Source organism: Malaclemys terrapin, chromosome 1 (assembly GCF_027887155.1).
Source record: "Malaclemys terrapin pileata isolate rMalTer1 chromosome 1, rMalTer1.hap1, whole genome shotgun sequence".
In the NCBI taxonomy this organism is placed as follows: domain Eukaryota; kingdom Metazoa; phylum Chordata; order Testudines; family Emydidae; genus Malaclemys; species Malaclemys terrapin.
This window is the reverse complement of record NC_071505.1, coordinates 349,741,554-349,813,642: the sequence shown is the minus strand read 5'-3', so window position 1 is coordinate 349,813,642 and position 72,089 is coordinate 349,741,554. Positions and strand designations below refer to the sequence as shown.

At 45.6% G+C, this 72,089-nt stretch overlaps 1 protein-coding gene and 3 pseudogenes across 1 annotated transcript; 2 read left to right on the top strand and 2 right to left on the bottom strand.

Annotated features, from left to right (window-relative positions):
- The first annotated feature begins 20,156 nt into the window (after window positions 1–20,156).
- LOC128845159 (olfactory receptor 52P1-like) lies at window positions 20,157–22,426 on the top strand (annotated as a pseudogene).
- A 3,144-nt stretch (window positions 22,427–25,570) lies between these two features.
- On the bottom strand, window positions 25,571–26,568 carry LOC128830301 (olfactory receptor 52N4-like). Its single transcript, XM_054016118.1, has one exon. It carries the CDS (start codon window positions 26,566–26,568, stop codon window positions 25,630–25,632), a length of 939 nt encoding a protein of 312 aa, XP_053872093.1. The 3' UTR covers window positions 25,571–25,629.
- Window positions 26,569–62,352: 35,784 nt separating this feature from the next.
- LOC128832823 (olfactory receptor 52N4-like) lies at window positions 62,353–63,291 on the top strand (annotated as a pseudogene).
- A 3,674-nt stretch (window positions 63,292–66,965) lies between these two features.
- LOC128845121 (olfactory receptor 52N4-like) lies at window positions 66,966–67,937 on the bottom strand (annotated as a pseudogene).
- Window positions 67,938–72,089: the final 4,152 nt, after the last annotated feature.

Sequence of the window (72,089 nt, the reverse complement as noted above, 5' to 3'; positions counted from 1 at the left end):
TCTGGAGTGACCCAGTGAAGGCAGAATGTGAGAGCAGAATCTGGCCAGTGTGTCACCCATTCTTGTTGTGAAATCTCTGGTAACACAGATACACACTGCAGAGGCTTTTGTTATCCTACCTAACAGAGAAGTGAAGTTTCTGAATTGGGAAACTTGTGCGAACCAGAGGAAAAACCACACCACCCCAAAAAAGGAAGCACTGAGACAGATAGAAGAACACACTAAGAGACAAGGAATTGATCTTAAAAACAAATATTTGTCTAAACTATTTTCAATACATTTGTAGTTCCAATTTTACCAGATAAATCCCTTGGTGTTTCTGTCAATACTAAAGTCGCTGTCCTGGTGTATTTCTGCACAGATGGTTCTTGACATGACCCCAGGAATTCTTCCTGAGCCCTTAGTACTGACTTTAATGCAGGAACAGGCAACTCACCCAAATCCCACTCAGCAGAGAGAAGGAGTCTCCTTACTGCGACAGGAATGCAGAGCCCTGAGAATCTGCTTATGAATCTCACATGTCTGGCATTCCCCTCACTGGGCAGCCTTTATGATTCCACTGTACAATCCCTATGGACTCTCAGGTTGGCAGGACTCCGGGACAATTCCCTAAGCTCTGTGAGCAGCAGAAAGACATAAAATACACACTAGAGAACTACATCTTGAGATCCTTCCCCTGGAGTGAAGAAATAATTAATCAATAGCAGGGGCTCAGATTGTCATGGCAAAATGAGTCTTGCAGACTGTTCAGCCTAGCAGTGAAGGATGACTGTCTTTTCTGTGTGTAAAGTACAGTCATCTGCACTATGTGTGGAAATGTTGCCACAAGATATGTCACCAAAAAAAATTTCAACTGATTGTGGCAGTGAACCGCCGCATACTGCCCATGCAGTTGTAATATCCAGCCCATTAGCCTCTGAAAAGTCACTGCCACCCTGTGGAGGCCAAATGATGTGATCTTGAATTGGTGCAAGCCGAAGGGCATGGAAAAGGCTTTCTTCTCCTAGGAGTCTGCTATCAAAGGATAACATGAACCCTGAGCACTAACTTTAATGCAGAAACAGGCAACTCACCAAAATCCTGCTCAGCAGAGAGAGGAAATCTCCTTACAGTGACAGGAAGGCAGAGCCCTGAGAATAAGTGTATGAATCTCACATGTCTGAATCTTGGCTTGCTGGACAGCGACCTTTATGAATCCCCTGTACAGTCTCTGCAGACTCTCAAGCTGGCGGGAATCCCAGACAATTCCCTTGCCACCATGAGCACTGGGAAGTGCAGAAAATAGACCCTGGAGAACTTCAGCCTCAGAGCGTCCCGTGGGAGTGAAGAAATGATTTGCTGATACCAGGGGCTCAGAATATCAGAGCAAACTGAGTCTTGCAGACTGTTCAGCCTAGCAACTCATTGTGGCTGTCTTTTCTGTGCATAGAGTAATGCCCTCTGCACTCTGTGTGGGAATGCTGCCATGAGACACGGGACCAAAAACCATTTTCAATTGATCGTAGCAGCGTTCCGCTGCATACTGCCCATGCATTTGTAATATGTAGTCCATTAGCCTCTGAAATTCACTGACACCCTGTGGAGGCCAAATGACCTGATGCTGAATTGTTGCAGGCTGAGGAGCCTGGAAAAGGCTTTCTTCTCTTAGGATTCTGGCATCAAAGGTGTTTGCTAGTATCCCTTTGTGAGGTCTAAAGTGTATATATATATATATATATCTGGCAGTTCCCACTAGTACTAACAACATCGCTTGCCTCATAACCTCAGTGGTGCAGAACACAATGCCATCCACAGTCTCAGAAACCACCCTGACATTATCATCAAAGAGGCTGATAAAGGAGGTGCTGTTGTCATCATGAACAGGTCTGACTACCAAAAGGAGGCTGCCAGACAACTCTCCAATACCAAAGTCTACAGGCGACTTCCCTCAGATCCCACTGAGGAATACAGTAAGAAACTGCACCATCTACTCAGAACACACCCTACACTAACACAGGAAGAAATCAACATACCCATAGATCACCGACTGGGGTTATTCTATCTACTACCCAAGATCCACAAAACTGGAAATACTGTAGGCTCCATCATCTCTGGCATTGGCACTCTCATTGAAGGACTGTCTGGACATGTAGACTCTACTCAGACCCTACGCCACCAGCACTCCCAGCTATCTCCGTGATACCACTGATTTCCTGAGAAAACTACAATGCATTGGTGACCTTCCAGAAAACACCATCCTAGCCACCATGGACATAGAGGCTCTCTACACAAACATCCCACACACAGATGGAATACAAGCTGTCAGGAACAGTATCCCTGATTATGACGCAGCACAACTGGTTGCTGAGCTCCGTGACTTTATCTTCACACACAACTATTTCAAATTTGATGACAATATATACCTCCAGACCAGTGGCACCATTAGGGGCACCCGCATGGCCCCACAACATGCCAACATTTTTATGGCTGACCTGGAACAACACTTCCTCAGCCCTTGCCCACTCACGCACCTTCTCTACCTATGCTACATTGAAAACATCTTCGTCATCTGGACCCATGGGAAGGAGACTCTGGAAAAATTCCACCACGATTTCAACAGCTTCCACCACACCATCAACCTCAGCCTGGACCAATCTACACGGGAGGTCCACTTCCTAGACACCACGGTGCAAACAAGTGATGGTCACATTAACACCAACCTATACCAAAAACCCACCGACAGCTATGCCTACTTTCATTCCTCCAGCTGCCATCCCGGACACACCACACGATCCATTGTCTACAGCCAAGCACTGAGGTACAACCGCATCTGCTCCAACACCTCAGACAGAGACCAACACCTACACAATCTTCACCAAGCATTCTCAAAAATACGATATTGGCACGAGGAAATAAGGAAACAGATCAACAGAGCCAGACGTGTACCCAGAAGCCTCCTACTGAAAGACTAGCCCAAGAAAGAAACCAACAGAACTCCACTGGCCATCACATACAGTCCCAAGCTAAAACATCTCCAATGCATCATCAGTGATCTACAACCCATCCTGGACAACAATCCCTCACTTTCACAGGCCGTGGGTGGCAGGCCAGTCCTCGCCCACAGACAACCCGCCAACCTGAAGCATATTCTCACCAGTAAATATAACATAGTAACCCTAACTCAGGAACCAAACCATGCAACAAACCTCGACGCCAACTCTGCCCACATATCTACACCAGCGACACCATCACCGGACCTAACCAGATCAGCCACACCATCATCGGTTCATTCACCTGCACGTCTACCAATGTAATATATGCCATCATGTGCCAGCAATGCCCCTCCGCTATGTAATCCGCAAATCTGGACAGTTCCTACGTAAAAGGATAAATGGACACAAATCAGATATTAGGAAGGGCAATATACAAAAACCTGTAGGAGAACACTTCAATCTCCCTGGACACACAATAGCAGATGTAAAGGTAGCCATCCTGCAGCAAAAAAACTTCAGGACCAGACTTCAAAGACAAACTGCTGAGCTTCAGTTCATCTGCAAATTTGACACCATCAGCTCAGGATTAAACAGAGACTGTGAATGGCTAGCCAACTACAAAAGCAGTTTCTCCTCCCTTGGTGTTCACACCTCAACTGCTAGAAGAGGGCCTCATCCCCCCTGATTGAACTAATCTCGTTATCTCTAGCCTTACTCACTCTTGCTTGCATATTTATACCTGCCTCTTGAAATTTCCACTACATGCATCCAATGAAGTGGGTATTCACCCACGAAAGCTCATGCTCCAATACATCTGTTAGTCTATAAGATGCCACAGGACTCTTTGCTGCTTTTACAGGACTAGTAGTTCATCTACTATCTGCATTTGTTCTAGAGGGGTAAGGAAAACTTCTGACAAGGGAACCCCTCAAATTTTTCTCTTTATAAGAACGGCCATCCTTGGTCAGAGGAATGGTCCATCTAGCCCAGTCTCCTGTCCTCCAATAGTGGCCAATGCCAGGTGCTTCATTGGGAATGAACAGAACATGTAATCATCATGTGCCCAGCTGGATAGAAAGTGCCCTACTGCAGGGTACATTCCAAGAACATGTGCTGCAGAAGCAGGGGAGGAGATGACACTGGATCAACAGGATGTGTGAGTGATGGAGTTTCCCGATGTATGGATTAATAATAAAGCAAAATGGGGTAAAATAAAAGCAAGAGTTAAAATTGTGGGGGACAAAGTGCCACCACAGAGACAATATCAATATCCTGTGCAAGCAAAGGCAGGAACTGAGACAATAATTGAATCATGAAAACAAGAGAGAATGATTGAAAAGGGAAATTCTGTATACAATAGCCCAATTTGGCCTGCATTAAAAGCCTCAGGAGATTGGAGACTGACAATGGATTTTAGACCAATTGCTAAATCGGCACCAATTAATTAATAATTACTTAATAAAATGGCACCAATAGCAGCAGATCTATCTCAAGCGAATGCAAGAATACAGCGGGCTCCTACATGGTCCTCTGTTGTAGATTTGGCAAATTGTTTTTTTTGTCATCCCATTGCATCCCGATTCTTGGGCCCACTTTGCATTTACTTTTAAGAGACATCAGTACTTGTTTAAACAAATTTCCCAGGGCCTACACTGCACTTTGGCTATTGCACATCAACATGCGGTGTAAATGCTGGATGAATTATCCAAAGAGGATCAGAAGAATGTCACCTCATATGTACATGACATATTAGTGTGGGGGGACACAGAAGAGGAGGTGACTGAGCGGACTAAAAAAGTGTTGAGACACATCTAGGAAATAGGTTTCAAGGCTAATAAAGAGAAAGCCCAACTAGTGCAGAGGAGAGTGAGTTATTTGGGGTTGACCCTATGGAAACAGGGAATTCAGGTGGATCAACAAAACGTGAAACCATTCATGAATTTACCAAGGCCAAAGGATACTCTTGTGTTGAGGGTAATGATAGGAGGGTTTAACTATTCAAAGAAACACATCTGGAATTTTGCCACTCTAACTGGAGCCTTGTGACATTTACTAAACAAGAAAGTAGAATTGGAGTGGGGGCCTAAACAAGAAAAAGCTTTCTGTAATTTAAAACAAGCCTTGATACAAGATGCAAGATCCAGCATTAAAATTCCCAGAAATTATAAGGGGCCTACCATTAATCAATCAAATGTAAGCCCCGCCCCCTGACACCATCAGGCCCCACACAACTGTCACACTAAGATCCACCCCCTGGGGGATATTACTTCCAGGATCAAAATGGACTCATGAATGGAACCAAAAGGTGTCATGTGACCATTCTAAGAACTCTTCCCACAGCCCTCTACCAATCAGGATGGGTGTTACACCCTGTAGGTCTGCACCAACAGGAGATTTGACCAATCAGGGGTGTTCCAGGGAGGAGTGACCAGGCCGGGAGAGGGTTGTCTGACCCCCTCTAAGAACACCTGCTACTACCCTCTACCATTCAGGATGGGTTTTGCCCGTTGTAGTGAGTCGGTGTGGCTCCCCTCCTGCCCAGAAGAGGGAGCACCCTTGCAGGCACCGGAGTGGGTGGAGCCACCGCCGCCTGTTCCCCCCCCCCCCCCGGAAGTCAAGAGGCAGGACAGGAAGTATAAAGGCCGGCCGCCAGAGCTCAGTCAGCCGCCAGCCACCACAGGGAGCAGACGTGCGGCCGGGAGCTCCCGGCCGGGAGACCTCTGAGGCCCGAGGCCAGTGCTCTGACTGGCCGGAGCTGCCCCGGGCCCACTACGAGGAGGAGCGGCCGGAGCCCGTCCGCTCCCATTGTTGGTATTGTGAGATGCTACCGGTGTGGTGCTTCTGCTTTCTCCTGTTGATATCACTCGGCTGTGTGCGTGTGTTCCCTCTGTGTGCTGCCCCAGCTCTGCGCAGATAGCTGACACAGCAGACCCAATGAGAACCCCCAATGACCACAGAGTCTAGTAAGGTACAAAGGCACCTCGGCCAGGTTTATTGCGATCTCAGACACAATTGCAGTTCCCTGTAGGTTTCTGATCCTAATTCAGGGCATACTACGAGAAAAGTGCCTCTTGGCAAGGACCCGGCTCAGTGGCGGGACTTTCCACTGCCCCCGTGGCCGGACAAAGATATCCACTCAGGGATGCATTCTTATACACAGATACAAACAAGTTACACATCACTCCTGACGTATTGAGGTTCAACCCCTCTACGTAACAAGGTACAACCCCTCTACGTAGTAAGGTGCCGCCTCTCACCTTGTACATGTTGGTTCGATCAAAACAACTCTATCCATCATTTTACCCTTTTGCCCCTGTCATTGGGATGGGTCGGCCTGTTCCATGTTATCTGTGGAATGTTCCGGTATGGTATGTCTTGGTACCATGTTTATACTTTAACTTTGCTAGGTGAATATATATTTATGCAATATCAGCCCTTTCCTTGCCAACTTCTGTGAGCAGGGCCTGCCTCTTGCTCACAGCTTAACTTTGCTTTATGTTAGCTAAGTCTTGACCATTACTTTAGTTCGGTTCAGGCCTCAGGCCTCATACTGGGCCTTCATTAGGGCCTTCACTTACTACAGTTGGGAGGAACGCTTGGAACGCCCCCACACTAACCCTGAAGGTGAGACCGCACCAGAGCCCCTCCACCCCTGCTGTTACCCGGAGGAGCCGCCCGAGTGCAATTGGCCGGATTTCCCCACGGAGCTGCCGGACCTGCCACCAAGCCCTGGCCGAGAGGAGCCCATGCTGGTGGACTGGCCCGAGCCCGGTGCCACGAACGAGGTAGGCCCTGAGGGGGAACCTGGAAGTAGCCCGGGGGTAGCCGACCCCGGTGAGGCTGGAGACGAATGTGAGCCAATGTCAGTGTGTTTCGGTCAGGATACCCCACTGACCAGCAGCGGTAGTAACCGCTGCTAGGGCCACGAGCTGGAACGCAGTGGAGTGGGTGGGCCTGCGTTCCCCCCTCTCACCCCCGCTCACGGGTGGGCAGGCTTCCCCCTCACCTAACGCTCAGCTGTAGGGCCTGGGCTCCTTAACTGTTTGCTCGCTCAGCCCCTGCACTCAAGGGCCTGAGCTATAACTGTGTGTGCCCCGCCCTGATCCAGGGCCTGGGCTCCTTAACGGTTTGCTCGCTCAGCCCCTGCACCCAAGGGCCTGAGCTATAACTGTGTGTGCCCCGCCCTGATCCAGGGCCTGGGCTCCCTAACTGTTTTTGGACCAGCCCCTGCACCAGAGGGCCTGAGCCCTGAACTAACTGTTGTCGGATCAGCCCCTGCACCAGAGGGCCTGAACCTTGAGCTAACTGTTGTCGGCCCGGCCCCTGCACCTGAGGGCCTGAGCCTTGAACTAGCTGCTGTCTGCTCTGTCCCTGCACCAGAGGGTCTGAGCCCTGAACTAACGGTTGCCTGCTCAGCCCCTGTCTGAAGGCCTGAGCCCGGAGCTAGCTGTCGGTTTTGCTCCGCCCCTGCACCGGAGGGCCGGATCTTCTGAACTAACTGGCTGTTTATTCCAGCAGCAGTGAGTCGGTGTGGCTCCCCTCCCGCCCAAGAGGGTCAAGCCCCGGCACGGACCTATTACACCCCTGTAGGACCACCCCAGGAGACGATTTGATCAATCGTGGGGTATTCTGGGGTGGGGTGATCAGTCAAGAAGTGGGTCATGTGACCCCACTGAGAGCTCCTACCACCACTCTCTACCAATCAGAATGGGTTTCTGCCATGGAAGACCTCCCGTAGAGCAGAAAATGACCAACTGGGGGGAGTTCCAGGGAGGGGTGACCCGCCTAGAAGAGGGTCTTGTGACCCCCTCCAAGACCTCCTGCTACTGTTCTCTACCAATAAGAGTACAGCACTGCCCTGGGAATCCCAGTGCCACACAGAAAAGGCATTTTGTTTGAAGAAAAATGTTTTAGAAACCATGAATACGCTGAGAGGAAACTGTGACGGGTTGGATCACAGAAACCCCCTGGAAGCTGCCACCCGATGTGCCAAGGCTACCTCTACCCCTGCTTTTCCTGCCAGCTCGGGACCCCAGCACCCTGTCTTGCTGAGCCAGACACTCCCGTCTGTTCCAACATGGACCCAGGGTCTGAATTACTTGCCCCATAGCTGCAGGTTTACCTGAAAGCAGCTAACAGAAGTGTTCCTTTCCTGAACACTCAGATGCCCAACTCCCAATGGGGTCTAAACCCAAATAAATCCATTTTGCCCTGTATAAAGCTTATGCAGGGTAAACTCATAAATTGTTTGCCCTATGTCACACTGATAGAGCGATATGCACCGCAGTTTGCTCCCCCATGTATTAATACATACTCTGGGTTAATTAATAAGTAAAAAGTGATTTTATTAAATACACAAAGCAATACTTAAGTGGTTCCAAGTAGTAACAGACAAAACAAATTAAGTCACCAAGCAAAATAAAATAAAATCTGTAAATCTATGTCTAATCAAACTGAATACAAATAAAATTCTCACCAGTTCCAGGTAGCATCCATTGTTTACATGCTACAATAAACAGCCTCAAGTAGACTTCTTTTGTGGATAGAAGCATTCCAAGATCCATTCTTGTTTAAGTGTTTCTTAATTAGGTACTTAATTTCAACATTCCTTTCTCCAGGAACTGACCAAATGCTCTACTAAGGTTATTTAGAAATTAAGCCAGTGCACAGCCAACATTTATAAAATTCGTACCTTCAAATACAAAAATAATACATGCATACAAATAGAATTAATACATTCAGTAAATCATAACCTTTACGGAGATATGTTACATGGCATATGTAGCATAAAACACATTTTAAGCATATTTTCATAAAGCCTTATAGGAGGTATAGTCAAAGAAATATGGAGTGCTTCACCATCCCCATGAGAACTTTGGACTGTTTTAGCTCTGAGGGCATTTGACCACCCGCGGAGAAACCACTACATCAGCGACAGTTACAAGGAGGAGGAGGGAGTGGCCAACGGGTGAGGAAGATGGACGCGCTTGAAGGCCTTTTGGCATTCACACCCCTAGAGGAGGAAAGTGACCATGTCTTGTGGGAGTCATCGGTGGAAAAGGTGAACAGAAAAGACACTCAGCTAAATGAATGATTCATAGATTCATAGATTCTAGGACTGGAAGGGACCTCGAGAGGTCATTGACTCCAGTCACCTGCCCACATGGCAGGACCAAATACTGTCTAGACCATCCCTGATAGACATTTATCTAACCTACTCTTAAATATCTTCAGAGATGGAGATTCCACAACCTCCCTAGGCAATTTATTCCAGTGTTTAACCACCCTGACAGTTAGGAACTTTTTCCAAATGTCCAACCTAGACCTCCCTTGCTGCAGTTAAAACCCATTGCTTCTTGTTCTATCCTTAGAGGCTAAGGTGAACAAGTTTTCTCCCTCCTCCTTATGACACCCTTTTAAATACCTGAAAACTGCTATCATGTCCCCTCTCAGTCTTCTCTTTTCCAAACTAAACAAACCCAATTCTTTCAGCCTTCCTTCATAGGTCATGTTCTCAAGACCTTTAATCATTCTTGTTGCTCTTCTCTGGACCCGCTCCAATTTCTCCACATCTTTTTTAAAATGCGGTGCCCAGAACTGGACACAGTACTCCAGCTGAGGCCTAACCAGAGTAGAGTAGAGCAGAAGAATGACTTCTCGTATCTTGCTCACAACACACCTGTTAATACATCCCAGAATCATGTTTGCTTTTTTTGCAACAGCATCACACTGTTGACTCATATTTAGCTTGTGGTCCACTATAACCCCTAGATCCCTTTCTGCCGTACTCCTTCCTAGACTGTGTCTTCCCATTCTGTATGTGTGAAACTGATTTTTTCTTCCTAAGTGGAGCACATTGCATTTGTCTTTGTTAAACTTCATCCTGTTTAACTCAGACCATTTCTCCAATTTGTCCAGATCATTTTGAATTATGACCCTGTCCTCCAAAGCAATTGCAATCCCTCCCAGTTTGGTGTCATCTGCAAACTTAATACGCGTACTTTCTATGCCAATATCTAAGTCGTTGATGAAGATATTGAACAGAGCCGGTCCCAAAACAGACCCCTGCAGTACCCCACTCGTTATGCCTTTCCAGCAGGATTGGGAACCATTAATAACAACTCTCTGAGTACGGTTATCCAGCCAATTATGCACCCACCTTATAGTAGCCCCATCTAAATTGTATTTGCCTAGTTTATCGATAAGAATATCATGCGAGACCATATCAAATGCCTTACTAAAGTCTAGGTATACCACATCCACAGCTTCACCCTTATCCACAAGGCTCGTTATCCTATCAAAGAAAGCTATCAGATTTGACATGATTTGTTCTTCACAAATTCATGCTGGCTGTTCCCTATCACCTTACCACCTTCCAAGTGTTTGCAGATGATTTCCTTAATTACTTACTCCATTATCTTCCCTGGCACAGAAGTTCAACTAACTGGTCTGTAGTTTCCTGGGTTGTTTTTTTTTTCCATTTTTATAGATGGTCACTATATTTGCCCTCTTCCAGTCTTCTGGAATCTCTCCAGTTTCCCATGATTTTCCAAAGATTTTATCTGCTAAACCTACCCCTTTCCCATTAGCATTCACTATGTTAGGCATTCCTTCAGACTTCTCGGTGAAGACCAAAACAAAGAAGTCATTAAGCATCTCTGCCATTTCCAAGTTTCCTGATACTGTTTCTCCCTCTTCACTAAGCAGTGGGCCTACCCTGTCTTTGGTCTTCCTCTTGCTTCTAATGTATTGATAAAAAGTCTTCTTGTTTCCCTTTATTCCTGTAGCTAGTTTGAGCTCATTTTGTGCCTTTGCCTTTCTAATCTTGCCCCTGCATTCCTGTATTGTTTGCCTATATTCATCCTTTGTAATCTGTCCTAGTTTCCATTTTTTATATGACTCCTTTTTATTTTTTAGATCATGCAAGATCTCGTGGTTAAGCCAAGGTGGTCTTTTGCCACATTTTCTATCTTTCCTAACCAGCGGAATAGCTTGCTTTTGGGCCCTTAATAGTGTCCCTTGGAAAAATTGCCAACTCTCCTCAGTTGTTTTTCCCCTCAGTCTTGATTCCCATGGGACCTTACCTATCAGCTCTCTGAGCTTACCAAAATCTGCCTTCCTGAAATCCATTGTCTCTATTCTGCTGTTCTCCCTTCTACCCTTCCTTAGAATTGCAACCTCTATGATTTCATGATCACTTTCACCCAGGCTGCCTTCTACTTTCGAATTCTCAACGAGTTCCTCCCTATTTGTTAAAATCAAGTCTAGAACAGCTTCTCCCCTAGTAGCTTTTTCAACCTTCTGAAATAAAAAGTTGACTGCAATGCAATCAAAGAATTTGTTGGATAGTCTGTGCCCCGCTGTGTTATTTTCCCAACATATATCCGGATAGTTGAAGTCCCCCATCACCACCAAATCGTGGGCTTTGGATGATTTTGTTAGTTGCTTAAAAAAAGCCTCATCCACCTCTTCCACCTGGTTAGGTGGCCTGTAGTAGACTCCTAGCATGACATCTCCCTTGTTTTTACCCCTTTTAGCCTAACCCAGAGACTCTCAACACTTCCGTCTCCTATGTCCATCTCTACCTCAGTCCAAGTGTGTACATTTTTAATATATATAAGGCAACACCTCCTCCCTTTTTTCCCTGGCTATCCTTCCTGAGCAAGCTGTACCCATCCACACCAACATTCCAGTCATGTGTATTATCCCACCAAGTTTCAGTGGTGCCAAAAATGTCATAGTTGTATTTATTTATTAGCACTTCCAGTTCTTCCTGCTTATTCCCCATACTTCTCGCATTTGTATATAGGCATCTAAGATACTGGTTTGATCTTTCCTCCCAGTTTTGTCCTGACCCTCCTTTCTCTCTGCCAATATAGCCCACATTCCCTCTTGTTTCCGACCCATCTCCCAGGTCTCCATGTTCCCCACTTACCTGTGGGCTTTGCTCACCTGTCCCCGTCGAACCTAGTTTAAAGACCTCCTCACTAGGTTCATAGAATCATAGAATCATAGAATATCAGAGTTGGAAGGGACCTCAAGAGGTCATCTAGTCCAACCCCCTGCTCAAAGCAGGACCAATTCCCAGCTAAATCATCCCAGCCAGGGCTTTGTCAAGCCGGGCCTTAAAAACCTCCAAGGAAGGAGACTCCACCACCTCCCTAGGTAACGCATTCCAGTGTTTCACCACCCTCCTAGTGAAATAGTTTTTCCTGATATCCAACCTGGACCTCCCCCACTGCAACTTGAGACCATTGCTCCTTGTTCTGTCATCTGCCACCACTGAGAACAGCCAAGCTCCATCCTCTTTGGAACCCCCCTTCAGGTAGTTGAAGGCTGCTATCAAATCCCCCCTCATTCTTCTCTTCTGGAGACTAAACAATCCCAGTTCTCTCAGCCTCTCCTCATAAGTCATGTGCTCCAGACCCCTAATCATTTTTGTTGCCCTCCGCTGGACTCTTTCCAATTTTTCCACATCCTTCTTGTAGTGTGGGGCCCAAAACTGGACACAGTATTCCAGATGAGGCCTCACCAATGTCGAATAAAGGGGAACGATCACGTTCCTCGATCTGCTGGCAATGCCCCTACTTATGCAGCCCAAAATGCCGTTAGCCTTCTTGGCAACAAGAGCACACTGTTGACTCATATCCAGCTTCTCGTCCACTGTGACCCCTAGGTCCTTTTCAGCAGAACTGCTACCTAGCCATTCGGTCCCTAGTCTGTAGCAGTGCATGGGATTCTTCCGTCCTAAGTGCAGGACTCTGCACTTGACCTTGTTGAAGTTCATCAGGTTTTTTTCTGCCCAATCCTCTAATTTGTCTAGGTCCCTCTGTATCCGATCCCTACCCTCTAGTGTATCTACCACGCCTCCTAGTTTAGTGTCATCTGCAAACTTGCTGAGAGTGCAGTCCACACCATCCTCCAGATCATTAATAAAGATATTAAACAAAACCGGCCCCAGGACCGACCCTTGGGGCACTCCACTTGAAACCGGCTGCCAACTAGACATGGAGCCATTGATCACTACCCGTTGAGCCCGACGATCTAGCCAGCTTTCTATCCACCTTACAGTCCATTCATCCAGCCCATACTTCTTTAACTTGGTGGCAAGAATACTGTGGGAGACAGTATCAAAAGCTTTGCTAAAGTCAAGAAATAACACATCCACTGCTTTCCCCTCATCCACAGAGCCAGTTATCTCATCATAGAAGGCAATTAGGTTAGTCAGGCACGACTTCCCCTTCGTGAATCCATGCTGACTGTTCCTGATCACTTTCCTCTCCTCTAAATGTTTCATAATTGATTCCTTGAGGACCTGCTCCATGATTTTTCCAGGGACTGAGGTGAGGCTGACTGGCCTGTAGTTCCCCGGATCCTCCTTCTTCCCTTTTTTAAAGATGGGCACTACATTAGCCTTTTTCCAGTCATCTGGGACCTCCCCCGATCGCCATGAGTTTTCAAAAATAATGGCTAATGGCTCTGCAATCTCACCCGCCAACTCTTTTAGCACCCTCGGATGCAGCGCATCCGGCCCCATGGACTTGTGCACGTCCAGTTTTTCTAAATAGTCCCGAACCACTTCTTTCTCCACAGAGGGTTGGTCACCTTCTCCCCTTGCTGTACTGCCCAGTGCAGCAATCTGGGAGCTGACCTTGTGCGTGAAGACAGAGGCAAAAAAATCATTGAGTACATTAGCTTTTTCCACATCCTCTGTCACTAGGTTGCCTCCCTCATTCAGTAAGGGGCCCACACTTTCCTTGATTTTCTTCTTGTTGCTAACATACCTGAAGAAACCCTTCTTGTTACTCTTAACATCTCTTACTAACTGCAACTCCAAGTGTGATTTGGCCTTCCTGATTTCACTCCTGCACGCCTGAGCAATATTTTTATACTCCTCCCTGGTCATTTGTCCAATCTTCCACTTCTTATAAGCCTCTTTTTTGCATTTAAGATCAGCAAGGATTTCACTGTTTAGCCAAGCTGGTTGCCTGCCATATTTACTATTCTTTCTACACATCGGGATGGTTTGTTCCTGCAACCTCAATAAGGATTCTTTAAAATACAGCCAGCTCTCCTGGACCCCTTTGCCCTTCATGTTATTCTCCCAGGGGATCCTGCCCATCTGTTCCCTGAGGGAGTCAAAGTCTGCTTTTCTGAAGTCCAGGGTCCGTATTCTGCTGCTCTCCTTTCTTCCTTGTGTCAGGATCCTGAACTCGACCATCTCATGGTCACTGCCTCCCAGGTTCCCATCCACTTTTGCTTCCCCTACTAGTTCTTCCCTGTTTGTGAGCAGCAGGTCAAGAAAAGCTTTGCCCCTAGTTGGTTCCTCCAGCACTTGCACCAGGAAATTGTCCCCTACACTTTCCAAAAATTTCCTGGATTGCCTGTGCACCGCTGTATTGCTCTCCCAGCAGATATCAGGGTGATTAAAGTCTCCCATGAGAACCAGGGCCTGTGATCTAGCAATTTCTGCTAGTTGCCAGAAGAAAGCCTCGTCCACCTCATCCCCCTGGTCTGGTGGTCTATAGCAGACTCCAACCACGACATCACCCTTGTTGCTCCCACTTCTCAACTTTATCCAGAGACTCTCAGGTTTTTCTGCATATCATACCGGAGCTCTGAGCAGTCATACTCCTCTCTTACATACAACGCAACTCCCCCACCTTTTCTGCCCTGCCTGTCCTTCCTGAACAGTTTATATCCATCCATGATAGTACTCCAGTCATGTGAGTTGTCCCACCAAGTCTCTGTTATTCCAATCACATCATAGTTCCCTGACTGTGCCAGGACTTCCAGTTCTCCCTGCTTGTTTCCCAGGCTTCTTGCATTTGTGTATAGGCACTTAAGATAACTCAATGATCGTCCCTCTTTCTCAGCATGAGACAGGAGTCCTCCCCTCTTGCGCTCTCCTGCTTGTGCTTCCTCCCAGGATCCCATTTCCCCACTTACCTCAGGGCTTTGGTCTCCTTCCCCCGGTGAACCTAGTTTAAAGCCCTCCTCACTAGGTTAGCCAGCCTGCTGGCGAAGATGCTCTTCCCTCTCTTCGTTAGGTGGAGCCCATCTCTGCCTAGCACTCCTTCTTCTTGGAACACCATCCCATGGTCGAAGAATCCAAAGCCTTCTCTCCGACACCACCTGCGTAGCCATTCGTTGACTTCCACGATTCGACGGTCTCTACCCCGGCCTTTTCCTTGCACAGGGAGGATGGACGAGAACACCACTTGCGCCTCAAACTCCTTTATCCTTCTTCCCAGAGCCACGTAGTCTGCAGTGATCCGCTCAAGGTCATTCTTGGCAGTATCATTGGTGCCCACGTGGAGAAGCAGGAAGGGGTAGCGATCCGAGGGCTTGATGAGTCTCGGCAGTCTCTCCGTCACATCGTGTATCCTAGCTCCTGGCAAGCAGCAGACCTCTCGGTTTTCCCGGTCAGGGCGGCAGATAGATGACTCAGTCCCCCTGAGGAGGGAGTCCCCGACCACCACCACCCTCCTCCTCCTCTTGGGAGTGGTGGTCGTGGAACCCCCATCCCTAGGACAGTGCATCTTTTGCCTTCCAATCGGTGGAGTCTCCTTCTGCTCCCTTCCCTCAGATGGGCCATCTAGTCCACTCTCCGCATTAGCACCTGTAGAGAGAACATGGAAACGATTCCTCACCTGTATCTCCATTGCTGGTGCATGGACGCTCCTCTTTCTTCTTCTGGAGGTCACATGCTGCCAAACCTCCTCACAATCCTTCTGTCCCTGCTCCGCCTGCTCTGAATCTTCAGAACATTGTGGCCGTAGAAGCATCTCCTGACGTCTGTCCAGGAAATCTTCATTTTCCCTTATGCAACGCAGAGTCGATACTCGTTTCTCCAGCCCTCGAACCTTCTCCTCCAGTATGGAGACCAGCTTGCACTTTGTACAGACAAAGTCGCTTCTGTCCTGCGGAAGAAAGACAAACATGGCACAACCTGTGCAGGTTACAACAGCTGATCGCTCACCTTCCATATCACCGTCCTCTTAGGAGCTTCCTCAACTGTTGCAGGAATTACTCGGAGAAACCTGCAGATGAAAGCCTCAGTGCGCTCTCCCTAGGTGAACTCCCAGGCAAACTCCCTCTGTTAGCCTCTGCTGTTCGCCGCTCAGCTGGTTCGCTGCTGACTGCCCTTATATACCAGTCAGGCCCACTCAAGGCCCAGCTGGAACAAAGCACTCCCAATTCACACTTTTCAAACAAACAAGCAAGCAATCAAGCACATGGTCAAACTGACCAACTGTCCCAGCAGCAGACACTCAGATACTCACCAACACAGCCCCCCTAATGCAGCACTTAGCGTACCTCCTCTCGGACAGCTCCCAGGCAAACTCCCGCTGTTAGCCTCTGCTGTTCGCTGCTCAGCTGGTTCGCTGCTGACTGCCCTTATATACCAGTCAGGCCCACTCAAGGCCCAGCTGGAACAAAGCACTCCCAATTCACACTTTTCAAACAAACAAGCTGATAGCCAGTCTGTGTCCAAATAAGGTCTTTCCCCTCCTCGAAAGGTGAATGCCATCTCTGCCTGGCAGTCCTTCCTCGAATAGCATCCCATCGTCTAGGAAGCCAAAGCCCCTACCTTTGACAGGAAGAATCAAAGAGAATACCACCTGCGCTCCAAACTCCTTCACCCGTACTCCCAGAGCCCTGTAGTCACTCTTGATCCACTCAGCGTCACACCACGCAGTATCATTTGTGCCCACATGGATGAGTAGCATGGGGTAGTAGCCAGAGGGCTGGATAATCCTCGACGATGCCTCCGTAACGTCTCGGATACGGGATCCCGGCAGGCAGCATACCTCCCGAGATGAAATGTCAGGGCGACAGATGGGCGCCTCCGTCCCCCTCAGCAGAGAGTCTCCGACCACCACTACCCTACGTTTCCTATTCGCAGTGGTGGCAGCAGACCTCCCAGCCTTAGGGGTACGAGGCTTCTCCTCCTTTACTCTAGGGGGTGATTCCTTCTTTCCTGTATCAAGAAGAGCATAACAGTTACCTATTACCATGGCAGGACGGTTCGGAGTTTTTTCTTAATCAGGCATGGGCACCTCTCCTGACAATGCTCTAGTCAGAGCTACAGGGACACCTCCACCAGAACTGCCAAAAAAACTGAAATCTGTTCAGAGACCTTTAACAACAACAACAGTCCCAATGCAAAACAGCACAAGAGGGCAGACAAAGCATCAGGGCAGTCAAAAGCTCATATACGTTAAACCCAAGGACAAAACAAAATTCTGTGGTAAAGAGCAACCATGCAACCATCACTCCAGTTCTTCAGCAAGTAGCAGTGTGCTCCCGAGACACGCACGGTGTTTCATCATCAATAAACTTGCAGGATGTAAGCTCGTAATTGGGGGAAACAGGTACTGAAAGAGTTTGTCAGGGTCTTTCAGGATGCTGATATTGGGCAGGCTTCTTCTTTGGCCTAATTTAGCTCACAGAGAATTTAAAAACAGCATAGCAATTTGGCTCTTAGTGGGGTTCAACGAGATCTCCTGTTGGCATAAATGGATGCCTTTTTTTCAGTAGAAATTGTTAACATACCTATTTTGGTTTTCCTCATCTGTGCACCAGCTGGGATACCTTGAAGCCATAATTGTGGATTTTCTCACCGGGGTTAGGTTTGTAATATAGGTGGATAGCGTTAGTCCTCCCCGCCAAAAAGCATCCCTCGGCACAAGGGGCTGAGGCAACTGGGCTTCATTTAAGAAGTCTGCAAGTTCCCTGTCTGTTTCTATCATCACCTCCCACTCATGCTCCCAGAGGCTCCCCACTACAATACCAATACACTTCAGATAGTCAGTCATGAGCTGCATCTCGTAATAAAGAAACTCAAAAGTTGTCCCCATCATAGGGGTCTGTGCTTTTTCACAATAACAGGTGCCAGAGCCGTGGAAAAGACACCTATACAACTCAAAGGCTGTTCACACCACATGAACGATGGCATAACTGTCTAAAAAGTAGGGGCCTACATGTAATTCCCCACCCCGTAAAGCGTGCCGTATCTGCATATTTTCTTTGTGAGCGATATACAACTTACACTGAATAGAGGAGGTTGAATATCTCTTTTTCTGCCTGTGATAGTTGTCTGGAGGGAGAAGAGCTACTGTGTTAGGCTGCAAAAGCATGAACCTGAACATAGCCTTGCAACAAATGCCAGCGTTATGTACAGGAAAGGATTTCACCACAATTTTATCTCTCTGAATCTACTAGGTCCTCTCTCTACGATATCCCCTGTCTCTGTCATTTTCATGATCTCTTCTCTGTACAGGATACAGACCTGTCTCAAAATTTTGACATCGTACTGACAGAAGTGGGCGAGTTCTTTCTGCAAGTTGAACTGTTCCGATACCAGTCAAGAAATTCGGCTTTGCCTCTGGGCATCATGCTCTCTATGCCACAATGCTCCACCCTGGGTATAGGCCCCAAGTAATTTTGGTTTTCTAAAGTGTTAAAGAAATGTGGGAGGTACGCTTTGTAACCTTCAAACCACATTGCCTTCAGGAGCTTGCTAAGCATCATAGACAAGCAGTTTAAAGAGTCTATAAAAAGAATGCCTAGGGTCATAACTTCCACACATAACTTAGTCCCCTGAGTTATCATTTCTATGCACACCTTTTCCTTCAGTAACTGTCTAATGATGAAGTATGCAACATAACCTTTAGAATTGTGCACTAGGTACGTGTAGTCCCAGAACGTTTTGCCCATGAAGGTCTTAACAAATTTAGAAAGACACTCACCACCCTTAAACTCCAAGGATTTTTTCGGTTTTAGGGACATAGCAAAAATGTCATTGGGCACATGCAATCCCGTCTCCTGCATGCATTCAAAATAATTAAAAAATATACTTTTCTGATTATTTGGCCTTTCTTAGGATATCTTTAAAACACAGGTCGCTGTCTACATTACTGGTGATCAAACCCCGCAGACACTGCTTACAAAGTCTCTCTTTACACCTGTGCCCCTTGTCCATGTAAGACTGACACTTATCCCATAAAGTTTTAGACAGGCATTCGACTTGGTTTTTTGGTGCACAGTCAACGTGTCTGCCTAAACTTGGAGCGACAATTCAGTCTACAGCGAGGACAGCTCAACTGCACACCCACACTGTCTGAGCATGTCTCACTCAAGCAGAGGTGGCAATGATAGCCGCAAGAGTGATCGTGACTGTACACCCTGTGGCAAAACTCACAATATTTTTTTGCAGCAAGCAACTTATTCACATCCAGAACGCCATAATAGTGCTCATCATGCCACAGGATGAAAACAAATCTTGGGGTACACTGGGCCTCCCATTTCAAAAAAGCCCCATCCACCTTCCACCACCTAAAGCTCCAATTGTATATTAAATACTAAATGCTATTCAAATGCTGCTACGTCGCTGAGCATAATCTTTTTTTGATCCAACCACCCCAGTTTCTCATGCAACTTTCTCGGCCCATCTCACAATTCCGCATCTGTGAGTTTATAGTTGGACGTGATGACCAAGAGTCCTCCCGCAAAACACAGATTGGTAAGATTTAACAACAGGCTTTCTTAAATTAAACTCTAAGGGCCCGTCTTCACTATCTGCCGGATCGGCAGGTAGCGCTCGATCTATTGGGGATCGATATATCGTGTCTAGTGTAGACACGATAAAATTGATCCCCGATCGCTCTGCTGTCGACTCCAGACTTGCACCATAGCAAGATTTTTGAGTGGAGTCGGCGCGGGAGCGGCAGCGGTCGACTCGCCACCGTCCTCACAGCCAGGTAAGTCGACCTAAAATACGCAACTTCAGCTACACTAATCGCGTAGCTGAAGTTGGGTATCTTAGCTCGACCACCCCCCCGTAGTGTAGACCTACCCTAAATGTAACCTAAATTAATCGTGAGGGGCTATCTTGCTGTTAACATCTTCGAGAACTAACTGCATCCCTGTGTATGTCTTCAACGACCTGCTGAGCTTCATTGATTTGCTCAAGATTGACAAAACAAAATTCCTCACCATACACCGAACCTCCAATCTAGGTAATTTCCATTACCAACTTCTCACTCACCCATATACACGTCTGTTTGGGCATCTGCATTTTCAGGGTTACTTTGGGGTTCCTCGATGGGACCATCAGCTGTGTCTTCTACGTTAGACGCTATTACATCAGCCTACATGAGACGACTCTGTGTGTTGACGATGGCTTATCCTCCAGGCCACTTCTCCAATCTGACACAGCGGTTTGGTCAGGCCATTGCTCCCCATGTTCACATCACCTTGTCAAATCTCTATTTCCTCACCGCCCCCATCCTCAACCCTATCATTTATGGGGTCAAAACCAAAGAGCTTCATGACAAAGTGGGAAAATACATCTTCAAAAGGTGATTGCCGGGGGACAAAAACTATAAACCTGAGTGATGACAGGGGGAAAGACTATCTCCTCGTTAATCAAGGGTGTTCTGTACCAGTGCGGTTGAGCTCACCATTGCAGAAGTTCACAGTCTGAAAAGTTACTCACACCTAACCTGTTATCACTGGATCACCAAGCAGTGCGCTCTCTATTGCTGTGTCACCTGATCTCTTTCAGTATCTCCCATCAGACCCTACCTCCACACACCCCCTCAGCCTTTCCTTGACTTCCAGACCACCAAAAGATACTGCAGCTTTCTGAAGAAAGTTGGCTTTCCATTAAACCATGTGTGAACAGGGTTAATCATCAGTTTGATGAACTGAAGCAATGGTTTCTGACAGACAAAGACAAAGAAAGCAACAACAATGCTGAACTTCTTTATTGTTATTGTTAAGTATAGTTATCTAATGAGAAAAATTAACCTGATTTTTCTACGTTCAATCCTTCAGGAAGCCTCGATGATGAATGAAGTGTCTCAATTGGATAGTGCTAATACAGGAAAGCTGCTGCAGGAATTGAGGACATTCTACTAGAGCTCATTGGTGAGGGTTGTGAACCAGTGTGTTTTTGATAACTGGACCCTGTTACTCTGAATTTGAGGAGTGTGTACTACAGAACGTGTTCAACCCAATTGCAACCATATGATGTGCACTTAACCACTATGAATTAATAAAATAGAACACCAAATAGTTCAGGGTTAATTGGAAAGCAGGCTTTAACATGCAAGGCCAAAATCAAGTTGGCTGTTCCCACTAAAAAGAGGAGGATAGGCAAGTAAATAAATGAGAAAGAAAAAAGATAAATGGATGAAAACTTTGAATCTAGATGCCTCTGATATTAGAAGTTTATTGAAAGATAAGAAAAGTGATGATCCAGTAGATGTCACTATGACCTATTTGTTTGTAGAAGTTATAAAAGATTAGCTAATACAGTGTACTTTGGGGGAGTTCTCTGAAGTAATCTTGAGAAATGTTTTTTCTGACACCCTTTCTCCTCAGCAGGTGAGCAACTGGCCACTGCGAACCTGCTGTTAATTATTCAATACCATTCCAAATGTTAGGGACATATCTGGGATGTTCTAAACCTATTGCTTATGTCTGTGTGTGCTTAAATCTCATAAACTGCGGTGTTAGACATGAGCATGCTTACTTGCATTTAATCCATGATCAGACAGAATTGCTGTGTTCCCATTGATTTATTCCTGCCACCGCCTGGAGTGAAATAGTTCTACATTATGGGCTTGTTGGGAAATTTCATTGTTCTGTTTGTTGTAGGCAAAGAGCAGACCCTGCACAAGCAGATGTACCTGTTGCTCTGCATGCTGGCACTCACAGACATCGGAAGGTCTACATCCATTGTGCCAGAGCACTGTGTATATTTTGGTTCAATCTGAAAAGCATTACTGAGGGTGGCTGCCTCACCCAGATGTTTTTACTTCATCTGGCTTCTGCTATGCACTCAGCCATCCCCGTGACAATGGCATTCAATCACTACATTGCCATACATAACTCTCTGAGATACCCCACCAGCCTCACCAATGCACGGATATTTAAACTAGGGCTCGTGGGTTTGATAAGAGCTCTTCTGTTGATTCTTCCCCTGCCCTTGCTCCTGAGCAGGCAGCCATTCTGTGCCAATCGCATTATCCCCCACACGTACTGTGAGCACATGGCTGTGGTGAAGATGTCATGTGGGGACACCAGAGTCAAGAGGACATATGGCTTGCTGGTAGCCTTTGTAGTCATCGGGTTAGATCTGATGCTTGTTGCCCTCTCCTATGGTCTGATCATCAGGGCCGTCCTCAGAATCTCCTCCAAGGAAGCCCACCAGAAAGCTCTGAACACCTGCACAGCCCACATCTGTGTGATGCTGATTTCTTGTACTCTCTCCCTCTTCTCCACTCTGACGCACCGATTCGGTAAAGGCATCACTCCCCATGTTCACATCATCTTGGCCAACCTCTACTTCCTCGTTCCCCCCCATGCTCAGCCCTATCATTTATGGGGTCAAAACCAAAGAGCTTCTTGACAAAGTGGGCAAATACACAGGGAGAATGTAATCGCTGTGGGACACTGACTTTAAACCTGTATGACAAGAGGGAGAAATGACATCTACTTGTTAATCATGACAGGTTTCAGAGTAACAGCCGTGTTAGTCTGTATCCGCAAAAAGAGGAATAGGAGTACTTGTGGCACCTTAGAGACTAACAAATTTATTAGAGCATAAGCTTTCGTGGACTCGAAAGCTTATGCTCTAATAAATTTGTTAGTCTCTAAGGTGCCACAAGTACTCCTGTTCTTCTTTTTGTTAATCATGGGTGCTCTGTCCGAATTTGGCTGAACTCCGCATTGTGGAAGTTCACAGTCTGAGAAGGTCCTCACATCTAACATCTTATCAGTGCATGACCAAGCACTGCAGGTAGACCTCTGTGTAAATGGGGTAGGAGTGGTGACTTAGACACATTTGTTAGCCAGTTCCCGTGGGGTAGTGCCTTAACTCATGAAAGTTCACTACAGTAGTTCCCCACTTACACTTGGTAACTGGGAGAAATTGATGGGTTGGATGTTAGTGACATGTAAATATATGTATAACTTGTGAAATCTCCACATAAATGATAAAAGCTGAAATGCGTATCTTTGGGGAGCACACTTTCTGCATAAGGTGAATGTAACATTAATACACAATATGGCTTCCCAGAGACTGGTATCATATTAAACCTTTTTTCCAGTACTATTTTATTATGGGGTAGGAGCAGTAAACCTGACATTTTTTATTTGGCCTCTTGAACATATTTCATAACAAATTAAAACTTGGTCAAGCAGGCTTCCTCCCATATTGAGTATTTAGACACAATGAAGGCACCCACAGAAATGATTCTCCTGTGCAAAAATGCCTCAGGGGCTCACTCTGACAAGATAGAGACAAGGGTCACAGCCTATTAAGCCATTTTCATCATAAGCCAACAAGGGAGGGGAGGAGAGACAACCCTCCCTCGCACAGTCTCTGTTGTCTCCCAATCTCAGTGATTAATCGGGGAGGGAAGGGGGGAGCCCGGGCCCGCCGTCTACTCCAGGCTCCAGCCCAGGGACCTAATAGTAATAGCTATGGTAGCTGTGTTTTTGGAAATAGGATTTGTACAAATCTCTTGGTCACTTCCCCACAGCAGCGCACATGATGTGGATTTGTACTGCTTAGTTCCTCCAACAGTGTGGCTTCCTCTTACAGCTCCTGACACACGCGCCTCACTGGAGGCTTTTAACTAGTTCCAGCCAGCCCTTGATTGGCTTTAGGTGTCCCAATCAACCTAGCTATCTCCACTGCTTTCTAGAATTATCTTAATTGGCCACAGGTTTCTCCATTATTCTGTAGCAACTGCCATTTGGTTACCATGGTACCAGGGATTTCTTTAGCTTGGGGCTAACATATCTGTTCCTCACTACTTTACTATAAGCATCTGGCCTTGCCCCATCACACCCGACCAGTGTGAAGCCTGACTTCAGAATATGCTTTATTGGAAACTAACCCCAATAAAGATTGCATTGTTTGCACTTTGGACTTCTAGTCTTCTGCTTTTTGTGTATGTGACAGGAACAAGGGGAGAGGGTGAAGGGAAAGCCCTTCAACAAAGGAGTTTTTTATTAACACATCAGTCTATACGTCAAGTAACAAATTAAAGATTTTGTTAGATACCTAATACAGATGGGATTTAAAAAAAGCTACAAGCCCCAGCAGGAGTTCATCCACATTAGCATCAAAACGATGAGATGAAAATCAAATTCACATTCAAAATCCCAATTTTGGTACTTGTATCCCGATTGAGGGTTGGGTGATGTTTCACACAAAAAAGGGCAAAAGGCTGTGTTAAAAATAGCCCAAAAGGAGCCCAAAATGTATGTAGTGCAAAAACAAAGATAAGATTATTATATTTTTTATTTCTAAATGCATTCAGTGATAGTTGTCAATGTCCATTTTTTGTATTGAATTAGTTTTTTACCGTTAGTCTCTAGAAGGCAATATTTCATCCTCACTGTCTTCATGGGAAGTACAATGCATCTGCTTTTGGTCATATATCAGCAGTGATCAGTTCAATCATTTCTTTTATTAGTGTAAACTGTTTACAACACATTTTGGGTCATTGCATATATGTCCTATGAAGAGGAATATTTTCTAAAATATCTTGTTGCACAGTTTTGTTTTTATCATGTTCATCTGAGAAAACAATCTCTCAGCTGCAGCATTGCTAAAAGGTAGCGACAGCAAGCGAGCCAAGTTCACAAAAGTCTTTGTCCTCAGCGGCATCCATGGGTTCAAGAAATTCAACCCCAAACTGTTCAACTTGGTTGTCCTGAGTATGAGGCCAGTGAACCATAGGTAAAATTCTCCACTGCTGCTTTAACTGTTTGAGGACTCCACAAAACAGTGGCAAAAATGAGGTCTCAGCCAATCTATGTCAGGAAGGGCTGAGTACTGCAAGCGATTCAATCACCTGGATGTTTGGTGGCAATTCTTCTTTTAACAATTTCACAAACTCCAACATGAAATCTCAACACCTACTTTTGACATCTTCAACAACGGGAACAGTTAGTGTGTACTTTGAAAGTTTCAGCTGAAAAGCAGTTCCAAAATCAACCGTGAAAATTGGTAAGTTATTTGACTCAAAGTTGATGTCATAGTTTAACACAGTAGTCCAGTTCTCAAAAACAAACTGTTCCATAACTTTCACCAACAAGCTCCGGTAGAATGTCCTCAATTCCTGCAGCAGTTTTTCCATATTAGCACTTTCCAACAGAAACATTTGGTTTATCCTGAGACTTCCTGAAGAATTGGAAGTAGAAAAATCAGGTAAATTTGGTTCACCAGATCACTGCACATATAATAAAGAACTCCAGCATTGTGATTTCCTTCTTTGTCTCTGGCTATCTGAAAGTGTTGCTTCAGTTCATTGAACAGATCAAGAACCTTGTTCAAACAGGGTCGAATGGAAAGTCACCTAATGTCAGAAATCTGCAGTATCTTCTGGTCATCTGGAAGTCACAGAAAAGCCAAGTAACAGGGTGTGTGGTGTGGGGGCTTACAGGTGATGCTGAAAGAAGTCAGGTGATGGTCAGAGAGAGAGAACTCGGCAATGGAGAGAGCAGTGCTTGGTGATGGAGTGATAAGAATGCTGAGCTCAGCCAAACTGGGCCAGAACAGCCCTGATTAACAAGGAGATACCTGTTCTGCTTCTTGTCACACAGGTTTAAAGTCACTGGCACCAGGCAATCACATTCTGCAGATGTATTTGCCCAGTTTTTCACGAAGCTCTTTGGTTTTGACTCCATAAATGATAGGGTTGATCATGGGGGGTGTGGCGGTATAGAAGTTGACAAAGATGATGAGAATATGGGGAGGGATGCTCTGACCGAACCGCTGTGTCAGAACAGCGAAGAGATAGGAAGTATAAGATGTCAGCATCACACAGATGTGGGCTGTGCAAGTGCTGAGGGCTTTCTGGTGGGATTTCTCAGAGGAGATTCTGAGGACAGCCCTCATGATCAGAGCATAGGACAGGGCAATGAGCATCAGGTCTAACCCAATGAGTATCAACCCCATTACCAATCCATACCTAATGTTGACTGTGATGTCCCCACACGATAGCTTTGCCACAGCCATGTGGTCACAGTACGTGTGGGGGATATTGAGGTTGTTACAGAATGGATGCCTGCTCAGGAGCAGGGGCAGAGGCAGGATGAAGAGAACAGCTCTCATCAAACACAGTAGCCCTAGGTTAGCTATTCGTGCATTGGTGAGGATGGAGGCGTATCTCAAAGGTTTACATATGGCAACATAGCGATCAAGGGCCATTGTGACGAGGACAGCTGAATGTACCAGAGAACCCGCATGAAGGAAGAACATCTGGGTGAGACATTCACCCATAGTAATGCCTTTCATATTGAACCAAAATATACACAGTGCCTTTGGCATGACAGAGTTAGTCATGCCAATGTCTGTGAGCGCCAGTATGCAAAGCAGCAGGAACATCGGCTTGTGCAGGGTCTGCTCTTTGCCTACAACAAACAGAACCATGAAATTTCCCATCAGGGTCATAATGTAGAACATAAAGAAAGGGATGGAAATCCAGACATGGGCAGCTTCCATGCCAGGGATGCCCATTAGGATGAATGTTGAAGAGTCAGAGTGGGTGAGGTTGAAAGCAGCCATGAGGTGGTCGATGCAGTGATCTGGCTTAGAAATGCTCAAGGTGCCTGTAAAAGAAGAGAAGCATAGCGAGGGGGGTTACGCGGTTTTTAACAAATAGTACGATACAGATTTTATACTTATCACGAATCTAGAAAGGGGGGTGAGCAGTGAGGTGTCAACATTTACAGATGTCACCCGATAATTCAGGGCAAAGCCAAGTCCAGAGAAGTCCTCAGAGGGAGATAACCAAGACAGGTGAATGGGCACCATAATTGCAGATGAATTTCTATATCAATAACTGCAACATGTTTGACCATTGCAGTACAGGGGGGAGGGATAGCTCAGTGGTTTGAGCATTGGCCTTCTAAACCCAGGGTTGTGAGTTCAATCGTTGAGGGGGCCACTTGGGGATCTGGGGCAAAATCAGTACTTGGTCCTGCTAGTGAAGGCAGGGAGCTGGACTCGATGACCTTTCAAGGTCCCTTCCAGTTCTAGGAGATGGGATATCTCCATTGGAGGGAAAATCTATAACTACTCAAATACCTTAGGTTTCAGAGTAGCAGCCGTGTTAGTCTGTATCTGCAAAAAGAACAGGAGTACTTGTGGTACCTTAGAGACTAACAATTTTATTAGAGCATAAGCTTTCGTGGACTACAGCCCATTTCTTCGGATGCATATAGAGTAAAACATATATTGAGGAGATATATATACACACATACAGAGAGCATGAACAGGTGGGAGTTGTCTTACCAACTCTGAGAGGCCAATTAAGTAAGAGAAAAAAACTTTTGAAGTGATAATCAAGATAGCCCAGTACAGACAGGTTGATAAGAAGTGTGAGAATACTTACAAGGGGAGATAGATTCAATGTTTGTAATGGCTCAGCCATTCCCAGTCCTTATTCAATCCTGAGTTGATTGTATCTAGTTTGCATATCAATTCCAGCTCAGCAGTCTCTTGTTGGAGTCTGTTTTTGAAGTTTTTCTGTTGTAAGATAGCCACCCGCAGGTCTGTCATAGAATGACCAGACAGGTTAAAGTGTTCTCCCACTGGTTTTTGAGTATTATGATTCCTGATGTCAGATTTGTGTCCATTACTTCTTTTAGGGAGAGACTGTCCGGTTTGGCCAATGTACATGGCAGAGGGGCATTGCTGGCCCATGATGGCATATAAACATTGGTAGATGTGCAGGTGAACGAGTCCCTGATGGTATGGCTGATGTGATTAGATCCTATGATGATGTCACGTGAACAGATATGTGGACAGAGTTGGCATCAGGCTTTGTTACTAGGATAGGCTCCTGGGTCAGTGTTTTTGTTCAGTGATGTGTGTGGTTGCTGGTGAGTATTTGCTTTAGGTTGGGGGGTTGTCTGTAAGCGAGGACAGGTCTGTCTCCCAATCACATCAGCCATACCATCAGGGGCTCGTTCACCTGCACATCTACCAATGTGATATATGCCATCATGTGCCAGCACTGCCCCTCTGCCATGTACATTGGCCAAACCGGACAGTCTCTCCCTAAAAGAAGTAATGGACACAAATCTGACATCAGGAATCATAATACTCAAAAACCAGTGGGAGAACACTTTAACCTGTCTGGTCATTCTATGACAGACCTGCGGGTGGCTATCTTACAACAGAAAAACTTCAAAAACAGACTCCAACAAGAGACTGCTGAGCTGGAATTGATATGCAAACTAGATACAATCAACTCAGGATTGAATAAGGACTGGGAATGGCTGAGCCATTACAAACATTGAATCTATCTCCCTTTGTAAGTATTCTCACACTTCTTATCAATCTGTCTGTACTGGGCTATCTTGATTATCACTTCAAAAGTTTTTTTCTCTTACTTAATTGGCCCCTCAGAGTTGGTAAGACAACTCCCACTTGTTCATGCTCTCTGTATGTGTGTATAAATATCTCCTCAATATATGTTTCATGCTATATGTATCAGAAGAAGTGGGCTGTAGTCCATGAAAGCTTATGCTCTAATAAAATTGTTAGTCTCTAAGGTGCCACAAGTAGTCCTGTCCTTTTGTCAAATACCTTACAAGGTTCTAATTTAACTCTATGAACTCAGCATAGGTACCTGGGAATCATGACACACAGCTCTGAGAAATCCTGCCCACAATGCAAGCATGGCCACACCTTGGGATCCAGGATGCATGGGATGGGGAATCACACAGAAAATATACCGGCACGAGATAGGTCAGTCAATGTTTCACCCTCGTTTAGATTTCTCCGCAATACCGAGCACCCTTCTCAAACCTGCCATTGCAGAACTAGAGTGGTTCAGGGAAGGGCAATGAGAATGTGGATATCTACATCTAGGAACAAAGAATGTAGGTGATGCTAACATGATGAGGGACTCTCGTGGGAAGCACAATGACTCTGAACAAGATTAGGGGACATGAAGGGGTAATTACTTCACATAAGCTCCAAGTGTGACCCTGCAGCCAAAAGAACCAATGTGATCCTTGGATGATAACCAGGGGAAACTCAACGAGCGGTAGAGAAGTTATATTACCTTTCTATTTGGCACTCGTGCTGGAATCCTGCGTCCAGTTCTGGTGTCCCTGGTTAAAGATGGATGTTGATACACTGAAGAGGGTTCAGAAAAGAGTCACAAGAATTAGTAAAAGTTTAGAAAACCTGCCTTCCTATAATAGACTCTAGGAGTCAATCTATTTAGATGAACAAAGATGGTTAATGGGTGACTTGATAACAGTCTGTAAGTACCTACATGGGGAACAAATAATTAATCATAGGCTTTTCATACAGAGGTGTAACAGGATCCAATGGCTGCAAGATGAAGTTAAAGACATTCTGAATGGAAATATGGCGTATATTTTCAACGGTGAGAGTAAGTATTGGAACAATTTACCAAGGGTCATGGCAGATTCTCCGTCACTGAGAATTTCTGCGATCTGTCGCTGTGGGTGAAGGGAACCCCAGCAGCGGCAGCAGCTCAGCCTGTGCAGGGAAGGAGAGAGGGACAGACCGGGCAGGAGGGAGAGAGAACGTGGAGATTAAAAGGAGCCAGTGTGAGTAACTCTTCCTCAAAATAATGCACAGCTCTAATATATTGCAGCCCGTTAGAAACCCAGACACCCCTTCCTGAGGCTGCTTTTCCATGTTGGCAATTGCTGATGTTACCACAAGGCTGTAGTGAGGTTGCTCAAAGGAGGATGAATGGTCTGGATGGGGGATGGTGTCAGAGACAATATGCTGCAGTGTGGTCCACATTACCAAACTGTCTGAGACAGCCCCCTGTCCCAGGAGGCCTCATTACACCACTTTGGTCTGTGTATTTGGCAGGGTGACAATCCCTTTTTCACCCAGTTTCAGGACTCTATGCCATTGTGATTTGGATACTGAATATCCCTGCCTTTCCCCCACCCCTCCACCCCCGCCTGCCCCATCACCACCACACACACACACACACACACACACTGTGCATTCCTGGAACTCCCCCGAAGAGATTTCCAACACCGCCTGGTTTCCTATAAGCCACAAACATATTTTTATGCTTACTGCCTTTTGGTGCTTCTCATCCTCTCCAGACCCAGAGCTGCAGGGCTGCAGAGAGAGCAGACCCATCTCCCTCCCTGAAAAAAAAGTTATCCGAACTGTTCTAAAACTTTAAACCTGTTAGTTTGAGACTTCAGCAATTCTCCTCTCCTGTCAGTTTCTCCTTGGACCAAACGAGCTCACCCGTCCTTAGAGGCCAATTGAAGTCACTGCAGGCTCATGGGCTGTGTAAATGAGGCCATTTATTTAAGTCCTTACATGTAGATTTAGGGTGATCTCAATGGGGCCACTGTTGCACCCTTAGTGTCTAACTTTCGTCTCCCAGCTCTGAATATCACAGCTTCGGGTCCTGCTACAGACAGTGCTATTCTGTCATGGTGCTGAAAGAGTCGGAAAGAAGCACCCAGTTTATGTGGCATTTGAGACCGGGCATGAAAGATGAGGATTTCAAAAGACGTGAGCCCTGATTTCGCTCTCAGGGAAGCCAGTGTCATTCTGGAGTGACCCAGTGAAGGCAGAATGTGAGAGCAGAATCTGGCCAGTGTGTCACCCATTCTTGTTGTGAAATCTCTGGTAACACAGATACACACTGCAGAGGCTTTTGTTATTCTACCTAACAGAGAAGTGAAGTTTCTGAATTGGGAAACTTGTGCGAACCAGAGGAAAAACCACAGCACCCCAAAAAAGGAAGCTACTGAGACAGATAGAAGAACACAGTAAGACACAAGGAATTGATCTTAAAAACAAATATTTGTCTAAACTATTTTCAATACATTTGTAGTTCCAATTTTACCAGATAAATCCCTTGGTGTTTCTGTCAATACTAAAGTCGCTGTCCTGGTGAATTCCTGCCCAGATGGTTCTTGACATGACCCCAGGAATTCTTCCTGAGCCCTTAGTACTGACTTTAATGCAGGAACAGGCAACTCACCGAAATCCCACTCAGCAGAGAGAAGGAGTCTCCTTACTGCGACAGGAATGCAGAGCCCTGAGAATCTGCTTATGAATCTCACATGTCTGGCATTCCCCTCACTGGGCAGCCTTTATGATTCCACTGTACAATCCCTACGGACTCTCAGGTTGGCAGGACTCCTGGACAATTCCCTAAGCTCTGTGAGCAGCAGAAAGACATAAAATACACACTAGAGAACTACATCTTGAGACCCTCCCCCTGGAGTGAAGAAATAATTAATCAATAGCAGGGGCTCAGATTGTCATGGCAAAATGAGTCTTGCAGACTGTTCAGCCTAGCAGTGGAGGATGACTGTCTTTTCTGTCTGTAATGTACAGTAATCTGCACTATGTGTGGAAATGCTGCCACAAGATATGTGACCAAAAAACATTTCAACTGATTGTGGCAGTGAACCGCCGCATACTGCCAAGGCAGTTGTAATATCCAGTCCACTAGCCTCTGAAAAGTCACTGCCACCCTGTGGAGGCCAAATGATGTGATCTTGAATTGGTGCAAGCCGAAGGGCATGGAAAAGGCTTTCTTCTCCTAGGAGTCTGCTATCAAAGGATAACATGAACCCTGAGCACTAACTTTAATGCAGAAACAGGCAACTCACCAAAATCCTGCTCAGCAGACAGAGGAAATCTCCTTACAGTGACAGGAAGGCAGAGCACAGAGAATAAGTGTATGAATCTCACATGTCTGAAACTTGGCGTGCTGGACAGCGACCTTTATGAATCCCCTGTACAGTCTCTGCAGACTCTCAAGCTGGCAGGAATCCCAGACAATTCCCTTGCCACCATGCGCACTGGGAAGAGCAGAAAATAGACCCTGGAGAACTTCAGCCTCAGAGCGTCCCGTGGGAGTGAAGAAATGATTTGCTGATACCAGGGGCTCAGAGTATCAGAGCAAACTGAGTCTTGCAGACTGTTCAGACTAGCAACTGATTCTGGCTGTCTTTTCTGTGCATAGAGAAATGCCCTCTGCACTGTGTGTGGGAATGCAGCCATGAGATATGGGACCAAAAAACATTTTCAATTGATCGTAGCAGCGTTCCGCTGCATACTGTCCATGCATTTGTAATATGTAGTCCATTAGCCTCTGAAATTCACTGACACCCTGTGGAGGCCAAATGACCTGATGCTGAATTGTTGCAGCCTGAAGAGCCTGGAAAAGGCTTTCTTCTCTTAGGATTCTGGCATCAAAGGTGTTTGCTAGTATCCCTTTGTGAGGTCTAAAGTGTATATATATATATATATATCTGGCAGTTCCCACTAGTACTAACAACATCGCTTGCCTCATAACCTCAGTCGTGCAGAACGCAATACCATCCACAGTCTCAGAAACCACCCTGACATTATAATCAAAGAGGATGATAAAGGTGGTGCGGTTGTCATCATGAACAGGTCTGACTACCAAAAGGAGGCTGCCAGACAAGTCTCCAATACCAAATTCTACAGGCCACTTCCCTCAGATCCCACTGAGGAATACACTAAGAAACTGCACCATCTACTCAGAACACACCCTACACTAACACAGGAAGAAATCAACATACCCATAGATCACCGACTGGGGTTATTCTATCTACTACCCAAATCCACAAAACTGGAAATCCTGGAGGCCCCATCATCTCTGGCATTGGCACTCTCATTAAAGGACTCTCTGGACATGTGGACTCTCTACTCAGACCCTACGCCACCAGCACTCCGAGCTATCTCCGTGATACCACTGATTTCCTGAGGAAACTATAATGCATTGGTGACCTTTCAGAAAACACCATCCTAGCCACCATGGATGTAGAGGCTCTCTACACAAACATCCCACACACAGATGGAATACAAGCTGTCAGGAACAGTATCCCGCATGGCCCCACAATATGCCAACATTTTTATGGCTGACCTGGAACAACGCTTCCTCAGCTCTTGCCCACTCACGCCCCTTCTCTACCTATGCTACATTGATGACATCTTCGTCATCTGGACCCATGGGAAGGAGACTCTGGAAAAATTCCACCACGATTTCAACAGCTTCCACCCCACCATCAACCTCAGCCTGGACCAATCTACACGGGAGGTCCACTTCCTAGACACCATGGTGCAAATAAGTGATGGTCACATTAACACCACCCTAAACCAAAAACCCACCGACAGCTATACCTACTTTCATGCTTCCAGCTGCCATCCCGGACACAATACACGATCCATTGTCTACAGCTAAGCACTGAGGTACAACCGCATCTGCTCCCACCCCTCAGACAGACACCAACACCTACCCCATCTTCACCAAGCATTCTGAAAGCTACGATATTGGCACGAGGAAATAAGGAAACAGATCAACAGAGCCAGACATGTACCCAGAAGCCTCCTACTGCAAGACAAGCCCAAGAAAAAAACCAACAGAACTCCACTGGCCATCACATACAGTCCCCAGCTAAAACCTCTCCAATGCATCATCAGTGATCTACAACCCATCCTGGACAACAATCCCTCACTTTCACAGGCCGTGGGTGGCAGGCCAGTCCTCGCCCACAGACAACCCACCAACCTGAAGCATATTCTCACCAGTAAATATATCATAGTAACCCTAACTCAGGAACCAAACCATGCAACAAACCTCGACGCCAACTCTGCCCACATATCTACACCAGCGACACCATCACCGGACCTAACCAGATCAGGCACACCATCACCGGTTCATTCACCTGCACGTCTACCAATGTAATATATGCCATCATGTGCCAGCAATGCCCCTCCGCTATGTAATCCGCAAATCTGGACCGTTCCTATGTAAAAGGATAAATGGACACAAATCAGATATTAGGAAGGGCAATATACAAAAACCTGTAGGAGAACACTTCAATCTCCCTGGACACACAATAGCAGATTTAAAGGTAGCCATCCTGCAGCAAAAAAACTTCAGGACCAGACTTCAAAGACAAACTGCTGAGCTTCAGTTCATCTGCAAATTTGACACCATCAGCTCAGGATTAAACAGAGACTGTGAATGGCTAGCCAACTACAAAAGCAGTTTCTCCTCCCTTGGTGTTCACATCTCAACTGCTAGAAGAGGGCCTCATCCCCCCTGATTGAACTAATCTCGTTATATCTAGCCTTACTCACTCTTGCTTGCATATTAATACCTGCCTCTTGAAATTTCCACTACATGCATCCAACGAAGTGGGTATTCACCCACGAAAGCTCATGCTCCAATACATCTGTTAGTCTATAAGGTGCCACAGGACTCTTTGCTGCTTTTACGGTACTAGTAGTTCATCTACTATCTGCATTTGTTCTAGAGGGGTAAGGAAAACTTCTGACAAGGGAACCCCTCAAATTTTTCTCTTTATAAGAACGGCCATCCTTGGTCAGAGGAATGGTCCATCTAGCCCAGTCTCCTGTCCTCCAATAGTGGCCAATGCCAGGTGCTTCATTGGGAATGAACAGAACATGTAATCATCATGTGCCCAGCTGGATAGAAAGTGCCCTACTGCAGGGTACATTTCAAGAATATGTGCTGCAGAAGCAGTGGAGGAGATGACACTGGATCAAGAGGATGTGTGGGTGATGGAGTTTCCCGATGTATGAATTAATAATAAAGCAAAATGGGGTAAAATAAAAGCAAGAGTTAAAATTGTGGGGGACAAAGTGCCACCACAGAGACAATATCAATATCCTGTGCAAGCAAAGGCAGGAACTGAGACAATAATTGAATCATGAAAACAAGAGAGAATGATTGAAAAGGGGAATTCTGTATACAACAGCCCAATTTGGCCTGCATTAAAAGCCTCAGGAGATTGGAGACTGACAATGGATTTTAGACCAATTAATAAATTGGCACCAATTAATTAATAATTAATTAATAAAATGGCACCAATAGCAGCAAATCTACCTCAAGCGATGGTAAGAATACAGGGGGCTCCTACATGGTTCTCTGTCATAGATTTGGCAAATTGTTTTTTTGTCATCCCATTGCATCCCGATTCTTGGGCCGGCTTTGCATTTACTTTTAAGAGACATCAGTACTTTTTTAAACAAATTCCCCAGGACCTACACTGCACTTTGGCTATTGCACATCAACATGCGGTGTAAATGCTGGATGAATTATCCAAAGAGGATCAGAAGAATGTCACCTCATATGTACATGACATATTAGTGTGGGGGGACACAGAAGAGGAGGTGACTGAGCGGACTAAAAAAGTGTTGAGACACATCCAGGAAATAGGTTTCAAGGCTAATAAAGAGAAAGCCCAACTAGTGCAGAGGAGAGTGAGTTATTTGGGGTTGACCCTATGGAAACAGGGAATACAGGTGGATAAACAAAACGTGAAACCATTAATGAATTTACCAAGGCCAAAGGATACTCTTGTGTTGAGGGTAATGATAGGAGGGTTTAACTATTCAAAGAAACACATCTGGAATTTTGCCACTCTAACTGGAGCCTTGTGACATTTACTAAACAAGAAAGTAGAATTGGAGTGGGGGCCTAAACAAGAAAAAGCTTTCTGTAATTTAAAACAAGACTTGATACAAGATGCAAGATCCAGCATTAAAATTCCCAGAAATTATAAGGGGCCTACCATGAATCAATCAAATGTAAGCCCTGCCCCCTGACACCATCAAGCCCCACATACCTGTCACACTAAGATCCACCCCCTGGGGGATATTACTTCCAGGATCAAAATGGACTCATGAATGGAACCAAAAGGTGTCATGTGACCATTCTAAGAACTCTTCCCACAGCCCTCTACCAATCAGGATGGGTGTTACCCCCTGTAGGTCTGCACCAACAGGAGATTTGACCAATTTGGGGTGTTCCAGGGAGGAGTGACCAGGCCGGGAGAGGGTTGTCTGACCCCCTCTAAGAGCACCTGCTACTACTCTCTACCAATCAGGATGGGTTTTGCCCCTGTAGGACCACCCCAGGAGAAGATTTGATCAATCATGGGGTATTCTGGGGTGGGGTGATCAGTTAAGAATTGGGTCATGTGACCCCACTGAGAGCTCCTACCACCACTCTCTATCAATCAGGATGGGTTTCTGCCACGGAAGACCTCCTGTAGAGCAGATTTGACCAACTGCGGGGAGTTCCTGGGAGGGGTGACCAGCCCAGAAGAGGGTCTTGTGACCCCCTCCAATCCCTCCTGCTACTGTTCTCTACCAATAAGAGTACAGCACTGCCCTGGGAATCCCAGTGCCACACAGAAAAGGCATTTTGTTCGAAGAAAAATGTTTTAGAAACCATGAATACGCTGATAGGAAACTGTGATGGGTTGGATCACAGAAACCCCCTGGAAGCTGCCACCCGATGCACCAAGGCTACCTCTACCCCTGCTTTCCCTGCCAGCTCGGGACCCCAGCACCCTGTCTTGCTAAGCCAGACACTTCTGTCTGTTCCAACACGGACCCAGGGTCTGAATTACTTGCTCCATAGCTGCAGGTTTACCTGAAAGCAGCTAACAGAAGTGTTCCTGTCTTTAACACTCAGATGCCCGACTCCCAATGGGGTCTAAACCCACATAAATCCATTTTGCCCTGTATAAAGCTTATGCAGGGTAAACTCATAAATTGTTTGCCCTCTGTAACACTGATAGATCAATATGCACAGCTGTTTGCTCCCCCATGTATTAATACATACTCTGGGTTAATTAATAAGTAAAAAGTGATTTTATTAAATACAGAAAGCAGTACTTAAGTGGTTCCAAGTAGTAACAGACAAAACAAAGTAAGTCACCAAGCAAAATAAAATCAAATCTGCAAGTCTATGTCTAATCAAACTAAATACAAATAAAATCCTCACCAGTTCCAGAATGCTCCCTTTTACAGACTAATCTCCTTTTAGACTGGGTCCAGCAATCACTCACACCCCTTGCACACTGTCCTTTGTTCCAGTTTCTTTCAAGTATCCTGGGGGGGTGGAGAGGCTCTCTCTTTAACCAGCTGAAAACAAAATGAAGGGGTCTTCCAGGGGTTTAAAGAGACTTGTGGGTGGAGACCCCCTCCTTGCTCCTATGAAAAGTCCAGCTCCAAGATGCAGTTTTGGAGTCACCTGGGCAAGTCATATGTCCATGCATGACTCACATTTTTTACAAGTAGCATCCATTGTTTACATGCTACAATGAACATCCTCAAGTAGACTTCTTTTGTGGATTGAAGCATTCCAAGATCCATTGTCATTTAAATGTTTCTTAATTAGGTACTTAATTTCAACATTCCTTTCTCCAGGAACTGACCAAATGCTCTACTAAGGTTATTTAGAAATTAAGCCAGTGCACAGCCAACATTTATAAAATTCATACCTTCGAATACAAAAATAATATGGCGTGGTAGATACACTAGAGGGTAGGGATTGGATACAGAGGGACCTAGACAAATTACAGGATTGGGCCAAAAAAAACCTGATGAGGTTCAACAAGGACAAGTGCAGAGTCCTGCACTTAGGACGGAAGAATCCCATGCACTGCTACAGACTAGGGACCGAATGGCTATGTTGCAGTTCTGCAGAAAAGGACCTAGGGGTCACAGTGGACAAGAAGCTGGATATGAGTCAACAGTGTGCTCTTGTTGCCAAGAAGGCTAACAGCATTTTGGGCTGTATAAGTAGGGGCATTGCCAGCAGATCGAGGAACATGATCGTTCTCCTTTATTCGACATTGGTGAGGCCTCATCTGGAATACTGTGTCCAGTTTTGGGCCCCACACTACAAGAAGGATGTGGAAAAATTGCAAAGAGTCCAGTGGAGGGCAACAAAAATGATTAGGGGACTGGAGCACATGACTTATGAGGAGAGGCTGAGGGAACTAGGATTGTTTAGTCTCCAGAAGAGAAGAATGAGGGGGGATTTGATAGCAGCCTTCAACTACCTGAAGGGGGTTTCAAAGAGGATGGAGCTCGGCTGTTCTCAGTGGTGGCAGATGACAGAACAAGGAGCAAAGGTCTCAAGTTGCAGTGGGGGAGGTCCAGGTTGGATATTAGGAAACACTATTTCACTAGGAGAGTGGTGAAGCACTGTAATGCGTTACCTAGGGAGGTGGTGGAGTCTCCTTCCTTGGAGGTTTTTAAGGCCCGGCTTGACAAAGCCCTGGCTGGGATGATTTAGTTGGGAATTGGTCCTGCTATGAGCTGGGGGTTGGACTAAGTGACCTCTTGAGGTCCCTTCCAACCCTGATAGTCTATGATTCTATGATTCTATGAATACATGCATACAAATAGAATTAATACATTCAGTAAATCATAACCTTTACGGAGATATGTTACATGGCATATGTAGCATAAAACACATTTTAAGCATATTTTCATAAAGCCTTATAGGAGGTATAGTCACAGAAATATGGAGTGCTTCACCATCCCCATGAGAACTTTGGACTGTTTTAGCTCTGAGGGCATTTGACCACCCGCGGAGAAAGCACTACATCAGCGACAGTTACAATGAGGAGGAGGGAGTGGCCAACAGGAGTCCTTTGGCACAGCCGTTGTTGGATATGCCAGACCTGACCCCAAAACACAAGTGCTCGTGAGGAAGATGGACGTGCTTGAAGGCCTCTTGGCATCCACATCCCTAGAGGAGGAAAGTGACCATGTCTTGTGGGAGTCATCGGTGGAAAAGGTGAACAGAAAAGGCATCACTCAGCTAAATGAATGATGGTCGAGGATGGGGTGTAATGGGGTTAGGAACCAACCCGGGGTTGCATAAATCTAAAAACAAGCAGTGGAGGCTTACAATTGTTGTTTTTCTGAAAATCTCTTAACATCTCAACGATGCCTTTCTAGAGGACCCGAAGGCCCTGGACAGCATTGCATCAGACAATGAAGAGGAAATGGGTCCATCTTGGTTTTGCTCAACACCGGTACAAATTCTTGATGAGGATGCCTAAGATGATGGCTATATTGATTTAAGGAGGAGGCTTGCATGGAACTAACTGAGCCAATACCACGTTGTGAGCATAAAAAAGTAATGCATTCTATTGTACGTGTTGCTGTTTATGCGGTCCTTAATCAATGCCTTAGGGAAAAGCTTTTCAAATATTGTGAGGGCAGTGTCCTATATGCGCCAGCCCAATGACACCATGACTTGTGAATTGGGCTTCGGAAAATATAAACTGCAAGATCCGGGACTTGTGCGCTGACCTGTGTTTGGAAAGCTTTAAAGAAAATGACTAAACCAGAAGATGCCTGCTTACAGCGTTATATTGACTGTCTGGTCCACACAAAAAGTTACAGAACCCTACTTAAGAAAATGATTATTTGTAAGAAATCTAAAAGGCTTAAGTTAGAGAATGGTGAGGGGACAAACGTGATATAAAACTTGGTAGCTGTAAATAAAAATATCTATTGAAAAGGGTTTTGTGACTATCTGTATTTCAGTTAGAAGGTCTGGTGGCCCTTAAGATAGATAAACGTTTTGATGGAGCATCTTGGTTTGTTTTCAAGGGGCTGTATGTCTTTTAAATACAAAAAATAGTGTGTGAAAATCTATCTCTTGTGTCTTTGTGTGAAAGAGACCCATTTAGGGCAAAAAGCTGCAATGTGTGTAGTAGAATCTTGTGGGGACCCCCCAAATATAAGCCAACAAACAAAGGCTTCTATATAAAACAGAGATATTTGAGACATGTGTTTGAATACAAGAGAGCTGACTCACCCCGTTGAGCTGATGGTTTAACCACACCCCCACTGAATAGCAAGGGTGACTCTATTGTGTCTGTAGGTCTAGATGTCATTACCCACCATTGTTGCCATCAGGGTTAAACATATTAGTGATCAATAATTAAGTTTGATGGGTGTACACCCACGGTAAAGGAGGTAGGATGGTGAGCTCTGTTTAATATTAAATTAATTAAAACCTCAGGAGTTCATAGACACGATTGGACAGTTTAAATATAACCCAGGACTTGGTAGAACTCTATTGGACAGCTTAAATAAAACCTCAAGAGTTGGTTGAACACTATGGGTCACTCTTTCTAGCAACTCAAAGTCATTAAACTAACATAGATGCAAAATTGAAAAGGGTCTAACCCAAACCTGAAATGTTTCAAGGATTCACAAACCTCCACCATACTTTTATAGAACAAGCATTTGCTGTAAAAACATTTAAAAGCTGTGGGTATTTGTAGGGTGTTTACTATGATTGTGATACACCCATTTTATTTCAAAACAACTCAAAACATTAAGCATGAAACAAACATGTTTAAAAACAAAACCAAGACATTGATTGATATCCGTAACATTAAGAAATGTTGTGTATGGTGATGTACTGTTTAACACTGTAAGAAGGTTCTACAGTGCTCTGCTCTTTCATTGAAATAGAAAAAATGTATTTTAACTTTAAAAAAATAGCCAAAAGCAGCCCCGTTTTGCAGACAACTTAATTCCCCCACCCCTAAGATCACAAAGGGAACTTTGGGGAGGGGTGCCTACTTTTCTTAAGAATTGTCAACGTTAGACTCAGGACTCATAGTTTGTCAGACCACTCTGTTTTATTAGCACAGCGCTCTGCTAATACATTCAGATAATGTGAGCCTCCATGCAAGATTCAAACAGTCTTATTTATACAGATAAAAGGGTGCAAACTAAACAAAGGGACAGAGAGAGCAAAATTGTAAAATATGCATGGAGCACAATATGCATAACCTGCTTCCTTGTTAACTCTTATCGATCTAAGACTAATGCTTCACCAATTGCCCTTAAGTGGCAAGTTAAGCAGTTAATGTCTGCTTTCCTGCCCCCATGACTTGCAGCATTTCTCATTTCTACTTAAAGGTACATACAGCATTCTTTAATTCATTCTATTTCTTTAATATAATTCATTTCACTTTCACAATCCCTCCTTTTGGTCAAGCTTACGCAAAGACCAACAATTACTGGGTTCCATATATTAATAGTTCTTTATCTCTTCGTTCATCAGTGATATTTAACATCATCATATTAGCACTCTGTTTTGGGGCAGTCACCTGGGTGGCATACCTTACACAATTCTGGATACAACAGGAGATTAACTGAAAACATACAAAAATCATTAGGATTCCACACAGGATAGTCAGGGATCCCTGAAACAACCAGTTTCCTATGCCAGAGAAATTGAATAGGTTACTTAGCCACTTCCATAAAGAACTTGGCTCTTCATGGGGAAGATATGCAATTTGTTCTAAGTGACTAGCGCGATCTATTACCTCATTGGTGTCATCAGGTATGAACACACAACATTCTTTCCAATGAGAGCACAGGTCCTTCCTTTGGCCACCAGCACTATGTCCAATGCCTGGCGGTTTTGGGGAGCCATCTGTCGGATCGCCCCTGTTTCTTTGGCCAGGGTCTTTAAACTCTCTCCGGTTTCATTTGCCATTATTTCAACTACTGCTTGTAACCTTAGGAGCCTTTTTGCATGGTGTATTACTCCCCCAAATGGGATAAGGGAACCGCCAATGGCCTCTTCCCAGGTCAAGGGGCTTATGTTATTTACATACCATTGGGCATCTGATAAGTCCCTTCTTCTTTGCCTGAAATTACAGAGGTGTTCTCGTGGGAAGGACCCTAGCACTCGGAATTGTGGGAAGAGTCGGGCGGGATAACGGATACCTGACCAGTTAGCTGGTAACACAGTATAAGCTTTGGTCCCACAAACCCAATGATGGCCTATTAAGGCTGGGAAGGGTCGGTTGCACCCATTTGTCACATAGGTGCCTACAAAGGAGGAGTAATATCCTCCGAAAGGCACAGGGTAATTCTCCTTATGAGGAGTAGTGTTATTTGCATAGCATTGAAAGATTGTATTGTTTTCACTAAGATTACTGTAGGGGGAACATGAGATTGATTTTTCTGTTTGATCCCAGGTCGAGAAAAAATTCATATCCCCATACCCGGCCCGCCACTCTTTAGTTTTGTTTGAATAATCCCATACACCATTGGCCACAATGTGCTGAAGGCAACGGCTTTTTCCCAGATCCAGCCCTGTCCATTACACACTCAACACCAATGACCTTTTCCCTCCATCACACTTATCCATTTAGATACATTTATTCCCACTGCTTCCCAAGTGTCATTATTGTTCCATGTTTTGTTAAACGGACGAGGTCCTCCAGTGAGGTCTGGGGAATTGAGTAGGATTGCCAGGACAGGAACACCAGCTTGAGAGTGAGCTGGGATGTGGCTGCAGACCCAGCAATTAGAAATATTAAGAGTCTGAGCTATCCACACTTGCTGCTGGATAAAAGAATTGTCATTGTGGACTCCCCAGACCTTAAGACACCAGCAGCCAAGGAACAGGCGCCACCAGAGGCTCATGTTGGAGGCATTCCTTATTCACACAGATTGAGAATACAAACAGTAGTATTTTATATGGAGCAAAAAGGCATTGCAAATTAAACCTTGCTAAGTTTTACAATCAATAACCAAGACAATTTACATTGAGACCCAGGTCTTCAATGTTCCTCTAATCTACTTAACATAGACACACTAGAGAATCCTGTTTCTTACTTACTAAACCTTAAAACAAAGAAATGTATATTTAACTAGAGGCCTACTTTGTAATACATATAGGAAACCATAGTAGACATTATAACTTATTCTAAAACAAAAGGGTGACCATAATCAGTCATAAGGATTGTTCTGGTCTGTCATTCCTTTCTGCTATTCAAAAAGGGTGACTGACAGGGATGAAATCAAATCATACATTAATTCTTATGGGACATTATAAAATCCTGCTCCTACATATCCCCCTTTTGACACTAAGATTATTAATCGCCAGTGTCACTTCTTATTTAGTCCACGTAATAGAAAATACTGGGAGGTGATTTGGGCCTGTGGCTCTAGCTTTCATACATTTGTTTTATCCAACAGCACATTTTAAATGTTACAATTAAACACATACAATTTAAAATAAAAAACAATTAGGGTTAGTAACATTAGTATGCCAGTAGTTGTGGGAGACCATTCAGAAAATATATTATACCAATGGTAAGCTGTTATATCTTTCTGCAGTGGCAATTCTTAACATGTTGCCATTTGCATGTATAATATGAATGGTTTGGTTTCCCACATTGCCCTTTTGTTTGTTTTAGGAACTATGTTACCTTTTTACCCTTTGTAAACACATTACATTACATTACATTTACATTTGTCTATTGGAATGTTGCTAACACTTCCATTCTTTTAAAAAACTTTTCCCCCCAAGAATTAACACATGCACATAGCCCATTATACAGTACTTTGGTCTCATTATTCATTTTATCCCACATACAGGATCCTAGTGAGATGTCTTTACTACAGGGCTTTGGAGCAACAGGCATGGATAAGCATACCCACTTTTATTTGTTTCTTATTAGGTTGTCCTGTAGCTGATATTAGCTTTTTCTGAAAGACAAAAATAACATTTTTCTACTCTTTTTGGGGTGGCATTCATTATTGCTTAAAATATTCCTTTCTTTTACAAATACCCTTGCTGATTGCAGGCAAAACAAGAGGAATTATCTCCATATTTTCCTGTGTTTTTGTTCTATAGGCAGGCCAGGTTTTAATGGCTTCTATCTTTTAAGAGTTATGGGGAAATTATCCCACTGTTCAGTCATTAAATCCATGAGGTGGTGTACCTCAGTTTTCCCTTTACAGCAGACCAAGGTTACAATGTCTTTCCTGCTGTATTAAGCTTTAAGTTTGTTCACAGGTAACAGCTGAAAAGCATCATTACCATAAAGGATTTTTTTTTCCCCAAAAATCATACACACTATACATTCTTACAGGGGTACTTATTAACATTAAATTTATTTTAATTAAAGGTATCTTGTTGTACCGTGCCTTTTATTTAGACAATTTGTTTGCTGACCAGGTATGTTCTTTATCTGCAACTTCTTTGTGCTAGCAGTTCTCTCACTTCCTTTATCAGTTAGATAATTTGCATCCACACAGGCTTGGCTTTTGGATTCAAAACTGTCAGCAGAGCTCAGAGACTCTGTCTTAAAAAGGAACACAATTAACTTTTACCAGAGTTTTGATTACTTTTAACTCTTGCTTCCAAAACACACACAGATCTGAAAAAGAAAACACAGTCTATTGTGGCGCCTTTGGAGCCCTAATAGGATTTTAATTAAGTAGCATGTTCCGTTTGCATTTCTTTTACCCCCTCTATAATATACACTGCACACGTCTGCACATTCCTTCTATACTTTAACTTTTAAAACATTCCCCATATTAATTTTTACATAAGGTGTAACTGTTTCTTTTGTTCTTACAGAGTTTTATGTACCCTTATCAAAGTGACAGTCTGATTACACAGAGCCATTGTACGGCTCAGTGTTTCTAACATTGCTTCTTTTTGTTTTGTGCACCTCACCCCTGCTGTTGCTTCAGAGGGCCACTGTCTTTACTCTTTTCCTACAGCTTTCATTTGCTATTTTGTTACAAAAACAAACAAACAAACAGAATCCAGAATCTCTCCCTATTTTTCTGATTTTGACTGCCCTGCTGCAGTCATGACCTGGTCTTTATTTGAAAACATTTAAATTTTGTAAAGAATCAAGTTACCCCTTAAGGGTTAAATACCAAATCTCAAAGTCAACCAGCACTGATTACCTGTGTCTGGCAAAAAGGTCTGTCAGTTTTGCAACTTTGAATTAAAGAGTCAAATGGATTTTTAGTGGCATTATAAACAAAACAAAACCAATTTATCTTAAACTTACAACACAGGAGTTTTACAAACCTCACATATTCCCACAGACAGACAGATACATACACATTTTCTCTCCCTTAACATCCCTCTTACACTGCTTTTTTACATAGCTGTACATAGATTACATTACCTTTATACATTTGGGGCAGTTAAGTTCCAATAGACCCCCCCCCCCCATGTTCTTTTAGCAAATTTGACTCAATTGTCCATAGTCAAATGATTTTAATTACATAGTCTCTTTACCTGGATTATTTACAGACATTCCTCTGGAAAAGGGCCCATTTTTCCTTTAGAATGGCTGCAAAGAAAACAAGAATTCTTTTAACAAGATCCTTTTTAACATTTTCACAAAGTTTAACTGTTTAATTCTCTCCAGCCTCTGTAGAGTTAACTTTTCACTCTCTTTCCTTAAATCACTTGTTTATTTCCCAAAATGACACCTTTATTAACTCAGATTTCACCATTTTAAGTATTGTTCCAGGGGTTCATACTTGCACTTACTCCTGAAACTATGCCCTTAGGGCTTCCAACCTGTTTGTTTTTTTTTTTTAGTTTCTTTATCTGTTGCTTGCCTGCTTGCCTGGGCCCAATCCTGCTTTTTCCAATGAACCATTTTTGTGAGTGATATTGTGGTCATTTCACAATTTTGAAAGAAATTCTTAAGGAAAGGGACCAAGAAGGGTGGGGGCTAGTTGAGGAGCCCACCCTCCTTGCTGAATTGGTAATGGAACACTAAAGAATCAGTTTCTGAGGCAGACAACAAAGGGGAACAGAACAAGGGGCATTTTATCCTTTTTACAATAAGAGGGGAGTATGAAGGGAGTTGGGATCGATCCGGGGTTGTTGTTTTTTGTCAGAGAACAGGGTGAAGGGGAGCGCTCAGACTGGTGGTGGGAGAGGAGGCTTTTAATAAAGCTTTTAATTTATTATTTGAATATTTGAGAGAGGTGAGTTTTGATTTTGTCCACCTACGATTTGCCTCTTCCCACTGTTGAGTCTGAACTTTTGATGAGCTTAAACTTAACCCAGACTTGATGTCTCTGTCTGAACTTTTAATCAAAGCTCTGACCTGCGAACTACTCATGACACCCCCCTCCCCTTAAGTAGTCATCTCCCCTTTTCTCTTTCTGAATTTACATTTTAACCTGTTTTATCCTGTAGAATCTTGATTGATTATACATGACCATTATGATCTGTTAATCACTTTGTTTACTTCTGTGTATAAATATTGATACTCACCCCTAATAAACTTGCCACACTTACTCTGAAGCCTTTCAAGCTAAGGATAGTGTGAGCCCGTTGATCAACGAATTGGTGTCTGGTCTCTGACAGATTGTGAGCCCCATACCAACTCCGCACGAACTCGGGTGCTGGAGAGGTGAGTAAGGACTTGCTTTTTACCTAACAATTTGGGGGCTCGTCCGGGATTTCCTTCTGGTGCGGTGCCTCTGTCCAGTGGTCAGACCACTCATATACGAATTGGCAGGCGCCACGGGAGATTTCTCCCAGCCAATTCAATATTGAGGGGTCGTGTACTGGACAGCAGGATAAACGCCAGTTGGAGGGCTCCTGTCAGACACCATGGGTCAAGGGACTAGCATGCCTCTTGAGAGTCCGTTGGGGATTGTAAATAAGTTATGGAACGAAGGGAAACTCCCAGTACAGACAGGAATGTCTAGGAGGAAGTTGTACACACTGTGTGTAAGGAATTGGACTGGGTATACCGCGGTATTGGCCGACCCGGAGATGAGGTGGCCTTCGTATGGCTCTTTCGAACAGGCTGCCTTAAGAGGAGTAAGGAGCCAGATCGAAAAAGACCATCCGGGACAGTTATGTTACTGGTTTTGTTGCTATTCAGTGGGGGTGTGGTTAAACCATCAGCTCAACGGGGTGAGTCAGCTCTCTTGTATTCAAACACATGTCTCAAATATCTCTGTTTTATATAGAAGCCTTTGTTTGTTGGCTTATATTTGGGGGGTCCCCACAAGATTCTACTACACACATTGCAGCTTTTTGCCCTAAATGGGTCTCTTTCACACAAAGACACAAGAGATAGATTTTCACACACTATTTTTTGTATTTAAAAGACATATCGCCCCTTGAAAACAAACCAAGATGCTCCATCAAAACGTTTATCTATCTTAAGGGCCACCAGACCTTCTAACTGAAATACAGATAGTCACAAAACCCTTTTCAATAGATATTTTTATTTACAGCTACCAAGTTTTATATCACGTTTGTCCCCTCACCATTCTCTAACTTAAGCCTTTTAGATTTCTTACAAATAATCATTTTCTTAAGTAGGGTTCTGTAACTTTTTGTGTGGACCAGACAGTCAATATAACGCTGTAAGCAGGCATCTTCTGGTTTAGTCATTTTCTTTAATACACAGTCAGGGTCTCAAATTGCACAGTATTTACCAATGTTACCCTTTGCGCTAAATTTTCTTGGGTTAGGCACAGACATTGCAAAGCATAACCTATGGCAGTAACAGTGTTAATAAGCTTTCCAAACACAGGTCAGCGCACAAGTCCCGGATCTTGCAGTTTATATTTTCCGAAGCCCAATTCACAAGTCATGGTGTTGAGTCTGAACTTTTGATGAGCTTAAACTTAACCCAGACTTGATGTCTCTGTCTGAACTTTTAACCGAAGCTCTGACCTGCGAACTACTCATGACACCCCCCCTCCCCTTAAGTAGCCATCTCCCCTTATCTCTTTTTGAATATACATTTTAACCTGTTTTATCCTGTAAAATCTTGTTTGATTATGCATGACCATTATGATCTGTTAATCACTTTGTTTACTTCTGTGTATAAATATTGATGCTCACCCCTAATAAATTTGCCACACTTACTCTGAAGCTTTTCAAGCTAAGGATAGTGTGAGCCCGTTGATCAACGAATTGGTGTCTGGTCTCTGACAGATTGTGAGTCCCATACCAACTCCGCACGAACTCGGGTGCTGGAGAGGTGAGTGAGGACTTGCTTTTTTACCTAACAATTTGGGGGCTCGTCCGGGATTTCCTTCTGGTGCGGTGCCTCTGTCCAGTGGTCAGACCACTCATATACGAATTGGCAGGCGCCACGGGAGATTTCTCCCAGCCAATTCAATATTGAGGGGTCGTGTACTGGACAGCAGGGTAAACGCCAGTTGGAGGGCTCCTGTCAGACACCATGGGTCAAGGGACTAGCGTGCCTCTTAAGAGTCTGTTGGGGATTGTAAATAAGTTATGGAACGAAGGGAAACTCCCAGTACAGACAGAAATGTCTAGGAGGAAGTTGTACACACTGTGTGTAAGGAATTGGACTGGGTATACCGCGGTATTGGCCAACCCAGAGATGAGGTGGCCTTCGTATGGCTCTTTCGAACAGGCTGCCTTAAGAGGAGTAAGGAGCCAGATCGAAAAAGACCATCCGGGACAGTTATGTTACTGGTTTTGTTGGAACACAGCAGCAGAGCTGTGGAAATCTTTAAAAATTATGGCAGTCAGGTATTCTCCCGAGAGTGAACCCCCTCCATGTTATTTCGATGAAGGGTGTAAACCACGGCGTGTTTTGACTCGTCAGTTGGTCCCCACTGCACCTGCCCCTATTCCTCCGCAGGGGGACTCTCTCCAGGGCGCAGAGGGGAATCTGCAGGACTCCAGGTCGGAATCTCTGCAGAGGGATAAGGGGGAAATGGAAGGGCACACCTCGGGAGGAGTGATTACTAGGCAAAAGATCAAGCAGATGCAGCAGGTTGCATACCCCTCAACTGGGGACGCCCAGAGGGTCCGGTCGCATCCGCAGATACTTACACCAGGGACGAATACACCCCTGCACCACCAGCTCAGCCCATTCCCCAGGCCTGGATCAACTACGGGCAACAGCAGCAGCTGCAGCAAACTCAGCCTCCTCAATGACGGTACCCCGGGGGCGAAGGCAAACAATGTGATGGTCTTATTTCCTTAATGTCTTTAGCCGGCTCCTTCCTCTCTTTCTCCCCTCCCAGCAAAGAGCCTCGTCTAACCCTTTCAGTCCAGGGACTGCCTGTCTCCTTCCTCATTGATACTGGAGCTACTTTCTCTCTTTTAAATCATGCCCCTTCTCCCTGGCTATCCTCTGAGGTTAAAACTGCAACTGGGTGGAGGGCAACCCACAGTCTCTGGGACTCACTTTGCCTCTAAATGTTATTTATGCTGATAAATGTTTTTCTCACCGTTTTCTTTTTTCCCCAGCTTGTCCAATCCCTTTGATGGGCCGGGATTTACTCTGTAAGTTTGAGGCTACTTTAACCTGCACTCCTGAAGGGGTAGGATTATTGATGACAGTGTTAGGAGATTCGGCCCCAACTCAGGGTAATTGGGAAACCCCCCCCTCTCTCTCCCCTGACCTCACTGACTTGCCTTTAACCCTCTGGGGAATTTCTGACACTGATGTTGGCCTGCTCCTTTCAGCAGAGCCAGTAAGGATTCAAGTGAAGCCCTCCTTAACCCCCCCATCAGTCCCTCAATACCCCCTGTCATTGGAAGCCCGGGAGGGCATCCGCCCCATTATCGAGGGATTCATTGCACAAAAGCTAGTCCGCCCTCAGCGCACCCCCTGTAACACCCCTATACTGCCTGTCAAAAAGCCTCCTAAAAAGGACGGAGACCCTATTCGTTGGCGCTTTGTACAGGATCTACGGGTTGTTAATCAGTATGTGGTCCCTCTTCATGCAGTAGTTCCTGATCCAGCTACTATCATCAGCCAAATCCCCTGGGATGCTGAGTGGTTCACTGTTATTGACTTAAAATCAGCCTTTTTCAGCATTCCTGTGCACCCAGACTCTCAGTATCTCTTTGGCTTCACCTGGGAGGAAAAAAGTTATGTCTGGAAACGACTTCCTCAAGGCTACAGAGACAGCCCCATGATTTTCAGCCAAACATCTAAGGGAAATGGCTAAGAACTACTCCTCTGGCCAGCCACCTTATGATTGGTGGGGAGCCTTATGGAATTGGCTTCCTGGATTTGGGTGGGTTAAAAAAACTCTTGGTGGGTATCGTTGGGGCTATAGTAATCCTTATAATACTGTGTTGCTGTATTCAGTGTGTCCCCTCCCTCATAGACTCATGTGGGTCAGTTTATTCTTTTCCTACTTCAGCCAAGGGCCTTACTCTCTTCGAGTTGGCCCAGGCTGAAATTGCCAAGCGGCCCTTGGCTCCTTAAAATGGGGTGTAGCTTTTGGTAAATAGTTATCCCAAAGCTACAAATGGAGGAATGTTGAGTCTGAACTTTTGATGAGCTTAAACTTAACCCAGACTTGATGTCTCTGTCTGAACTTTTAATCAAAGCTCTGACCTGCGAACTACTCATGACACCCCCCTCCCCTTAAGTAGTCATCTCCCCTTTTCTCTTTCTGAATTTACATTTTAACCTGTTTTATCCTGTAGAGTGTTTCTCTTTGTTTGCTGTACTTTGAACCTGAGACTAGAGGGGAGTCCTCTGAGCTCTTTAAGTTTGATTACCCTGTAAGGTTGATTTCCATACTGATTTTACAGAGATGATTTTTACCTTTTTCTTTAATTAAAAACCTTCTTTTTAAGAACCTGATTGATTTTTCCTTGTTTTAGATCCAAAGGGGAGGAAGGAGGGGGGATGGTTAATTTCTCCCTGTTGTAGATCCCAGGGGGGGGTTGGAACTGATTCACCAGGAGTTGGTGGGAGGAAGGAGGGGAATGGTTAATTTCTCCTTGTTTTAAGATCCAAGGGGTTTTGGATTTGTTTTCACCAGGGATTTGGTGAGGGTTTTTCAAGGCTTCCCAGGGAGGGAATCCATTGATGGTGGCAGCCGAACCAGAGCTAAGCTGGTAGTTAAGCTTAGAAGTTTTTCACGCAGGCCCCTACATTTGTACCCTAAAGTTCAAAGTGGGGATCTCAGTCCTGACAGACCTCTAGCTGTTGCTGACGATGGGCCGAAAAGACTTGGGTTGTGCCCCTACGCAGAAGGGCTGACAAGGCATGAGAGGTCCAAACCGTGGTAAAATGACCCAGGGTCAGGCTCTTTGCCTTTGTGATCAGCAGGGCAGCTGCTGCCAGAGTCCGGGTGTCTGGTCTCTGACAGATTGTGAGCCCCATACCAACTCCGCACGAACTCGGGTGCTGGAGAGGTGAGTAAGGACTTGCTTTTTACCTAACACCACCACTGCATGAAACAATTAACCTCTCCTTTAGCCAATTTAGTTTTAGGCTGGCCGAGTTTGTTTTTTTAAGATGTCCACTCGGTCCTTGTTCCAAGGTTTTAACAGTGGCCACTGAGTTTTGGGATCTCCCTGAGTTAGCCTAGACCATTTTTCCAGAAATTTACAGGAGTCCGGACCCTTCCTAAAACTGAGCCGGCATTCCTTTAGGGAACTGTCCCGACTTAGACGTCTGGTTACCAATACAGGAGGAGTTTACACACACCAATCACACAAGAAGGAAATTCGGGTTCGTCAGAGCGATGCCCGGTGCAACACACAAAAGGAGCCCACAGGCTACTGACTCAATCGCCCTTGCTTTCACACCAAGGGTTTTACCCAAGGTGCGGTGCGGCTGCGATTGTGCAGATTTCACTCACTCAGACCGCGGGGACAGGAGCCCCTTGGTCGGCCGATCCCCGGACGGAGATGGCACCCAGACTCAAACACTCCACAGGAGGATGGATAGACACAGAGACAGGACAGTCCTCATTCCGGACAAAACACAGAAATAATTACCTGACCAGATTCCTGATGTCAGATCCTGGGATCCCTACCAGAACAGAGTGGGAACCAACAGGTTCGATGGCGTAGACCTCACTGTGGTCGTGCACCCTTCCGTTCAGGAGGAGGACCGCTCGGGCCAAATGCCCAGGTGCCGGCTACCACGGTCGTCCTACAAAAACGGTCAGGAATCACACAGCCCCAGTGAAGACGGTTGCCATCTCGGTGGAACCTCCAAATTGTCAAAGTTAGACTCAGGACTCATAGTTTGTCAGACCACTCTGTTTTATTAGCACAGCGCTCTGCTAATACATTCAGATAATGTGAGCCTCCATGCAAGATTCAAACAGTCTTATTTATACAGATAAAAGGGTGCAAACTAAACAAAGGGACAGAGAGAGCAAAATTGTAAAATATGCATGGAGCACAATATGCATAACCTGCTTCCTTGTTAACTCTTATCGATCTAAGACTAATGCTTCACCAATTGCCCTTAAGTGGCAAGTTAAGCAGTTAAATGTCTGCTTTCCTGCCCTCCTGACTTGCAGCATTTCTCATTTCTACTTAAAGGTACATACAGCATTCTTTAATTCATTCTATTTCTTTAATATAATTCATTTCACTTTCACAGTATCTATTGATCCAGAGTTGTAAGTGATCGAATCAATCTGCTAACTACAGACTCTGAAACCAAGAGTTGAAATGGTATAAAAACCTCAGGGTTTTTTTAGACTGTCCTCTTTCAACAGAAACTACCTTGAACAGAATAGCTGCTGGACTGCAAGACTGAGGTATGCTGTTTGTTTTTAAATTCTGAAAATATATATTATATAATGTCACTCTTTGTCCATGCTGCATAATGATTTGATGCAACTGGGGAATAATATTAACTAAAATTTTGCTTGTTCTTTAATCCAAAGGCCCAAATACACTGTACGGTAAAAACATGAGAAATCCTTAGATTTAGACAAGCTCAAAAGAAAAATGAAAGAGACAGCTGAAAACAAAATTCACCAGCATCAATGGCTGATGGATAGATGAAGCCCAGTAAATATATTTTGCTTATTGGTTTGGTTATTTATCAGGTTTTATATTTTAAGCAAATACATAGGTGTGTATGAGAATGATGGTAACGTTAAGTTTTGTAAAATGTTTATTAGATGCTAAATTGGAACACCTCTGTTTTTCTTAATCAGGCATGGGCACCTCTCCTGACAATGCTCTGGTCAGAGCTACAGGGACACCTCCACCAGAACTGCCAGAAAAACTGAAATCTGTTCAGAGACCTTTAACAACAACAGTCCCAATGCAAAACAGCACAAGAGGGCAGACAAAGCATCAGGGCAGTCAAAAGCTCATATACGTTAAACCCAAGGACAAATTTTGACATCCTACTGACAATAGTGGGCGAGTTCTTTCTGCAAGTTGAACTGTTCCGATACCAGTCAAGAAATTCGGCTTTCCCTCTGGGCATCATGCTCTCTACGCGATAGTGCTCCACCCTGGGCATAGGCCCCACGTAATTTTGGTTTTCTAAAGTGTTAAAGAAATGTGGGAAGTATGCTTTGTAACCTTCAAACCACATCGCCTTCAGTTCTGTGCACATCTTTTCCTTCAGTAACTGTCTACCGATGAAGTATGCATCATAACCTTTAGAATTGTGCGCTAGGTATGTTTAGTCCTGGAACGTTTTGCCCATGAAGGTCTTAACAAAAGTAGAAAGATATTCACCACCCTTAAATTCCAAGGATTTTTTCGGTTTTAGGGACATAGCAAAAATGTCATTGGGCACATGCAACCCCGTCTCCTGTATGCATTCAAAATAATTAAAAAATATACTTTTCTGATTATTTGGCTTTTCTTAGGATATCCTTAAAACACAGGTGGCTGTCTCCATTACTGGTGATCAAACCCCGCAGACACTGCTTACAAAGTCTCTCTTTACACCTGTGCTCCTTGTCCATATAGGACTGACACTTATCCCATAAAGTTTTAGACAGGCATTCGACTTGGTTTTTTGGTGCACAGTCGACGTGTCTGTCTAAACTTGGAGCGACAATTCAGTCTACAGCGAGGACATCTCAGCTGCACACCCACACTGTCTGAGCACATCTCACTCAAGCAGAGGTGGCAATGATACCCGCAAGAGTGGTCGTGACTGTACACCCTGTGGCAAAACTCACAATATTTTTTTGCAGCAAGCAACTTATTCACATCCAGAACCCCATAATAGTGCTCATCATGCCACAGAATGAAAACAAATCTTGGGGTACACTCGGCCTCCCATTTAAAAAAAGCCCCATCCGCCTACCGCTGCCGAAAGCCCCACTTGTATATTTACTCCTAAATGCTGTTCAAATGCTGCTATGTAACTGAGCATAATCTTTTTTTGGTCCGACCACCCCAGTTTCTCATGCAACTTTCTTGGCCCATCTAACAATTCCGCATCTGTGAGTTTATAGTCGGATGTGATGGCCAAGAGCCCTCCCGCACAACACAGATTGGTACTGGGGTAAGTCAGGTCTACTATACACGGTCTCTTTTTATGGATGATTTGACTACTGAGGAAAGAATTTAAAACTCTACAGCCACCCCTGCCCATGTTTTTTACAACTGTCACAAAGTTCTAGTAGAGAAAGAAAAGGGAGAAAAAAGGAGCTACTGGTGAATTGGTTGGGGTAGCCTGACAAGTTTAATAGCTGCGTGGAAGCTTCTCAATTCTGTGACATTTGGAAATGAATGAAAACCATTCCTCCTGCAAAGAGAGAGAGAGAGAGAGAGAAATGAGTGACGGCGGGGTTTAATCACTTTGCCCAGCAACGCCAGCTCTGGGTTTTTTCCCCAAAACACCAGCTTGAACTTTACAATACAGCTAACTAAGCCCTTGCATCTCCCAAGTGCTGGAACACTATCAACAAAGACACCCCTTTCAAAATCACCTTTGGAGATATGGTGTGGAGTTTCATCCTATGACGAGGTTATTACTCGTCCATATCTGAATTACCGGATCATATGAACAGTACCATGGCTCGTCATCCCAGACCGCCTGAGGTGATCATGAACTAAAACCCTGTGGGTAGAAAAATTAGACTTAAATCCACCAATTTTACTTATGTATTTTCTACAGGTGGGGATGTAGCTAACATTCTGGGTCATGTGCTCCAGTCCCTTAATCACCTTTGTTGACCTCTGGTGGAATCTTTCCAATTTCTCCAAATTCCTCTTGTTGTGTGGGGCCCAAAACTGGACACACTACTCCAGATAAGTTCTCACCAATGAATAGAGGGGAATGATCACATCCCTCGATCTGCTGGCAATGCTCCTACTTACATAGCCCAAAATGCCATTAGCTTTCTTGGCAACAAGAGCACACTGTTGACTCATATCCAGCTTCTCATCCACTGTAACCCCTAGGTCCTTTTCTGCAGAACTACTGCCTAGCCACTCGGTCCCTAGTCTGTAGCAGTGCATGCGATTCTTCCATCCTAAGTGCAGGACTTTGCACTTGTCCTTGTTGATCCTCATCAAATTTCTTTTGGCCCAATCTTCTAATTTGTCTAGGTCCCTGTGTATCCTATCCCTACTCTCCAGCGTATCTACCACTCCTCCCAGTTTTGTGTCATCTGCAAACTTGCTGATGGTGCAATCCATGCCATCCTCCAGATCATTAATGAAGATATTGAACAAAACTGGCCCGAGGACAGACTCTTGAAGCACTCTGCTTGATACCAGCTGCCAACTAGACATGGAGCCATTGATCACTACCCACTGGGCCCGACGATCTAGCCAGCTTTCTATCCATCTTATAGTCCATTCATCCAGCCCATACTTCTTTAATTTGAGGGCAAAAATACTGTGGGAGATGTATCAAAAGCTTTGCTAAAGTCAAGGAATAACATGTCCACTGCTTTCCCCTCATCCACAGAGCTAGTTATCTCATCATAGAAGGCAATTAGATTAGTCAGGCATGATGTATAGGGCTGGTGTGGGTGGAATATTCCATAGCCTATTTTGAAAAGCTGTACTGCTTTTGAGGAGGGGGCTAGAGATTATTAATCCCCAAGTAAAAACCACCACTCAAAATTTAGCTAGAAACATGGTAGGCCACGTCTCCCCTGGTGTTCTGGAGAAGACGGGGAATCCAGCTGCACAGGAGGGATCAGGGCTGATGTACATTAAAAGGAGGAAGAGATTGAAATTGAAATTAATGGAGATATCCCATCTCCTAGAACTGGAAGGGACCTTGAAAGGTCATCGAGTCCAGCCCCCTGCCTTCACTAGCAGGACCAAGTACTGATTTTGCCCCAGATCCCCAAGTGGCCCCCTCAAGGATTGAACTCACAACCCTGGGTTTAGCAGGCCAATGCTCAAACCACTGAGCTATCCCTTCCCCATAGAGAAATGTATCATACCCCCGATGCAGGGGTGCCCCAAAACCCTTTAAAAGAAGGGCTTTGGTGCACAGGACCAGCCATAAGCAAAAGTCCAAGATGAAGTCTGGGAGAAAGAGGAGACACTCTCTATCTGATAAAGGAGATATATTTTAATCAACACTGAGGGTGTTAAGGTGGAAGTAGCCATATCAACTCTAAGAGGCTAATTAATTAAGATTAATTAATTAATTAATTATCCTCTTCGAGTTGATATGGCTACTTCCACCTTTTCATGTTCAGTATGAATATATATATCTCTTCGCTATATGTTCCATTCTATGCATCTAAAGAAGTGGGCTGTAGCCCACGAAAGCTTATGCTCAAATCAATTTGTTAGTCTCTAAGGTGCCACAAATACTCTTGGGTTTTTTTTTTTTTTTTTGTTAATAGTGAGAGTCTCTGGTAGATCTTGCACAAAGCTGGGTGCCTGCACAAACTCGTCACCATTCTGTGCTCATTCCATGATGGCATGCTGGTGAGACTGCTTCATCAGAGACTTTCTATGTCATGAACATTGTTAAGCAGGGTGGTGCACTCGCACCTGTACTGTTTGCCATTCTTTTTTATGTGACACTGTTAGATTCTTTTAAAGACTGAGACTTGGGTATTTGCATGCAATGCCACACAGATCTTCAGCCTCCAGCAGCTTCATGCTCACACTGAAGCAATCAACTTGCTTGCTAGGGAGTTCCTCTTCACTGATGGCTGTGCACTGAACACATACAGCTTCTATTCAACTGTTTTTCTAGACCGGCAGAGCAATTTGGACTGTCTATCAGCCTCAATAAAACGAAGTGTTTTACCAGCATGCTCCAGGAAAAATGTAGTCTGCCCCTGAAATTGCAATTGATGGCCCACTGCTCAATGGGGTAGACAAATTTTGCTATCTTGCCAGCACTTTATCTAATGATGCCATGATCAACAATAGAATCGTGCACCACATTTCTAAAGCCAGCTCTGCCTATAGTTGGCTTTTTGGCCACCTGTGAAATGTGAGAGGCAATTGACTTCACCCCAAGATTAGTTTCTGTTGTGGTAAGCTCTCTTTTCTATGGCTATGAACCAGGGACACTCGATAGCAGGCACTTGAAGCAACTAGTCTTTTCACATGTGATATCTGCATCTCATCTGTAACATCAAGTGGTCAGACAGGATACCAAACATCAAAGTCCTGGACCGGTGCTGTATGACTAGTATTGAATCCTTCATCATAGAGGTGCAACTTCACTGGACTGGTCACTTCGTATATATAGATGATATGTGACTCTCCACAGCCATATTTTATGGACAGTTGAAAATGGAAGCATGCATGCTGGGCGGCCAATGAAAATGATATATGGACACTCTCAAAGCTGTAGACTAAATAAAGTTCCCATGAGACTGGATGGGGTTATCAGCAGGAGCTGTGGAGAAGGGGAGGGGGAGAATAGGGGTGCAGTACTCCATGCCCTTGTTCCTGCATTGACTGGGGGAGGTCCAGGAACACATAGTGTGCGGGGCAGGATGTGCAGTATACAGATCACCATGAAGCAGAGTCCTGAAATAGGCAGGAATTCTGCTTGAGATTAACAAGAACGGCTGGGTCCTCATATGGTCCTCATGACTCTTGGTCCCCATCTGGGCACCTTACAGTTAAAGATTTTTTATCCTCACAACCCCATGAGAAAGGGAAGTGGTGTCCCTATTTTAGGGAGGGGAACCTGAGGTCACACAGGACGTCTGCGACTCAGTGAGGAATTTAAAGCATCTCCTGAGTTCCAGCCCACAACATGATCCACTAGACCATAGCGAGAGCTTGTTAAAGGCACAAAGGCAGTAGGCATCAGAGTCCCACTGAATGCAGATGCACACTGGACACCTAACTCACATCTGTGCCTCTGAACATCTCCCTCCACCCTCCCTATGCAAATTATAGCTGGTGCAGTGACTCTAGCAGTCCACAGGCTTCAGGGCACTGAAGGGACTCAGGAAACTGCTCCTGCCCATGGCACGATACTGCACTATGGCAGGTTTATGACTAAGCAGGGACAACCTGTGCTGCCCTCGGTCAGAGAGAGGCTATCAGATAGGAGGGGCTATTACTCTGTGTTTGAAACAAGGATGTGCGAGAGCCTTTCCATTGCATGTAGCTTTATCAGGGATTCAGCGCAGGGCTCGTCAGTTGGGAGAGGAAGAGAAGATACTCAGAATCTATGTCTTTGGGCAACAGCATCTATCAAAATGCTGATAGATAAATAAATACGTCGAAACTTTTGCTCTTCTTTTTCGCTCTGGTGTTTCAGTCATGCCGGACCATTCTATCAAGTTTGCAAGACTCAGTTTGCCCTCACAATCTGGCCCTCTGTTACCGGTGAATCATTTCTTCACTCCCGGGGGAGTCTCTCATGCACTGCTCATTGAGCTGAGCAAATTGTCTGGGACTCCCGGCCAACCTGAGAGTCCGCAGGGACTGTACAGGGGAATCATAAAGGTTGCTCTCCGGCACAGCGAGTGTCAGACAACTGAGATTCATTCGCTTCCTGCTGCAGTAAGGAGATTTCCTCTCTCTGCTGAGTGGGAGTTCGGTGAGTTGCCTCTTTCTGCATTAAAGTTAGTGCTGAGGGCTCAGGAAGGGCTCCAGGGTTTAAGTCAAGAACCATCTGGGCAGGAATTCACCGGGACAGCAACTTGAACAGTTTAGAAACACCAAGGCATTTACCTGGTAACATTGGAACTACAAATGTATTGCAAAGAGTTTAGACAAATATTTGTTTTTAAGATCAGTTCCTTGTCTCTTATTGTGTCCTTCTATCTGTCTCAGTAGCTTCCCTTTTTGCCTGGTGTGTTTTTTTCTCTCGTTCGCTCAAGTGTTCCAATTCAACAAGTTCAATGCCCTGTTAAGAAGTGCAGCCAAACCCTCTGCAGTGGGTATCTGTGTTACCAGAGGGTTCACATCAAGAAAAGGTCACACACTGGCCAGATTCTGCTCCCACATTCTGCCTTCACTGGGTCACTCCAGATTGACACTGGCCACCCTGAGAGCAAAATGAAGGTCCACATGTTTTGGAATCCCCATCTTTAATGCCTGGTCTCAGAGTGCCACATAAACTTCAGACTCTTTCAGCACCTAACAGAATAGCACTTTCTGGAGCAGGACCTGAACTCATGATTTTCACAGCTGGGAGCCGAAAGTTAAACACTACGGGTGAAATCTTGGTCCTACTGAAATCAATGGCAAAACTCTGAACACAGCCAGGAGTTCACCCAAAATCCACATGTAGGGATTTAGATAAATGGCCTGATTTACAATGGCCACAAGCCTCCAGTGACTTTAATTGGACTAGTCCTGTGGCCTCTAAGGACGGGTGAGCTCATTTGAACCAAAGAAGAACTGACAGGAGAGTTGTTGAAATCTCATACTCACAGGCTTTGAGGTTCAGAACAATTAGGATACCAATTTTCTGTAGGTGGAGGGGAGAGAGGTCTGCTCTTTCTGAGCTCCTGCATCTCTGGTTCTGAAGAGCACAAGAAGCACCAAAAGAGAGAAGCATGTTTCTGTCTTAGAGGAAACCAGGTGGTGTTGCAAATCTCACTGGGGGAGGTTCAGGAACACACAGTGTGTGTGTGTGTGGTGTGTGTTGGGGGGAGGAACATGCAGTATCCAGATTACAGTGGCACAGAGTCCTGAAACCGGGTGAAATAGGGATGGACATCCTGCCTAATGCACAGACCAGAGAGGCGTAAGGAGGACTCCTGGGGGAGGGGGTGTCTCAGACTGTAACGGAATGTGGATCATAATGTAGCAACTTGTCTCTGACAACATCCCCCATCCGGACCATCCGTCCTCCCGTGCGCAACCCTACTACAGCCTGGTGGCAACGTCAGCAATTGCCAACATGGAAAAGCAGCTCAGGAAGGGGTGTCTTGGTTTCTAGTGGGCTGCAATATGTTAAAGCTTTGTGTCATTTTGAGGAAGAGTTACTCACAGTGGCTCCTTTTAGTCTTCATGTCCTCGCTCCCTCCCACCGGGTCTGTCCCTCTCGCCTTCCCTGCACAGGCTGAGCTGCTGCTGGGGTTCCCTTTGCCCCTGGAGAGGCTGTTCAGGCCGATCTCCCCTTTTCCCCGGTGCAGGCAGACGCTGAGTTTACCCTCGCCTGAGCAGGTGTTTCTGTGAGCTGTTGCTGTGGTATCTGGCACCTGGGTGAGGGGTATCGCTGTGTGGCAGGGCTGGAAGTTCTTTGACTGGGCCTATGTGGACAAAGATTCAGTACTGGGGGCAGGGCCGGCTCTAGCTTTTTTGCCACCCCAGGCAAAAAAAAAAAAAAAAAAGGTGGCCGGACTGCCAAAGCAAAAAAAACAAACAAAAAAAAAACAAATGGCAGCTGCAGGGAGCACATGAAGGACGGTGAAGGCGGCTTGCAGGGGGGGTGAAGGGTGGCACCCACCCGCTCCCTCTGCCCATGGGCAGCCAGGCGCTGCAGTCCGCTTGCAGCCGGGCGAGAGGGGCTCCCCCCTCCGGCCTTGGGGTGCCTCTCCTAGCCGGGCAGGCTCCACGGGGGCTGACCCAGGCAGCGCTGGCTAGGGTCTGCGACCTTCATGTGGGGCCGGCATTGCAGCAGGGCTTGGCACAGTGCAAACAGGGCCGGGATCAGTGGGGCCTGCCCCTCCGCTGCCCGCTGGGCCCCCGCAGAATCCTCCCTCCCTCCGGTGCCTGCCGGGCCACCGCAGAACTGTCCCTGCCTCCGCTGCCCGCCGGGCCACCGCATAATTCTCCCTCCTTCCAGTCCCTGGGGGCTGCAGGAGGTGTTGGCTCAGCCGCTCCTTTAAAGGAGGCTTGGCCGGGCCGGGCTCAGAGCGGTGCGAGAGGCGGAGGCCGGTGCAGGCAGCGGGGAGTGGCGTGTCCTGGGGAGCCCGGCGGCACGATGAGCAGTGGAGATCACTAGTTCCTGCCCCCCCGGTCAGGGTCCGTGCCCCTTCAGGGCTGGACTGGCTGCCCCAAGATTGGCCAGAATGCCGTCACTTACAATGTGCCGCCCCAGGCACGTGCTTTCTCGTCGGGGGCCTGGAGCCGGCCCTGACTGGGGGTTATGGAGGCAGGAAGTGGGGTGTACATGGACAGGTGGGTAGCACTGGGGGTTGTGGAGCAGGCATGGGGTGTACACCGATAAGCAGGGAGTGCTGGGGCTTCTGGGGGCAGGCATGGGGTGTACGTGGACTGGCAGATAAACGCTGGGGGTTTTGGGGGCAGGGAGCAGCATGTACACAGACAGGAAATCAGCGCTGGGGGTTGTGGTGCAGGCAGGGAGGTGTACACAGAGAAGCAGGCAGAATTGAGGGTTGTGGGGATAGACAAGGGGTCTACAGGGTCTGGTAATCAGCGCTGCGGATTGTGTGGCAGGCAGGAGGGCATACATGGACAGGTTGGAAGCGCTGCTGAAATTAATTTTTTTTTAGCGATTGCTGATCCAAGACTCCGTGTCCCTTTGGATGGGTCTCAGGGTCATTTTCCCCTGGCAAACTACAGAAATGCAGCCTGGTTGTCACAACCTTTACTCTGTTTTGTTTCCAATTGTTGTTGTTGAATGTTAATTACATAGCTTCAATGCTTCTTTCCACTAGTAAAAAGCCTGATCTTTGCTATTCAGTTGGTTCAGTCTCCCCTCATACTCTGACCTCTGTTCTCTCTACATACTCTGTACTCTCGTTCCCCATCCCAGGCTGCCCCCATTCTAATAGCACACTGGTCACCAGTGACATCTCCATGCTCCCCAGTGATCCCTGACTCCCACAACCTCCAAGCTCCTTACACTCCCCACATGTCTTCCTCTGCAAGGGGTGAGGTGCCTCCCATCACACCTGATCCCTTGGCTGCGGGCAGATCAGTGACTGTGTCTCACCGGTGAGAAATCTCACACACAGAGTGGCAAATGCAAGTGCACCTGTGCTGCTGCTCTTGGAGCACCCATACACTGCATGCAGCTTTGAGCACTGCTACACAGGAACAACTCACAAGCTGAGAAGTTTGCACATTATAGAATGAGAGCTGGAAACTCTGGGACATGTGAGGGTCTAGATTAATACACTTGCCAGGTGCAAAAGCTACTGGCAACTGCCTGAAAGAGTGGACACTGCAACACAGACATTAAACGCAGGATGCTCTGGGACCATTTGTTAGTCAACACTGTTAATCATTAATGGCAAATGCCTCCAGCTGACTCCTGGGGACATGTTCATAGATTCCAAGGTTTCCCCGCCAATGGACATACACGTTGCTCTTACTGACATCAAAGTTCATCTGCCATCATGCTGCCCATTCACCTGACTTGGTTAGCTCCCTCTGAGGACTTCTCTGGACTTGATGATCACCTAAATGGTCTGGTGCCATCTGCAAATGTTGCCACCTCACTGCTCACCCCTATTTCTATATTGTTAATAACTGTAAAATATTTACTGTACTATGTGTTATAAAGTCTGTAACCCACCTCGCAGTGCTTCTCTCCATTCACAGACACCTTGAGCATTGCTGAGCCTGATCGACGCATCGACCACCTCATGGCAGCATTCAACCTCACCCCCTCTGACCCTTCAACGTTCATCCTAACAGGCATCCCTGGCCTGGAAGCTGCTCATGTCTGGATTTCCATCCCTTTCTCTACGTTCTACATTATCAGTCTGTTGGGAAATGTCATGGTTCTGTTTGTTGTAGGGAAAGAGCAGACCCTGCACAAGCCGATGTACCTGCTGCTCTGCATGCTGGCACTCACAGACATCAGCACATCTATCTCCGTCGTGCCAAAGGCACTGTGTATATTTTGGTTCAATTTGAGGGGCATTACTGTGGGTGGCTGCCTCACCCAGATGTTCTTCCTTCACACGGTTTCTGCTACGCATTCAGCCGTGCTCGTGACAATGGCCTTTGATCGCTACATTGCCATTTGTAACCCTCTGAGATACACCACCATCCTCACCAATTCACGGATAGCTAAGCTAGGGCTAGTGGGTTTGATGAGAGCAGTTCTCTGCACTCTGCCTCTGCCCCTGTTCCTGAGCAGGCAGCCATTCTGAGCCAACCACATTATCCCCCACACGTACTGCGACCACATGGCTGTGGCAAAGATGTCGTGTGGGGACATCACAGACAACAGGATGTACGGCTTGGTAATAGCACTTGTAGTCATCGGGTCAGACCTGACGCTCATTGCCCTGTCATATACTCTGATCATCAGGGCTGTCCTCATAATCTCCTCTAAGAAAGCCCATCAGAAAGCCCTCAACACCTGCACAGCCCACATCTGTGTGATGCTGACGTCTTACACTCCTTTCCTCTTCTCCAGTCTGACACACCGGTTTGGTCAGGGCATTGCTCCCCATGTTCAGATCATCATGGCCAACCTCTATTTCCTCATCCCCCCCATGCTCAACCCTATCATTTACGGCGTCAAAACCAAAGAGCTTCGTGACAAAGTGGGCAAATACACCTGCAGAATGTGATTGCCAGAGGCCACTGACTTTAAACCTGTGTGACAAGAGGAGGAAAATATATCTTCTCCTTAATGAAGGGTGCTCTGTCCCAGTTTGGCTGAGCTCGGCATTGTGGGAGTCCACAGTCTGAGAAGTTCTTTACACCTAATGTCTTATCTCTCCATAACCGAGTACAACTCTCTATGTTTCTGTGTTCCCTCTCTCTGTCTGTCACCTTCTCTTTCAGTGTCACCCATCAACCCCTACCCCACACACCTTGTCAGTTGACCTTTCCATAATTTCCAGAGCACCAGAACATACTTCAGTTTTCTGACACAAGGTGGGCTTCCATTAGTTCCTGTGTGAACAGGATTCTTGATTAGTTCAACAAGCTGAAGCTACACTTTCAGATAGCCAAAGACAAAGAAATAAACTACAATTCCAAACTTCTTAAGTCTGAAATGCATGCGATATGATGTTTATTGGGGTGAGATTGAAGCAAGCGTCTCCATAGCTCTACGCGCCAGCAGAGTCTGTTACCCAGTTTTCACAGCTCTGATGCTGCGCAGTGTTTACCCCCATTTCCCCCTTCCCAGTTCTGACACTACAGAATCTTGCCTGTGTCCCCTTTCCCCTTTATGTATGCTCTATTCCCACCTTCCCCTTCTTAACAGGCCAAAATATACCTGCAATGCATGCCCACAGTCCCACCCCTTTTGTACCCCATGGGAGGGATAAGAATTGAGATTGTGCTACGGTCAGGGACAGGCATTTCTTTAACCATTTAGTGTTTTATACTTCCTCCCAATCCCCATTTGTCCCTCCTGACTGGTTTTTGGACCTTGCCTTGCGATAGGGGTTGAGGCAATCTTAAAGTGTGCATTCCAGTAATATTTTAACTGCTCTTATCTGTTCCCATTGTACTAACAAACCTCACTGGATAAATATACACAATGTCTTTGTCCTTTGTTTACACATGTTAGTAAGAATGCATGTGTATCAAAACATCAAACAGGCAAGCATAACCCCAAAATACTATCTCAGGTGGAAATACAAGCCTGGGTCCTAAATTGGCACTAGCGCTCCTAAGAATCATATGTATGGTGATCTGGTGAACAAAAGTAGACTGATTTTCTTCCAGTTTTTCAGAAAGTCTGGAGGATAAACCAAATATTTTAGTTGAAAAGTGATAATACAGGAAAGCTTCTGCAGGAATTAAAGCCATTTTACTTGAGCTTGTGTTTTTGAGAATGGGACTGCTCTGTTAAACTACGCTATCACTTTTGAGTCAAATTACTTGTCACTTTGTGCAGTCAATTTTCAGCTGGAACCCTCAAAATACACACTAGCAGGTCAAATTGTCGAAGACGTCAAAAGTAGGTGTCAAGATTTCATGTTGGAGTTTGTGAAACACATGAAAGAGAGATTGCCAGGTGATTGAATGACTTTCAGTACTAAGTCCTTCTACTACACTCAGCCCTGCATGACCTAGATTTGCTGATATCCCATTTTTACCATTATTTTGTGGAGACCTTGGACTGTTAGAGGAGCAGGGAAGAGTTTTGCTCATGATTCACTGGCCTCATACTCAGGACAACGAAGTTGAGAAGTCTTGGGTTGAAGTTCTCAAACACACAGATGCCACTGAGGACAAAGCCCTGGTCTACACTACAGGGTTAGGTCGATTTTATAATAAATGCGTCTAAACAAGCAACCCCATTCTGTCGACCTACAGGTACTCTGAAAGCCTTTACTGAAGGTTTCTGGGGAGGTCTGCCTTATTTTGTCCTCCACGGTAGGACACTTTACCACTCCAAGCCAGTAGCAAGTAGTCTGGAATCATTGCAGCACAAAGCATGGCAGCGAATGGTCCTGGGGTTTGGTCGCATTCAAGCAACATTCAGTCTATATCTTTCTGTGTTAGCCTCAGGAGAGTGATATCATTCATGGTCACCTAGTTGAAATAGGGGAATTTTTGTCAGGTAATGGTAAAAGGACCCCGTTCATGCTGGGCTGTTTGCGCTTGGCTAAAAGGGTTAATCCCTGAAAATAGCCACACGTCGGAGGGAGGGGTGACGAGATCATCCCAAATAGCCACGCAGAGGGGTGGGGGTAGGGGTGTCCTGCACATCCACCCAAAAACCACAGCCCCTCCTTTTAAATGGCAAACCCAACTGGCATTGCTTGTTATGGGAAAGGAGGGCGCTGCAGTTTGAAACCATTCCCACATGTTATCAAGGCGTTAGAAGCCAAACTCGCGTACCCTTTGGCTTACCGTGGCTGCCTGGAAACTGAATTCTGTTACCCAGCTGTGTGTGATGTGTCACCGGCAGGCACTCATTATAAAAGGCAAAATGCAGTCTTGTATCTAAAGCACATGTGCTGTCTGCTTTTTCTTTGTGTTTTTTTGGTATTTCAGGAAACTTGGAAGGAAACAAAATATCACCTGTACCTAAAAAGATGGTGTCAGGTGCGCAGAACAGACTTGATTTGTCTGCCCCATTTTCCTGATAATTTACTTACTGAATGTTTGGCTTCTTTGAACTCAATTTGAAATGTAGCTACAAGTTCAGTGGCTTTTGGAACTAGTACTGCTGCATGCTATAGGTCTGTGTCTTTGGATTGTAGCAGTTTTGAAACAGCATTTACCTTTTCCCAGGATCTTTAATTGAAGCACAATGAGAAACACAAAACTAAACTTTGCCATTAATTTATTTAATGCTGAAGGCTTGTAAATATCATCAACATTTTTGCTCAGGAGAATTATTTCTGTGGGTGCCTTCCTTGTGTCTAACTACTGAATCGGGGAGAAGGAGTGATTCATACTAGATGTTCATCAATTGTGTATTCAATTGCTTGACCAAGCTCTCATTTGTTATTAAATATGTTCACGAGGCCAAACGATCAATGTCAGGTTTACTGCTCTAACCCCATAATAAAATAGTAGAGGAAAAAGATTTTATGCGATACCAGTCTCTGGGAAGCCATCTCGTGTGGTGATATTACATTCACCTTATAGAGAAACTATGCGCCCCAAAATTACACTTTTCAGCTTTTATCATTTATATGAATATTTCACAAGTTACACATCTCTTTACATGTCACTAAAATCCAACCCACCTGTTTGTCCCAGATCCCCAATGTAAATGGTGAACTATTGTGGGGAACTTTCCTGCTTTCTGCTTTACCCCAAAGGAATTATCTAGCAAAAATGTCTGAGTCCTCGCTCCCACTCCCTTTACCCAGAGGTCTACCTGACCTAAAGGACTCCCCTTTCACTGTCCAGTGTGGCAGAGTCCTCATAATGGTAACACGGCTGGGCCCAGGGTTCCTGGGAGGCTGAACCCTCAGTCTCACCATGGTCACTTAGGACAGGGCCTAGGCTGTCCCCATTCTGGGGTACTCTCTTCAAACGGGACACTTCCCTCAGCCACCTGTCAGTACATTAAATTCAACCCAAATATTATTTATTAAACAGCAACTGTAAGAAAAACAAGGAAAAATGGGAAAGGTTCAAGGAAACAAGAGAGCTGCTCTGTGGATATGGGAATATCACAAACAGCATCTCTGGGACATAAGAAAAGTTCACAATCTGTTCTTCACACTTTCCAGGCCTCCTGCCCGGGCCCTGGCTGTGCTGTGGTGATACCCCACATATGGCACCTGCTCTAGGTGGCAGGATCTTTCTGCCCCCCCCATCAGATTCATGTCAGATTCGAGTCAGTGGATGCAGGCGAGCAGCTTCTGCAGGTGTATTTGCCCACTTTGTCACAAAGCTCTTTGGTTTTGATCCCATAAATGATAGGGTTGAGCATGGGGGGAAGGAGGAAATAGAGGTTGGCCAAGATGATGAGAACATGGGGAGCGATGCTCTGACCGAACCGGTGTGTCAGAATGGAGAAGAGGAAGGGAGGATAGGACGTCAGCATCACAAAGATGTGTGCTGTTCAGGTGTTGAGGGCTTTCTGGTGGGCTTTCTTGGAAGAGATTCTGAGGAGAGCCCTGATGATCAGACCATAGGACAGGACAATGAGTGTCAGGTCTAACCTGATGACTACAATTGCTACCACCAAGCCATACATCCTGTTGACTGTGATGTCCCCACATGACGTCTTTGCCACAGCCATGTGGTCGCAGTACGTGTGGGGGATAATGCGGTTGGCACAGAATGGATGCCTGCTCAGGAGCAGGGGCAGGGGCAGAATGAAGAGAACAGCTCTTATCAAACCCACTAGCCCTAGCTTAGCTACTCGTGTGTTGGTGAGGATGGTGGTGTATCTCAGAGGGTTGCAAATGGCAACATAGCGATTGAAGGCCATTGTCACTAGGATGGCTGAGTGCATCACAGAAGATGTGTGAAGGAAGAATATCTGGGTGAGGCAGCCACCCACAGTAATGCCTTTCAAATTGAACCAAAAGATACACAGTGCCTTCGGCATAATGAAGGTAGGCGTGGCAATGTCTGTGAACGCCAGCATGCAGAGGAGCAGGTACATCGGCTTGTGCAGGGTCTGCTCTTTGCCTACAACAAACAGAATCGTGGAATGTCCAAAGAGGCCGATAATGTAGACCATAGTTAAAGGGATGGAAATCCAGATGTGGGCCACTTCCAGGCCAGGGATGCCTGCTAGGATGAGTGTTGAAGGGTCAAAGGGGGTGAGGTTGAAAGCTGCCATGAGATGGTCGATGCATCGATCAGGATCAGAAATGCTCAAGGTGCCTGTGAAGTGAAAGAAGCAGAGAGAGGGGAGGTTATACACTTTATAACAAATAGTACGGTAAATATTTTATAGTTACCAATCTAGAAAGGGGGGTAATCAGTGAGGTGGCAACATTTGCAGAGGGCACCAGATTATTTAGAGCATAGTCAAGTACAGAGAAGTCCTCAGAGGGAGCTAACCAAGCGAGGTGAATGGGCAGCATGATGGCATGATGAACTATGATAGCAATAACTGAAACATGAATGCTAATTGAATGGAAAATCTTAAACTCCTCAAACACCTAACAAGGTTCTAATTTAACTGTATGAATTCAGGACCGGGACCTGTGAGTCATGGTACACAGCTTTGTGAAACCCTTCTCAAAGTTCAAGCATGGACATTAACTTAGCAAAACATTGGGATCCAGAAGGAGGGGAATGGGAAATCGTAGAGAAAATACAGTGCCATGAGATCAGTCAGTCAATGTTTCACCTTCCCCTAGCCTCCTCTGTGTAGTACTGGGCACTCTTCTTACACGGGATATTGCGGAACTAGAAGGGTTCAGGGAAGGGTAATGAGAATGATCAAGGGCCCGGGGAAACAATCATACAGAGAGAGATTGAAAAGCCTGGGATTGTTACCTTACGAAGGAGATGAATTAGAGGGGACATGAGAAAAGTCTGTAAAATACTGACTGTTAAAGAGTAGATCGAGAATGTGTTTTCCCTGTTTTACGACGCAAAAGGACAATCAATTACACTGAAATGTGGCAAATTTAAAACAGAAAAAAGAGTGATTTCTTAACTCAATTCCTAATTAGACTGAGAAACTCATTGCCACAAATGGTAGTTGAGGCCATGAGCTAAGTAAGAATCAGGAAGGGTTTGGAAATTTGCATGGATAGTGAGACTCTCCAGTTACAATAATTACAGCTAAATAAATATTTTGGCAAGCCTATATGCCCACATATCAGGGTAAAAGCCAATCTGTAGCTGTTAGGCATGAAGATGACACCCTCTTCATGGTTAGGTTATCCCCCCATCCTCCTAGTGCTGGGTGTCTTACATCTTCTGCAGCACCAGGGGCTGTCACTGTTAGAGAGAGGACACTGGACTAGATGGACCATAGGCTTCATCCATGATGAAAATTCCTATGTTGGAAAGGAGCCACATTTCCCCTATGGAAACAGACATTATCCTGCTTTACTCAACAAATGTGTATGAAGGGCACAGGGGTCTTGCTATTTAAGGCTACAGGCCTGCACCTCTGGTAATTCCCTGGTTTCTTTTGGTGAGACACTTTGTTACAGGCGCCCAGATATGTGTGACGCTATGTCTGCACTACTGCAGTAAGTCAACCTAAGTTACGCTACCCCAGCTTGGTGAATAACGTAGCTGTAGTCGACATAATTTAGGTCAACTTACTGCAGTGCCTACACTGTGCTGAATCAACAGAAGACACTCTCCCATCTACGTACCTTATTCTCCTCATCTGGAGATTCATACTTCATACTGTTCAGAGTTTGGACCAGGGCAGGACGGTACAGCTCTCGGTCCTGGGAGGCACCTCACCCATGCAGAGGAAGAGCTGTGGTGAGCATGGGGCAGCTCAGAGGTTGTGGGATCCAGGGATGACTGAGGAGCATGGAGAAGACACTGGCGAGCAGCGTGCTGTTGGAATCAGGGCTGCCTAGGATGGGGAAGGAGAGTACAGACAGGGGGTCAGAGTATGATGGGAGACCAAATCAGCTGAGGAGCAAAGTGTGACGGGTTCTCCATTGAGTGTCACCTGGAACTGGGGTTCCACTGAGCCCTGTGCCTCACCAGACTGGGGTCCCTCTTTCTATGTGCTGCTCTGACAAGCTGCTCCCCTTCCTGCATCTCTACGAGCATTCAAACAGGCAGGACACACCCAGCTGCTCTCTGGCCAGACACTGCATGAACCCACAATACAGAGGCTACAACCAAAATAACTCCCTAGCCTAGGACCAAGAGCTGTACCGTCCTGCCCTGGTCCAAACTCCAAACACTATGAATTTGTTACCTTGCACCAACAATCACAAAGAAAATGTTAATTTCAGTAGCGCGGCCCATGTGTCCATGTACATGCTTCTCCCCGCCTCCACCACCCCAGTGCTGCTTGCCTATTCCTGTACAACCCAGACCTGTCCCCACCACCCTCAGCTCTGCCTGCTTCTCTTGGTACACCTTATTCCCTGCCCTAACAACCCTCAGCACTGCCCTCCTGTCCGTGTACACACCACTCCTCTCCCCCACAACCCTCAATGCTGCCCACCTGCCCGTACAACCCGCTCTCTTTCCCAGAACCCACAGGGCTGCCCACCTGTCCATGTACATCTGACTCCCTGCTCCAGAACCCCCAGTGCTGGCCTCTTGTCCATGTAGTTCCCCGACCCCCACAACTTCCAGCCCTATCACACAGTGATACCCCTCACCCAGGACCAAAACCAGGTGCCAGACCCCACAGAGACAGTGAGAGCTCACAGACAGCTCACAGAACTTCCTCAAACTACATTAAACTCAGTGTCTGCCTGCACCGGGGAAAAGGGGGAGATCAGCCTGAACTGCCTTTCTGGGGGCAAAGGGAACCCCAGCAGCAGCTCAGCCTGTGCAGGGAAGGAGAGAGGGACACACCCAGCAGAAGGGAGAGAGAATGTGACACTAAAAAGGGCCAATGTGAGCAACTCTTCCTCGAAATGCCAAAACTTTAAATTATTGCAGCCTGTTAGAAAACCAGACACCCCTTCCTGAGGCTGCTTTTCCATGTGGGCAATTGCTGACATTGCCACTAAGGTTTAATGGGGTTGCTTACAGGAGGCAGGATGGTATGGATGGGGGATGGCGTCAGAGACAATCTGATATAAAGATGTCCATGTTATGTTACTGAGACGGTCTCTTGGCCCAGGTGGCCTTGTTACACCTTTTGTCTGTGCATTAGGCAGGGTGTGCAGTCTCTATTTTGCCCAGTTTCATGACTCTGAGCCACAGTGACCTGGATACTGCACATCCCCCACCCCGCCCTCGCCAAACACACACACACACACACTGTGTGTTCCTGGACCTCCCCCACTGTGACTTCCATCACTGGCTGGTTTCCTCTAAGCCAGGAACATGCTTTTATTTTACTGCCTTTTGGTGCTTCTCATCCTCTCCGGAACCAGAGATGCAGGGGCATGGAGAGAGAACACTCCACTCCCTCCCTGAAAAAAATTGTTATCCTAATTGTTCTGAACCTCTAAGCCTGTGAATTCAAGATTTCAGCAACTCACCTGCCAGTTCTTCTTTGGTCCAAACGAGCTCACCCATCCATAGAGGCTACAAGACAATGCCAGTTGAAGTCACTGGAAGCTCATGACCAGAGTAAAGCAGGCCATTTTTTTAAGTCCCCACACCTAGATTTAGGGTGAACTCCTGGCCATATTGGGAGTTTTGCCAGTGATCTCAAAGGGACCAGTTTCACCTTTGGTGTTTAAGTTTTGGCTGTGAAAATCACGGCTTTGGGTCCTATTATAGAAAGTACTATTCTGTTAGGGAGCTGAAAGATTTTGAAGGAAATCCCAAGTTTATGAGGGGTTCTGAGATAGTGCTACTGAGACAGATAGAAGGAGAAAGTAAGAGACAAGGAACTGATCTTAAAAACAAATATTTGTCTAAACTATTTCCAACACATTTGTAGTTCCAATTTTACCAATCCCTTGTTCCTGCTGACAATACTAAGTTTAAGTCGCTGTCCTGGTCAATTCCTGCCCAGATGGCTCTTGACCTGAATCCCGGAAACCTTCCTGAGCCTTTAGCACTAACTTTAACGCAGAAACAGACAACTCACCAAAATCCCACTCAGCAGAGTGAGAAAATCTCCTTACTGTGACCAGAAGGCAGAACCCTGAGAATCAGTGTATGAATCTCACACGTCTGACACTCGGGGTGCTGGACAGCAGCCTTTATGATTCCCATTTGTAGTCCCTGTGGACACTCAGGTTAATCAGCGCTCCCTGACAATTCCCTCGGCTCCGTGAGCAGCGAGAAGAGCAGTAAATAGACCCTGGAGAACTTCAGCCGGAGAGCCTCCCCTGGGAGTGAAGAAATTATTTGCCAATATCAGGGGCTC

Bases quoted from the DNA above. Each gene is read 5' to 3' on its own strand.
- LOC128830301 (XM_054016118.1), bottom strand. From the start codon at position 26,568: ATGGCTGCTTTCAACCTCACCCACTCTGACTCTTCAACATTCATCCTA.